This window comes from Podarcis bocagei, assembly GCF_964188305.1.
Source record: "Podarcis bocagei genome assembly, chromosome: 4".
Taxonomy (NCBI): Eukaryota; Metazoa; Chordata; class Lepidosauria; order Squamata; family Lacertidae; genus Podarcis; species Podarcis bocagei.
The window spans coordinates 8,768,511-8,840,599 of NC_138128.1; positions in this window are offsets into that span (position 1 = coordinate 8,768,511).

Sequence of the window (72,089 nt, forward strand, 5' to 3'; positions counted from 1 at the left end):
AGACCAGCGGAGAGAGTATGGGTACTCCGTTCCCCACACCCTCCCTGCGCGGAAGACTTCCACGCAGGGAGAGTAGGAGGAGACTTGGCGTCAAACAACTTTTATGCTGGAAAAGGTTCAAGAAACGCCCACTGACGGATTCTGCCAGCGACTGAGACAGTCACGATGCTGGAGGCTGTTCAGTCAGAAAGGGTTTAACCAGCAGTGGTGGCAACTTACGCACGAGCAACCCCTAAATCCATTACAAAGACCAAGCTGGAAAATGCAAAAAGGCTATTGTGTGATTTGATTCCTATTCTGATATTTCAGGTGTGGCCCACGAGGTCAGAGAGAGTTTATTCTGCCTGTGCAGATATTAGGTTCCATCCACTTCTTGTAGGCAGAGCGTTGTGGCATGCCACAGAGATAAGGTTCTGGTGGTGTGGAGGTCAACAGACAGAGGTTGCTTCCAGACAACCTCTTTCTTGAGCATCTATCCTGGTGTATTTGCACAAAGCTGCTGAGAGGAGGTTCGATGACATGGGCTATTTATTCTGACTTGTTTGGCGGGAGGCTAAAGGACATTGCATCAAGCAATTATTCTCCCAAGCTCCTTGTCACTTTCCTTATTGCAAAAATGCTGATTGGGGGGGGGGGGAGCAGGCAGGCAGCAGGTTTGTTTTGCAAGAGTTCCAAGTCAACTATAACTGCACTGCTTGAATTTGCCGATAGACCACTTGCTCATCCGTTTTCAGAAGCAGCAGCAGTGGACTTTGATGGATAGTTTGCATGCCCCTTTGCAAAGCAACCACAGCCCCGTACATTACAATGGCCACATGGAGGACCTCTTGGATGACTTATGTTAAGTTGTGGGTGAACATATCACACGACACAGCGATTCTTCAAACAGCTCTTGTTTATTCACAGGCCAGAACAGAACTGAACTGAAGGGCTCAGCCAGCCTGCTTATATAGAGCTCCAGTACAACGTTACTGTAACAACTTTCTGTAACTATCCAATCACTGAACGTCACTTTCTATCCCTTATTTGCATATGTGGACCTGAACTATCTACAGTATCCCCCTGCTGGCCCAGGGTGAGAACTTCAGTACATAACAACTTCCGAGTTAAATCTCATGCCCTTCTGCATCCCAGTGCAGCTGTGCTGAAGACACAGAGAGAAAGGGAAGCCATCGGAAAGAGTTCTGGACTAAAACTCAACTCTGCCTGCATTCAGGTTAGGGTGGTCAATAACTCTCTCTCTCTCAACACAGCAGAGGAGAGGAGGGCTACTGTTTTTGTGTGTATGCAAGTGTCAGAAAGAAGTGCAGAAGTGGATGTTCTCCGAAAGAAGCAGCGAGGAGAAGTCTGCCGGAAGGAGAAAGTGGAAACGTCTCAGAAGGAGCTGCCTGGCCTTGCTGGGTCATGGGCAGAAGGCTGAGTGCATGTACTGGAAGGAGAGAAGGGCACAGTTTGAATGTTTAAGGAAGAAGCTGTAATCTCCAACTAAGGCCATGCCTGGATAAGCACGTGAATGCAAATACTTTGCACACATTCTTCTTTTGTTATATGTTCTGCAAGTAAAAGCCTTTGAATATTTTAACAAGTGTTTGGACATTGTTTTTAGTTTCAAGAAAAGAGTCAGTATTGCACATGATCTGGCTTCCTACCTGCAATTTAGCTGCTCTGCTAACAGGCGTTGCTCGCTCTTTTGCCCAGTCCTCTTTTGAAGCCAGCCAAGCTGTTGGAAGCATTGGCAAGCGGCTGGCAGATGTTGCACCATTTGCTGCATGCTGCATCTCAGGCATGCATTAGGCAAGGGAGTATGATCCAGGGTTGGTTTCACCCAGTGCATGTGCGCATTCCCAGCGGCACCCGTCCTACCTTCCCTTGACTCTCTGCCTGCTGCAATTCCCTCTTGGGCACAAATTACGAAGGAGGGAAGACCCCGGCCCTGCTGTGCCGCTGCCCATGACATATCCTTGAAAAGGCAAGTAGAAGGAACCTGCAAGGGCAAAGGAGGGGGCAACGCCCTGTTTTGTTTGCCTTGCGCCTGGGGACCAAGCGAGATGCTCGCTGTGGAGGGAGCCGATTGTGCATGCAGGGATGGAGGGACAGCCTCTGGGATCTCCATTCTGAAGGGACAATGGGAGCTTTGAAAGCTCTTGTGAGTCATTTCGGGGGCCTCCGCCTTGCTCATTATCCGTAGCACAAAAGGGACGGGAGACACCAGCTTCGGGTTACGTGAGCGACAGGGGCCTGGCTCAGAGAGGCATCCCTAGGGACTCAGCCCATTGCATGGGGGCCTGCGACCGCATTATCCTCAGCTCAACAGCAAAGGATGCTATGCAAGAGGGGCTTGGTTGGCAGAGCAGATCTGCTGAGCAGAGAGCAGCACTGGCTGAGATCTGCAGAGCGCTCACCCACACTTTCATTTGGTCTGTGACTTCAATAATAATAACAGTAATAGTAATCATATTCTTCTTCTTTGGCGATCGTATGGTTTTAAGAATGAGTCTGTAAGTGACTGTGGGGGCTAAATCTGGATCCACACGTCCTTCCACAGTGGGGACATAGGTTTCTGGGCAGGAGTTGATCACAGTGAGGGTTTGCCAAGCGTGCCTTCCTCTTAGCGCGTTTCTCCCTTTTCTCCGGAGTTCAAGCATCTTCAAAACCCATGACACTTTTGGTAAAGGCTGTTCTCCAATTGGAGCACTCACAGGCCAGTGTTTCCCAGTTGTCGGTGTTTATACTACTTTTTTTTTAAAAAAAGATTTGCCTTGAGAGAGTACTACTACTACTACTACTAGTAATAATAATAAAATATGCCACCCATCTGACTGCATTACCCCGTGTGGCTTCTAACAAAATATCAAAACCAGTGCCATTTTTCTCAAAAAAGAGGTGTCAGAACACACCTGGCACCAGACCTGCTGCAGAGTGTTGGGGGGCATGTGAGCAGAGGATAGGGCCAGAGACGAGAGAAAGTGGTGGTGGGGGAGAGAGATCATATTATTGCACAAGAAGAAGTCCTTGCACTGATGGAATTATGTGCTTCACACTACACTGATGAAATATACTCAGAGTTGAGAGTGGATTTCATGCTCTTTATTCAGCTCATAGTGGTACAGAGGAATGGAAGTTCCCCTAGAATGTCTGCATTATATACATTATTTACACAATGGGCCCCACGTGATTGGCTAATTCCAGGATTCTCCTGTAGGCCAATCAGGTTGCGGATTCCCTTCCACTGCATTCTGGATCCTATTGTTTGACGACCAATCAGACTGCTGCATCCTGAATCCTATTGTTCTAGGACCAATCAGACTGCTGCCTTTTGGATCCTATTGAACTCAGTACATAACAACTGAATACAACCTTGGGTTCCTAAATCCCATCAAAACCAATGGGCCTTATTTCCGCAAACATGCTGAAGATCAGGCTGGGTCCATCGCTCCTGGCGCTGGGTCAACGGAGGGGCCTTGGCTCAGGTGGTTCTCAGGTAACCAGGTGCCGCCTTTCCAGATCTCTTTCTGCAGGCTGCGCTGTCGTTCCCCTGCCCCTGCCCCGTTCCCATGGCTGCGCAATCTGGGTCGCTGCCTGTTGACTTTTCCAAAGCTCTTACCGTGTTTGAACTCTCCAATGGATGCAGCAGAGGGGAATTTAAAGAGCAGGATTGTTTGCTCCCACTGTTGACTCACTCTGTGACTCACATCTGGCCCACTCCGAACAGGTGCCAAGGCTCCTGAGGTTGCCAGGGCTGTGTTTGCCCAGGTACTTCTGGGCAGGCTGGTTTTTATTTGCCTGCACCCAGAAGCTCCCGGGCCATCTGGCACCTTGAGAGATGCTCCATCAAGGGATTGTGCTAGAAAGCGCATGGGAGAGACCCGTCCCCTCTTGAGCAGCGCTGGCTGGCATCTGGCAGGATGGTGGCTCTGAAGTGAGTGATGGAGACACAGTAACCAAGAGGCAATTAATTTCATTTTGGAGGCTCGTGCAAGGTGGGCATCCCTAGGAGGGGACCAGTAGGTGCCGGAGGAGATGGCAACCAAACTTTTCATCGTCCAAATCAGGGAAAGTTCCAGCTCAGTTTGCTTTTTAATGCATAATCAGCTCAATCACATTTCCTCAAACAGTAGAGAAACTGAAATTCAGCCTTGGAAATTCTTGCTTCGCTGAACTATGCTCTGCAACCAAAAAATGTGTATATTAGGAGAAAGCAGAGGCACCAATTCTATGGGGTTGAGGGCAGCTCAGCCCCCTCAAAATATGTGGAGACAGGGCTGAGCTGCCCCAATCTTGAGGGGCCAGGACCTTGCAGGCCTCCCCATGATGGTGGAGGGCCCCTACTTGTGGTGGTGGTGGAGCACCTCGTTGGGCCTTGTCGCCTCCTCCCAACGTGTGTGACAGCACACATGTGTGTCATGCGTGTAATGTCACGGGAGAAGCCCCTAATGTCCCATAGAACTTGGCGCCTCTGGGGGAAAGTATGTGTAAAATTGGTGAACTGAACTTAAGTTTGGAGAAAGGACAGAAACTGACCGACCCACCCGTCCCTAGTGGAGATGCTCTCTCAGCCGGCACCGTGGTTGTGGGGAGTGTGCAACCTGGACTGTCACAAGCAAAAGCCAAGATGGAAGGATTTTGCTTGGCTCTGGGCCCTTAACTTAGGTCACCCCAGGTACTGGCAGAGGCAGCTGGAAAAGAGACTTGGAGGACACTTGAACCAGGTAATGTTTGTGGTCATGCCGTGATGTGCTTGTTTTCTCCTGCCCAGCTCCACAGGCAATGCCCACAGCAAGAAAACAGTGGAAAGAAAGAGCAGGTAAGAAGGCTGGACGTTTTCTCCACATTGCCAGCCTGAGCTATATCTATCAGCTGTTCATTTGTGTGTCTGTTTCCCTCACATCTCTTGAGCCTTTATTTGCGGATGTGTCTTGGTCCCGAAGGACCAGGGGATGTAGCAGCAGAGACTGGTAATTGCACCCTGGGGAAGCGGAGGAAATCTCTGGGGGTGGTTGCATAACCGCGAGGTGGGGGGGGGGAGAGCGCTCCCTGCGCACCACAAGGGAGGGTGTCTTGCAGTTTGTGCTATCAGGGAAAAAGGGACCAGCAGAGATGATGGGGTGGGTAGACTCAGAGAGGCAGAATTAAAAGCAGGTCTTTCGTTTTAAGTTTGCCATTTACACCTTGCCAGAAAGAAGGACCTCTCAGAGGATATTATGAAATGTGCAGGTGCTAATTCATGCACATAGGTGCACATTTAGAAGTAATTGTTAGAACTTAAAGATAAACCAGCTGACCCTGAGGCCATGCGTTGTCTATGTGCATCTCAAAGGACCCTCTGACTCTCTATTACAGAATCATAGAATTGTAGAGTTGGGAGGGACCCCAAGGATCATCTAGTCAAACCCCCTGCAATGCGGGAATAAGCTGTCCCATATGGGGATCGAACCTGCAACCTTGGCGTTATCAGCACCACACTCTAAGCAACTGGTTGGAGTGTTGGACCAGGACCTTGGGAAACCAGGGTTCAAATCCCCAATCAGCCGTAAAACTCACTGAGCGACCTTGGGCCGGTCACTGCCTCTCAGCCTACTCTACAGGATTGTTGTGAAGATAAAATGGGGAGAGGGGGAAGCCATGTATATCACCTTGAGCTCCTTGGAAGAAAGATGGGTGACATATCTTCAGGCAAAAAACGTTTCTCTATAACCAGGCCTTGGGACACGTGTGGCGCTGTGGGTTAAACCACAGAGCCTAGGGCTTGCTGATCAGAAGGTCGGTGGTTTGAATCCCCACGATGGGGTGAGCTCCCGTTGCTTGGTCCCTACTCCTGCCCACCTAGCAGTTCGAAAGCATGTCAAAGTGCTCCGGCGGGAAGATAAACGCCGTTTCCGTGCACTGTTCTGGTTCGCCAGAAGCGGCTTAGTCATGCTGGCCACATGACCAGAAGCTTTTACATCGGCTCCCTCGGCCAATAAAGTGAGATGAGTGCCGCAAGCCCAGAGTCGGCCACGACTGGACCTAATGGTCAGGGGTTCCTTTACCTTTATAACCAGGCCTTGGGCTGATGAAACCTTCTGTGGCCCTTTAAATGTGTTCGTGGGGGGGGGGGCAGGGTTTATTGGTGTGTCATTTTGGTTTGCATTTTGTGTTTCCCATTTTGTGATCTTCGGATACAAATTTAACAAATATAAAAATAGTCTGGATCGTTCTGAAAGGCTTATCCTTGGGCAGAGTCAGGATTCACCAGGACTCAGTTTGGAGGGTTGCTGCTGTTTACTTCTGCCATCTTCCACATCCTCCTAGCTAAACTCCTCCTGGCACAGAAGCAATGCTAAAAATGAAAGTGCCCCAGACCACGTGCAGAGTAAAATTCTCTCTCTCAATCATAGAATCATAGAGTTGGAATAGACCACAAGGGCCATCGAGTCCAACCCCCTGCCAAGCAGGAAACACCATCAGAGCACTCCTGACATACGGTTGTCAAGCCTCTGCTTAAAGACCTCCAAAGAAGGAGACTCCACCACACTCCTTGGCAGCAAATTCCACTGTCAAACAGCTCTTACTGTCAGGAAGTTCTTCCTAATGTTTAGGTGGAATCTTCTTTCTCAAGGACCTTTTCAGACAGTGATCTTGGCTATGTCTGTACCAGCTGGGATCCAAAGCCAGTGATGCAGTATTTTGCTTCTGAGTTTTCCTACTCTCAAGTTTGGGCTTTGATGTTAGGCAATGGAAATGGAGAGGGCGCAACAGCCTTGCTTCTTCTCCTTCTTTGGTGATCACTCGTAGGCCAAGTAAGATTGTCTCCCATGAAAATGGTTTTAACAGTGTGTCCGTAAGTGACTGTGGAGGCCAATTCTGGATCCACACGTCCTACCACAGCGGGGACATAGCTTTCTGGGCGAGAGTTGATCACAGTGTGGATTTGCCAAAGGTGCCTTCCTCTTAGCACATTTCTCCCTTTTGCCATGAGTTCGTGCTTCTTCAAAATCCACGACACCTTTGGTAAAGGCTGTTCTCCAATTGGAGCACTTATAGGCCAGTGTTTCCCAGTTTTCCGTGCTCATAATGCTTTTTTAAAAAAGATTTGCCTTGAGAGCATCTTTAATGCTTTAATGCTTTGACCACCAGCATTAAGCTTTCCATTTTTAAGTTCAGAATAGAGTAGTTCCTTTGGAAGACGATCATCAGGCATCCAAACAACATGACCAGTCCAACAAAGTTGACATTGAAGAATCATTGCTTTGACACTGGTGATCTGTGCTTCTTCCAGTACAATTCCAGACGATTTAAATTACAGTTTTATTACATATCATGTTATGTTACTTTACAGCTAGTTATGTGTGTGTTGTGGTGTTCAAAAGATGGTTCAAATAATGAGACAATAGTGGTGTTGTCTTCCAGTACACTGGCATTAGTTCACCTGTCTTCCCGAGTGATGTGTAGAAATTTTTGGAGACACCATTGATGGAATCTTTCGAGGAGTTGGAGATGGCGTTTATAAGTGGAAAGAGCTGTGCTGCAATTGGCACTCAGTATCCTTTTCCCCAGAGCAAACAGGGCAGGTTGGGTGCTCTAGTAGGAAATTCTCAGCCTACAGGTAGAATTTCTTTTTTCTTTATTTTTAAAAAAGAAAAGGTAAATTGCTAACTGATCTGGAAATAGGGCAAACTGAACTCCAAGCCCGGGGGCCGAGGGAATGGGGAAATGAGAGAGGATAAAACGGGCAGATTGGCCCATCCCTGATTGCACTGCATAAATACAGAAACACACTTCTCAGCATTGACAAGCCAAGAGAGCCTAGACAATGAGGCATTTGCTACAGAGATCTGCAATTTCTACTAATAGAGAAATCCGACCCTTGTAACCGCAGTTTGCATTCTCCTGTTCCTTTGTCTCTTTCTCCTCCCCCTCCTCCCTCCCCCCACGTTTTTGTTATTCCTATATAATTGACACCGTGGCATTATACTGTCCCATTGATTGCCGCAATTCTGCCTCGTTTTTGACATATTTGTTCTGTCAATATTCTCCCTTAAGGTCGGGCGCTCAAAATCTCTGCATCACAGATTTTTAGCCTTCTAGGTGGTGGAGGAGCGCCCGCTCCCTGCGCTGTGTGACCATTTTGCTTGCCATTATGTGTTGTATTTAATCTGCGAGAGGCATTATGTCTCGGCTGATGCCATTTTGCAGCAACGAGTCTGAGTGTACCACACCGGGCATGTGTGTGTGTGCAAGCACTGCCAATGCTGGCTCACAGATGAGAGCATTCATGTGGAGCATGACTTTGAAAAGTCATGCTCCACATGACACGGTCCCATCCACGTACTTGAATGTCTATTGCGGTATCTCTTGAAGCATCTCTTGAAATACCACTTATCGATACCCAATAGGGCGCAGTGCTTAGAACAGCCTTTTCCACCCTTGCGTCCCCAGATGTTGTTGGAACACAACTCCCATCATTCATAGCCAGCACAGCCGGTGGTGAGGGATGATGGGAACCATAGTTCCAGGACAGCTGGGGACCCAAGTTTGAGGAAGGCTGGATTAGCTTGTCAGATTAACTCCCCACTCGGCCATGCAGCTCCCTGGTTAACCCAGGGCCAGTCACTGCCTCATAGCCTCGGCTACCTTGCAGGGCTGTTGCAGAGATTAAAGGAGGGTCATAGAATTGTAGAGCTGGAAGGGACCCTAAGGGTCATCTAGCCCAACCCCTGCAATGCAGGAATCTCAGCTAAAGCATCCATGGCAGATGGTCATCCAACCTCTACTTAAAAACCTCCAAGAAGGGAGAGTCCACAACCTTCCAATGGAGACAGCTCCACTGTTGAACAGCTCTTACTGTCAGAAAGTTCCTCTTGATGTTCAGCTGGAATCTCCTTTCTTGAAACTTCACTCCTTTGGTTTGGGTCCCACCCTCCAGAGCAGGGGAAAACAAGCTTGCTCCATCTTCCATGTGACAGCCCTTGAGATATTTGAAGATGGCTATCCTATCTCTTCCCAGTCTCCTCTTTCCCAGGCTAAACATACCCAGCTCCTTCAACCGTTCCTCATCAGGCTTGGTTTCCAGACCCTTGATCATCTTGGTTGCCTTCCTCTGCACACCTTCCAGCTTATCAACATCCTTCTTAAATTGGGGCGCCCAGAACTGGACACAGTACTCCAGGTGGAGTCCAACCAGGGCAGAATAGAATGGTAGACAAGGTTACAGGTTCGATCCTTGTATGGGACACCTGCATATTCCTGCATTGCAGGGGGTTGGACTAGATGATCCACAGGGTCCCTTCCAACTCCACAATTCTATGATTCTATGACCGCTGCTCTGATTCAGTATAAAGCAGCTTCCTCTGTTCCTGTGGTGTCAAAGAGGACGACAGTGGTGAAGTCTCTAAGGATGCATGAATCCATCTATTTCTGGTCTGTGTGAATTTCACAAGTGCCCACCCAGGTATCTATTTCATCCCATTTCCACATTAACCTGCCAATTATTACTTCTTTAAATCTGCACACCGGTTCCCATTTCAATACATATTTCAGAATGTATTTTTCAAAGCATTTTCTCTCAAAAGATGAATTCTAAATGCCTTTTGATCTTTCTTCCTTTTCTTTTCTTTTTTAAAAAGCCCGACAGCTGCATTGGGACATTTGCAAAGTGCAGAAGCTGGTGGATAATACCACTCCCAATCGGGCAGGTCCCGTCAGTTCGAATTGACATTCACAACAATTGAATCCCCCAAGATCTCTTCTAGAGGCACAGAAGCAGGACAGTGATCCCCACTGGCAACTTTGAGGGAAGAATTCCACCTGCCAGCCTTGGAACTGACCTTGCCAGCATATTGGCCCAGGTCACATAATTCCACTCTAAGAGTCTCTCTTTCCATGCTGGCCCAGCTTAGATGACCATCTGAGGCTTCATAAAACATAATCTGGGAAGCCACAGATACGTGTGGGTCTGAGAGTGTGGGTCTTCTCCCTCTTCCATTGTGCTTTGGCTTTCCATCAAATATCCTGTCTTCCATTAAGCTAGAGTTTCCTATTATGTCCAAACTGGGGAATTCTGGCTTAATAGCTCATGATCAGCTATATGCTGGTGACGCACAGCTCGACTTCTCTTTTACATCTGCAGGTGAGGCAGTGGATGTGCTGGACCAATGTCTTGCTTCGGTAATGTCTAGACGAGAGCCTACAAATTGAAGCTCCGTCCAGATAAGACTGCCACACTCTTACTGGGTGGATCCTGAGACCAGATGGATGGGAGGGAGTGTCGCGAATTCCTCGCGGCGCTTTTTAGCGAAACGCTCAGAGTCCTAGGTTTCTTTTCAGTGCAGTCTTTTTAATGTGAGCTATATACAAGTATTTACAAAAACAGTCCATACAGAGTACCTGCTCCTTAAGGCAAACGAATACTCTCCACCACAGCACCACCACACCACTGCACAACCACCACAACCAACCTTACTGTTGAACAGGCTTTCCTTTTTAAAACAGGTGATAGCCAATCACATTAATCACATTCCTGCTGAGTCACTCTGACCCAGCACTTCACAGAGTATTGCATCAGCCTGTTGAAGCCTGCAGACTTACTCTGTATCCTGTGAATCCCAACAGGGAGGTAGCCTGTTCCAGATGGGGTTACACTCCTTCTGAAGGAGCAGCTACATAGATGAGGGTACTCCTGTGTTGAGCCTCCCTGGGGAGTGTTGGGTGATAATGCCAAGGCCAGTGCCTCCCCCCCAACACAGGTGTCCTGTCATGCTGATGTGACCCATATCCAAGGACATGAGCACACGACTAGCAGAGTCCAAACAGAAGCTGAACCTTGAGGTGTACCATCTAAGCCTAATTTATTGCACACAAAATCAAACGTAACTCAACAAAGAAAACATGGGTTCTCTCTCTGTCTTTCTTCCTCGGAGACAAAACTGCAAAAGGCAATAGCTACACAGAGCGGAACAGCGTATCTCAGTTTCCGCTCACAAGACTCCAACAATCAGTGCTGGAATATAAACACAGACATGTGCCATATAACAATTCCACACATCCTCAGCACAGAAGGAATGGAGTTCCCAACAGGGAGAGCTTTCCACAAGTCATGAACCAATGCAGAAAAGGCCCGTGCTTGTGTTGCTGCCCTCCAGACCTTGCATGGAGGAGGCACATGGAGAAGAGCCTCAGATGATGATTGCAGGGTCTGGGTTGGTTCATATGAGGAGAGGCGGTCTTTTCTTCTTCTTCAACATCTTTATTGAAAGTTCCAAAAGTATATAATTATATGTGCACTAAACATGGTGAGCACTGGGAGCCAGTGTGGTGTAGTGGTTAAGAGCGGTGGACTCATAATCTGGTGAACTGGGTTCGCGTCTCTGCTCCTCCACATGCAGCTGCTGGGTGACCTTGGGCCAGTCACACTTCTCTGAAGTCTCTCAGCCCCACTCACCTCACAGAGTGTTTGTTGTGGGGGAGGAAGGGAAAGGAGATTGTTAGCTGCTTTGAGACTCCTTAAGGGGAGTGAAAGGCAGGATATTAAGTCCAAACTCCTCCTCCTCCTCCTCCTCCTCCTCCTCCTCCTCCTCCTCCTCCTCCTCTTCTTCTTCTTCTTCTTCTTCTTCTTCTTCTTCTTCTTCTTCTTCTTCTTCGTAAATAAAAAAGAGAAAGAGAAACAGAATCAGTGTAGAAGGGAAAATAAAGGGGGGGGAAACACCAAACTGTATATTTTACAAGGTTGTTATTGTACTTCACCAGATCTTAACCTATTACAGTATTTGTAAGAACAGATTCCAAATATCATTGAATTTGACCATGGCAAGTCTGCGTTCACATGCAAGTTGTTCATATGCTGCGAGTTTGTATAAGTCTTCAATCCAATCGTAGAAGGGAGCCGCATTTTTATTTTTCCAATTCATCAGTATCAGTCTTTTTGCCATGGTCAGGGCATGGGGAATCCACTCATATTGTCCTTTCGTAAGGTTCCATGTGCTGGGTATATAATTCAAGAGGATATTTTGCTCTGTAAATGTAAGGTTGTTCTATACAGTTCTGTTGACGGTTTCAGTTACCTTCTGCCAAAAAAACAATATAGGACAATGAAAAAACATATGTTTTAGAGAAGCATTATCCCTATGCATCTCCAACTGTTATATACCTTAGATACCTTAGGAGAGGTGGTCTTTGAGGAAAGGAGAGATTATTCACATCTCTCTCTCTCTGATGTATAGCCTCGATATATGCATAAGTTTGTAGTGGTTGTTACCATGATTACTACTTATTCTTATTAATTGCCTTTATATCCCATCTGTTTCTCCATAGAGCTCAAGGTGGCATCCATTATTCTCCTATGATTCCCTTGGGAGGAGATGGGCTCTCCTTCCCTGGAGGTTTTTAGCAGAGGTTGGATGGCCATCTGTCACAGACATTTTAGTTGAGATTCTTGCATCTCAGGAAGTTGGACTGGACGACCCTCGGAGAATAGAACATCCCTATTTTCATTGGAGAAATTTTGTTGCAGGGTATGCCCTTCTCTGCTCGGTGGAAGGAGACCCTGGAAAGCTACAGTTGCCCAGTTGACAGTGCAGCTGGCAAGGTGGACCAGGAGTCTGCACTGGGATAAGGAAGCTTTCCTGCACTCTTATCTCTTATTGGGACGCCCTTGGCACTCGCCAGCCCTTGCATTTTGTGGGACTGGTGCCAGGGTCCTTGCAGACAAGTGAGGGGGGGGGGTGTTGCTGCCAGCCTCGGAGCCTACCCCCGGCTCTGCCCCTCCTGCTATCGTATTGGGTCCCCACAAGCAGCCTGGCTAATCCCCCTCCGATAACCCAGACGTTCAGCTAATCCTCCTCATTACCTCCCTCTAATCCGTAGTGAAGTATGACTTGTTGATGGCCGTTTTAACAGCTCCGGTCTCTCATCAACCGGCTCGCCTCGGCTCCTCGGGGGACCGAAAGGCTTTAGCTTGCGCTTTCCTCAAAAGGATGGCAAAGGCGGAGAGGCAGGTTGAGGCTGGTCCCCGAAAGGCCTTCCCACACAGAGGGAATGCGGGGGCTTCTGGGAGAACAGAACCGGCTATTGTTTCAGCTCCTGAGCTTCAAAAGCATCCCTTGGGAAGATCAGGAATCACAGCTGTCAGGGCTGGGGGCCCTGGTGATGTCGTCTTGCCTGCAGGACACCCAGGAATACAGCACCAAAAAGAGGGTGGTGCCTCGATCCATCCTCCATACTTTCTTCTCCAACTCTAGGGTTACCTGTGCTGCATTCCTTTGTTTCTCTGACCCATTCTGGATTACATATTTATTACTGGGAGAATGCCTGCAATTATTTCCAGGGTTGCAGCACATGCACACTGGGTTGCTGCTTTAAGTTGCTTCTCCCATTTTGCATCTCTGCTAAATTACCAAAGCACATGTTTGCCTTGATAAAACACATCAAAGAAACAAGCCCTAGCAAACGGTGTGATTATCGTATTTGATTGCATCAAAAAGACTAATCGACGGCATGCACACCATACATCTAAAACTCATCCCCGTGAAGAATCCTGGGCACACATTGCGGATTACCTCTCACAGAGCTACAATTCCCAGTACCATTAAGACTACAGTTCCCAGGATTCTTTGAGGGAGTATTTTAAATTAATGGTGTGTGTGTGTACACAGCCTCTTTTTGTAGCGTGTTTTGCTGATGCACACATGAGCTCTTGCGGGATGGGGGGAAATGACTTTTGGGGGTCTGAGCTTTTTCATCAAGCATCTATGTGCAATGGTATAAGATCACCGAAAAAGAGGATTGTGTCTACTCAGAGTAGACATGGGGGGGGGTAAGAAATCTACGTGAGTTGTGTGCATTAATTTCAACCAGTCGGCTCTATTATTGCAGCCAAAATCTTCTGCGATTGGATTTGGCACAGCAGGTTGTACAAAAAACCCGGGCAGTGGAAACAGAAATGCCTAAATGCGGTTGGTTCCACTTCCAACCACCTGGCCTTGTTTCTGAATTCCAGAACCCGTGGAGAAATTTGGAGCAGGAGAATTTCAGAAGCACCCCTTAACATACACTGGGATCCCATCCAAAAGAAGTGACCCGTGGCCATTGACTCCAGGCTACTTGGGTCTTTATGAACTGCCAAAAAAAGTTAGTTCTGCATCAGTCCAACCTGTTTTTAACTCTTGCCAGGCATTTGCCGCCATGACTCGAGAGGCCACCTTATCCCTTATCTCCCCTGTGGGTCGCTGCGGTCTGGGGCCGAGTTTCTCCTGCACGTCCCAGAAATCTCAGACTCCCATCTCAGGGTTGTGGGTTTGAGCCCCACGCCGGGCAAAAGATTCCTGCAATGCGGGTGTGGGTGTGGGTGGACCAGATGATCGTTGGGGTCCCTTCCACCTCTACCATTCTGTGATTCTATTACTAGATAGTAGACCTTTGGCTTGATCCAGTGGGTCTCTTCTGACATCCTTATGCACCCACCCCAGCTACGCAAACAGCAGCTTCCAAGCAGTAACAGGAAGTCAGGGCTGCGTGTTGTTCTCCAAACCTGCACCCCTCCTCCCGCAGTTCTGAGGCTGAGCTGTGGTTCCAATTTAGCTGATCCCCCTGCCAATGCCTCTATCTCCCTAATCTGTTTGTCTTCCAAAGCCATTAAGCTAATGCAGAGCCCCAGTAACACCCCCTGCCCTAATCCTCACCTTGGCTTTCTCCCCAATTCCTTATCTGCTGCTTTTTTCTCTTTGCTTGGGAGTGCTGGGGGCGGGGACGCCTGTGCCCATTGCGTTCCAGAGAGGACAGCAGTGCCAGGATGGAGAGGCGATGGCAGGCGGAGGGAGGGAGGGAAGCGAAAGAGGAGAGGTGGTTGGGCTCCTCCGCCTGATTCCAACAGGCCCTCTTGCCACAACCTGCCTCCTTCCTCTGAGGAAGGCTGCTAATGGCTGCCAGGGTCAAAGGGAGCGCTTAATGGATTGCCAAAGCGGGGGGGGGGGTGGAGCGTTGACCTGCGAATCCAACTGAGTGGATCACCTTTCAGAAAAAGAGCCTTGCCAACATCTCTGGGCCCTGGCTGCGGGGAAACGTGGATTCAATTAAGGCAATCTCTGGGAAGACGCAGAAGGAAGGAAGCAAAGGCAAGAAAGATGGCAGTGGGCTGCCAGCAGGGATTGCCCTGTGTCCCTCTTCCGGTGGCTCCCGAGGGTGCAGAGGGCAAAGGATTCTTCCCAGGGGGTGGAGAGGGCAGGAAAGGGGCATAGGATGCATCCGAGGCAAGCGTTCAGGCTTGTATCGCTGCTCCCTAGGCACCAATGTGCTCCCCAGGCTCCCCAGGCCATCTCTCAGCCTAACCTACCTCACAGGGTTGTTGTGAGGATGAAATGGGGAGGAGAAGAACCATGCACATCACATCAATCTCCTTGGAAGATAAAGGTGGTGTGTGAGTGTAAAAAATAAATAAACCTATACTGTCGTTTTTTTGTGGACAATAGACTTCCTATGCCTGCATTGAGTCTCCATAGCCCATATAATGATGTCCTCCTTCAAATCACTGCCTTCTCACACTTTCCTTTCCCTTGGTCCAGATTTTCTCTTACCCTCACTTTTTCAGGGTATTCCTGGTGGGATAAAATCCAGGAGGGGAAAGTATGGGAGGCAGTGATGTGGAAAATGTCAGTGGAGAATGACTGGAAGCACTGGAACCTTTCTGTGTCCAGATTAAATGACAGTATGGATGATCCCTCAGATGGTTAGATGATAGATGAAATAGATGATAGACAGAGAGACAGCCAACAACCCCGTTCATTTTAACGAACTGTTTGCAAATTAAGTCCCCATCTGGAAGTACACACAAAAACGGCCAATCAGTGAAAATAACATACAAAAAACTGTGACATATTACTGATGGTTCAGCAAAAATGTGCATATTGTGGGGAAATGCATTCTTAAAAGTGTAATTTTTTTGGGGGGGGGAAATGTACACTGAAATGCTGATAAATTTTCATCAGATCTCTTTAAAAAAATGGCAAACTGATGTGGCAATGTGGGGAAGTGACCAAAGGATTAGAAAAACGCGGAACTAGGAAGAAGCAAAATGGACGTGTTCACCTGTCCCCGCACCTGAGTCTTTTCTCTGGGAGATGGCAGAAAGGGAGCTCTGGAGAAAGCCCTCCCTCCAGGGAGCCTCACGCTGGAGACCTTCCCAGGCCACAAAAACCACTCTGGGTTTTCCCCATCAGTGAACTCTGACGGCTGAACTCTCAGGGGTGGGGGTGGGGGGCAGAGATGTCAGCAAGGAAGGAGGAAGGAACAGGCTCCCTCCCTGTTTCATCCCAAGATGCTAGCTAGCAGGAAGGAATGGCATCTCTGCTCCCCGTCAGGAAATATTAATTCAGGGCTTAATCTGAACCAGCGTTCGCGGTCCTGTCGAATCTGGTTTCAATGCTGGGGCTCAGCCTGGAACTTGCTGCAGAGATTATCAATGTGCTCGACTATTGCAAGAACCTTCTTTCCTCTTCCCCTCTCCCTCACCCCGGCCCCCCAGCCCTGCCCCTAGAAGGACTTCTGTTCCTGCAGTCTAATACAGTGGTACCTCTGGTTATAAACACTTCTGGTTACGAATGCTTCAGATTACGAGCTCCGCTAATCCGGAAGTAGCTGCTCCTGGTTGCAAACTTTGCCCCAGGATGTGAACAGAAATTGTGCACCGGAGTCGTGCGCACAGCGGGAGGCCCCATTAGTGAAAGGATAATAACGTTTCCAGCTTAAGAATGGACCTCGATAATGAATTAAGTTCATAACCAGAGGTACCACTGTGCTATGATATCTAAAGGAGGGGGGCAAACTTGGTGTGACCAGAGAGGGGGGTATAGGATTGCTTGCAGTTTTAGAGAGGTGCAATGGTATCTGTGCAGTGTGTGTTTGTGCGTTCGCAGGAGACCCAATTCAGAACGGGCCCTTGGCACTGGGTAAAGTGGGTTTCAGTGCCAGTTTAAACTTTGTGGAGGTCCTAGGCAGTCGAAATCTCGCCCCCCTGAAGGAATGATCGCTGGGTGTGGAGCACACTTCCACCCGCAGACAGCCTCAGTTGTCTGAACGCGTGACCTTCGGGTGTGGAGCACACTTCCATCCACAGACAAACCACAGCTGTCTGAACATCACATCCTCTATCTAACCTTTGCTCTCTTAGTGGTCTGCCAAGCTCTGTCTGTGACCTTTGTCTCCTTCATCATGCATGGCTCAAGGGGAAAATGACGTGGTGGAAACAGGTGCCAAAATACCGGTAACTTTGTACCACCCCACAATCTCATGATTGGAAGATGTTTAAAGGTCACAGTCCAAAATGTATCTGACTGGTTTTGCATATTGTGCTAATAAAAAGAGCCTCCGCAGAGCTAGCTGGCAGCTTGCTTGTGCACAGCTCACCTGCATTATCAACTCCCGCCTCATGCCTTCACTTCACCCCACCTCACAAATTATCTCCTAATACTTTTTTTTTAACTTTACCAAACCATTTTAATAAACCAATATTACTTCAAGATAAAACCAATGTCATTTTCATCCATTGTTATGGGGCCCCTGAAAGGCGGGGGGCCCATAGGCTGCCGCCTACTATGCCAGTTTGGTAATCTGGCACTGGTGGGTTTAACCCTTTCCTTGACTCAGGCTCCCAAATCCAATTTACACAGACACACAACTCCAATACCTGAAGTTTGGTTTTCCTCTGGGAGGAGGCATAGTTACTTGCATGTTTCCCCGGGAGTGGGGGTGGGTTGTCAATAAGAACTTCATAAGATCCCTGCTGGACCAAGCCCAGGGCCCATATAGTCCAGCATCCTGTTCTCACAGTGGCCAATCAGGTGCCTGTGCTGGTCCTGGGGGCTAACCGAGAGGTGAGGTCCGAGTCCAGTCCGAGGTCGATGGTGCGGTATGGAGGCGGTCCGTCAAAGCTGTAGCTGGGTCCAAGGCAGGGAGTCGGTTGGGGTCAGGAACTGGCAGAAGAGCAGGACAGGCTGCAGGCAGGAACAAGCTAGCAACAACGTTGCTCCCGCAACCTGGGACTGGGTCTGACTGGCTTTTATCTGCCCCAAGGCATAGGGTGGCCCCAGTCCGCAGGTGACTCGCCTCTCCTGGCCTGGAGGCGAGCACTCCTCCTGCGGGAACTTAGTTCCCTCCGCCTCTCTGCCCTGAGCCTCTGCAGCTCAGGAGAGGCTGGAGGATTACCGGACCCAGAGGCAACCTCCTCTTCCCCTGATGGGGCTGAGAGTGGAGCACCTGCAGGCAATGGGTCCTCCATCACCTCAGGGGCCAGAGCAGGCTCAGCTGGTGCCTGCACCTGAGGATCCAGCACAGGTGAGGACCCTTCAGGTTCAAGCCCCAGCCCCAGCTCAGCTGGTTCTGGAGGTGGGGACTCCTGTGCAGGCTGGGATTCTTCAGGTTCAGCCTCTGAGTCCGAATCCCAGGCTATCACATGCCTGTGGGAAACCAGCTAGTAGAATTTGAACACAAGAGCACTCTCCCCTCCTGTGGTTTGCAGCAACTGGGATTCAGGAACACTGCTGCCTCCAGCTATGGAGGCAGAACATAGCTATGGTGGTTAGTTGATAGTCTTATACTCCATGAATGCAGGCAGAAGGTTTCTTCTCCTCCCCCTCCCCCAACACCCCTGGCCACGTCATAATGTCCATATGGCAAGAATGGGGGATAATATGTTTGGATGACATGTACTTTGGCAGAAAGAAAGATGACCATTTAAATGTAGGGATCACAGGGCGGGGTTAGGGAAGGGCAGAAAACACATTGGGAAACTTTGTTCTTGTCTTAGTGAAACTCTTTCCTCTTTTCCTTTTGGCTTTTCTTCAAAAGCCTTCAGATGTTTTACCTTGGGAGAAACCATCACATTTGCTTTGGATTTCACTTCAGGTAAAATGTCAGCAGCAGCACTATTTGGTAGGGTGACATATCCTGTACGTGCCCTGAGATGCGTGAAGTCCATAACTCATCACATCCTGGCCCCTTCCAAAAGTTTCAGACCTTCGACGAGCTGCAGTTTTTGTGTGTCTCCTGAAATTTCACTAGACCTTCCTCCCCTTTAAGTTATTCATTCATTCATTCATTCATTCATTCATAGAATTTGAAAGGGACCATGAGGGTCATCAATACAGGAATCTTTTTGCCCAATGTGTGTCTCGAACCCACAACCCTGAGATTAACAGTCTCACGCTCTACTTATTGAGCTATGACCATGCCATTCATTCATTCATTCATTCATTGTCCTGTCTTTCCACTACACAGGGAAGCTAATGATAAATACAAAATCTTTATGTCGTAAGGGCTAGAAACTTGGCATATTTTGATTTTTAAAGGGAAGATACAATTCTTGGGATGCTGATTTCTGCTCCCCAGGCCAAATAATGTGGCTGTGAAATTCCCTTTGACAGATGTGAGCATCCATGTGCACGAGGACAGCAATTCATCACAACTTGGAAAATATTGGAAGAAGCTATGGGATGACCTGGCACAGTACAGAGGCTCTGAGACTGACCTGTGAGGCTGAGAGTGCCTGATTAAAACCTCATCTGTGCTTTGAAACCACAAGAGTGCCCTCGACAAAATCCTAGCTTTTAGTCTCAGCAACTCATCCTCCAACAACATTGATGCACCTCCCAGGCTGTTGGAAGGCTAAGGGAACTGATGAATAGAACCACAGAATCAGAATTTTTTCCAACACACAACAGCATTCCATCATTGTTCAAAATGTATTGGATCAAAGTGAAAGTCTAGGACTGTGAGCCTTCATCTGTTAAGCGTTGCAATGAATTCACCCAGCGTTTAATCTAAAGGTTCAAATGCAAGTTAAAATTGGTGCACTGGAGTGGACTTGGATTCATCTTGCTAAAATCCTTAAAATAAATAAAATCAGCAGCCAGAGTCACACCGGTGCTTGACTTGGCACTTGTCCCACTCTAAGCCCCTGTGCATCTTTTTTTGGTGTCCATTCCATTTCAGGTGACCCTTGGGAAGCTTCCCTCTCTCTTTCTGCATCTTCTCCTTGGAGCGCAAGGGCAGGAACTGACCTGCAGAGATCAGCCTCCCAACCAGATGCCTTGTCTCATGGCCGGCTTCCTCCAGCTGTTCCAAGTGATGGACGTGACTTCTCCCTGGGCCAGATGTGCAGCGAAGCGTTCCCATGCGCCAGGTGCTGTGACTGATGTATGCGCATCGTTACGGACCTGGCAAAGGATGAGAGATGAGGCTGGCTGCAAGCCGAAAATGCATCCTGCACACTTCGCAGGCGGACACTTTTAAGCACACCAAAGGCTCCAGAGCATGCCCACTTTGTCTCTCTCTGTAGGGCATTTTGCCATTGAAGGCTTTCAATGCTTCATATATAATATAATATTGACCATCACTGCAGTGCCTTCGTGCTCATTGGACAGGAAACAGGAAGCCAGGAACAGGTTCACGTCTTAATGGGGTGGTGAAAAGCCAGGAGGGGAGTCAAGAAATGCAGCGAAAGAATGAGTCTCAAAAGCACCTGAGCTTATTGAAGCCCAACACATTTTTAAAAATGCAATTTCCTTTTCCACGGGCAATTTGGGGAAGCATGCAACTTGATTCTAGGCTAGGCGTAGACATAACGGTCTAAGTTTGATCAATTTTGCACATAACTGACACAAACCATCTTATCCAAACTGAGTGCAGATTTCTGGAGGCTGGGCTTCTCTTGAAAAAAGAATTTGCATTTTATGAGGTCGTCTGGGAGCAGCCTCTCACCATTCATCATTTTTCTTTTTACAGATAGAAGCTGCAGCAGTAGCTACATACCTAGGCATCAGGGCCACAAAATCCTCCAGGAGGCCAGGGCCTGATGACTTGGTGACTGTCCCTTCCTCCAGCCTTGAATGGGCAGTGCACCTGGGTGGAGAAATAGGTGGCTGCTCCCATCTATCTGGGGCTGAAAGCAGACCTTGGACCTCTGCAGAACAATGTTCCAGTCTGTGCATCAGTCTGGGAGGCAGGTAGGGAAGTTTGGTTTCAGTTTGCATTTTAATGCAAACCCACCCAATTTGAAATTTCCAAAGCTATTTGTGAACTGAAATGCAGCCATCCTTCAAAAATTCACACATCTCTAGATTTTGCGGTGCAGTTCTCCATCAATGTGCTTGTTAGGGGTCTATCTCTCTCTCTCTCTCTCTCTCTCTCTCTCTCTCTATCTATCTATCTATCTATCTATCTATCTGTTATGTACTGAGTTGAATAGGATCCAAACTGCAGCAGTCTGATTGGTCCTAGAACAATAGGATCCAAATTGCAGCAGTCTGATTGGTCCTAGAACAATAGGATTCAGAATGCAGCAGTCTGATTGGTCCAAGAACAATTCAGCAGTATGATTGGTTGGCAGGAACCACCCAATCATGCTCCAGATATAAGTGAATCCACAACCTGATTGGCTTGCAGTAGAATTCCAGAATTAACCAATCATGTGCAGCCCATTGTGTAAATAATGTATATAAAGCAGATACTTTGAGGGGACTTTCATTCATTCCTCCTCACCACTATGAGCTGAATAAAGAGCATGAAATCACTTTGCGACTCTGAGTATATTTCACTATCTATCTATCTCTATCATCTATCATCTATCTATCTATCTATCTATCTATCTATCTATCTATCATCTATCTATCTATCTATCTATCTATCTATCATCTATCTATCTATCTATCATCTATCTATCTATCTATCTATCTATCTATCATCTATCTATCTATCTATCATCTATCTATCATTTATCTATCTATCTATCTATCTATCTATCTATCTATCTATCTATCTATCATCTATCTATCTATCTATCTATCTATCTATCTATCTATCAATCGATCATCTATCTGTCATCTATCTATCATCATCTATCATCTATCTATCATCTATCTATCTAGCATCTATCTATCTATTTGTGAATGAAACCTGTGAATATGCACTATTAGGCAAAACCATGCATGTTAGGAGAAGGTGACAAATGCTGACAAACAGGAATGAATTTTTGGTTTTCATAAAAGCCAAAATAATGTGGAAATGAATGTGTGTGTGTGTGTGTGTGTGTGTGTGTGTGTGTGTGTGAGAGAGAGAGAGAGAGAGAGAGAGAGAGAGAGAGAGAGAGAGAGAGAGAAAGAGAAAGAATCTGATGGAAACTGAAATGGGCAGATCTGTAGCTCTGGAACATACCTGAATCAAGAAGCATCCATTTTTGGGTTGCCCCTGAATAAGGAAAGTGCATTTCCAAAATGTGTTCAATAAACCCAGACACTTGAGAATCAACCAACCTCTCTCTCATTTCTTTTCTTCTTACTGGATAATTGCCTAGACCTTTTGCATTTATTGTCAAAATTGTCTAAATCTTGTGCATTTATTTTTCTCTTTTTGCGAGTAAAAAGGACGAGAGACTTAAAACAACCCCCCCCCCCAAGAAGCTGGAAATTAAGGACAGAATCCAGAATACGCCCATATGTCTCTGCTCCTTACAACTTGGAAACACATATTTTGTGCATTTGAGAGCAAAGCGTGGGCAAACCTTTTGCCACTGCTTGGTTAATCTTTTGCAAGGGACTACATACAATTGTGTCAGGATCTGGATGGAGACAGTGGGCCACGTGACACTTTGCTGCTGGGACTTGCGAGAGGGGCAGAGGTCAAGTCAGCTCCGTCCTTATTCCAGAGCTAAAATTAGTCGGGTGATGCAGCCGTCAGCAGCCCACCCACCTGTCACAGTCCTGTGGGAAAGTTTCCTCTTCATTCTAGCTTCCTGCACAGAGAACATCTATCTTCCCGGCTCTCCCCGATCCTGCTGCAAAGGCAGAGCGCTGATAAAGCGTCAGCACGAGGGAGAAAGTCTTCCAGCAACACTTGGAGCTGCTGAGGAGTCTTTGCCCATCGGCTAAGTCAGTCAAGGCCCTGGAATCTGCCGGGTGACAGGGAGGCAGGGACTCCCTGGAAGGTGGTGATGGCAAGAGGAGCCAAGGTCTGATAAGCACAGTGGAAGGTCCATTGGAGAGCATGAGCTCATGCCTGAGATGGAGAGATACGTGCCGACTCTTGAGGGTTCCGCATTCTGTCTCTCTTGTCCAATGATACGGCCGTTGACAGGGAGGAAGCCAAATAAGGAAGCTTAGAAGATCCCTTCCTGTGGGTGGGGCATGTTGCTCATTTGCATCTCTTAACCAACTGAGAGGTGTGCTCATTTAAGGTATGCTTAAATAGGTTAAGAATGGGGTGGGAAAATTTGGCCAGTACGCCTGATCCATACCTACCCTCATTCCTGTATTGCAGGGGGTTGGACTAGATGACCGTTGGGATCCCTTCCAACGCTACGATTCTGTAATTCTAATCTTTTATTATTAATATTATTAATCTTATTTATGATTTTCAGGTTTATACGTTTCAGTTATTTTACAGCCATTTTAACATTTCAAAACTGGGCTTCCTTCCCCCTCTTTCTGCGGTTCCTTAAATTTATTTTTAATATCTTCTGCATATCTAAATTAACTTAATTTGTTCATTTATTCATCTACTTTAAATATTTACTCTTATAAAACTGCAGGTTATTACAATAATCCCGCCAATGTTCTTCTCTGTTTACAATTTGTCTGTAAATATTCAACCAACCATTTCCATTCTTTAATAACAAGTTTGTTATCTTGATTTCTATTTTTTCCGGTTAGTTTCGCCATTTCTGCATATATTCCATAAGTTTTTGTATCCATTCTTCCTTTGCTGGGACTTCTGCTCCTTTCTGTTGTTGAGCAAGTAACATTCTATGCATGAGTCTAACCCCCCCTGGGCCAACTTTGACAGATGGGTGGTGCTTGGCCATGTCCACAGAATGGAAGATGGAAGGATACCCAAGGAGGTGGCTGTCACTACAGTTCTTGTGGGAGTGCGCTGCATGCACGGCTTTCAAGCCCCAGCGATTGGCTGATCATGGGCGCCTGCAAGGCTGTCCCTTTACCTGTGTAGAGCAGGTGGGCATGGCTTGGCCAAAAGCACCTGGTCAGCCAGATGGGGCTGCCATCATATCAAGCTTTGACCCAGGCAGGTCAAAGATCAGGATTTGTGGGCTCCTGCTCAGCTGGCAACCCTAGTAGATAAGACAGCCGTAGAGCTATAAGCGGTTCTCAAATGCAGCCATGGAAAATACCCAATATGGGGTTTTCGTTTTGCAAGTTAGTGTTGAAGGCATCTAAGAGTAAACTTCCAAAACGTTGCCTCTTAAGTCCCCCAGCTTCCAGGAGGCTCCCACAATCTTTCAAGCTAGAAAGATCCAGCCCATTTTCCATGCTTCTTGACGTTCCCAGGGGAAGCAGTTCAGTGGGGTAGGAGCCTTTGTGTGTGGGAGAGAACTGAGGGCTTTGGGATTAGCTCGGCTGCCATTCCTTGGGGCTGGCCCTGTGGGTCTCCCTTCCTACATATTTGTGTTTGTGTGTGTGTGTTTTCTTGCCTCTATTCTCCCACCCTCTACCTTGGCTCCCCCTCCCTCTCTCCATGCCTCTCAAAGCCAATTCAGCTCTGCTCTTTTCAAGCGCTCTGAAACAAAACGGCTCAATTAGCGGGGGCATCTGCAATGGAGCGGCTGGTCTCCTCACCGCCGCCTCTTAATGCTTTCATTTCACGGTGCCAGTGGGGGGGGTGGACTTCGAGGGAGGGGGGCGCACAAGGGGGGTGGAAGATTTAGCGGCGGCAGTGGCTCTGCCCTGCCAGAGGAGCTGCCTTTCCATCTTGCCATCTGCTTTGGCTGTGCACTGAGCAAGGTGGCAGGGCTTGGCATTGGTTCCTCGCAGCCTCGCTCCTCCTGGGCCCAGGAAGAGGTGACTGCCTAGGAAGGAACCCTGAGAAGCATCTCCTGCACCTTTGAAAGCAGACGGCACTTTTGCTGCAGCAGTTGCCACCCACAGCAGGCCTCTGGCACCTCTCCACTTAACAAAACAAGCAGACCATCCCAGAAACCAGGAGGTATGGAAAGAAACTGGCATCTTCCCTTGGAGTGGGGCTACCTTTGAAGGTGACCCAGAAACTACAACTAATCCAGAATACAGCAGCTAGACTGGTGACTGGGGGTGGCCGCCAAGACCACATAACACCAGTCTTGAAAGACCTACATTGGCTCCCAGTACATTTCCGAACACAATTCAAAGTGTTGGTGTTGACCTTTAAAGCCCTAAATGGTCTTTGCTCAGTAGACCTGAAGGAGCATCTCCACCCCCATCATTCTGCCCAGACACTGAGGTCCAGTGCCAAGGGACTTCTGGCGGTTCCTTCATTGCCAGAAGCAAAGATGCAGGGAACCAGGCAGAGGGCCTCCTCGGTAGTGGTGCCCACCCTGTGGAACGCCCTCCCATCAGATGTCAAGGAAATAAACAACTACCTGACATTTAGAAGATATCTGAAGGCAGCTCTGTTCAGGGAAGCTTTTAATGTGTGACATTTTAATGTATTTTTAATCTTTGTTGGAAGTTGCCCAGAGTGGGGAAACCCAGCCAGATGGGCGGGGTACAAATAATAAATTATTATTATTATTATTATTATTATTATTATTATTATTATTATTATTGGAGTGGGCTTTTTTTTTGAGCTGGAACATGCCAGAGCGCAGCTCCAGCCCCTCTCAGGTGGGCGCCATTGCGGGCTGGCGCTTCCCCATTCTGCTTTTTGCACAATTCACAGTGTTGGTGTTGACCTTTAAAGCCTTGGCCTTGTATACCTGAAGGAGTGTTTCCACCCCCACCATCCAGCCCGGAAACTAAGGTCCAGCTCCGAGGGCTTTCTGGTAGTTCCCTCACTGCAACGTTTCCAGGAACCAGGTAGAGGGCCTTCTCGGTAGTAGCGCCCTCCTTGTGGAATGCCCTCCCAGCAGATGCCAAGGAAATATACAACCACCTGACTTTTAGAAGACATCTGAAGGCAGCCCTGTATATAGAAGTTTTTAATGTTTGATGTTTTAATACTCTGGAAGCCACTCAGGGTGGCTGGGGCAACCCAGTAACATGGGTGGCATATAAATAGAATCATAGAATCATAGAATCATAGAATCATAGAATCATAGAGTTGGAAGAGACCACAAGGGCCATCGAGTCCAACCCCCTGCCAAGCAGGAAACACCATCAGAGCACTCCTGACATATGGTTGTCAAGCCTCTGCTTAAAGACCTCCAAAGTAGGAGACTCCACCACACTCCTTGGCAGCAAATTCCACTGTCGAACAGCTCTTACTGTCAGGAAGTTCTTCCTAATGTTTAGGTGGAATCTTCTTTCTTGTAGTTTGGATCCATTGCTCCGTGTCCGCTTCTCTGGAGCAGCAGAAAACAACCTTTCTCCCTCCTCTATGTGACATCCTTTTATATATTTGAACATGGCTATCATATCACCCCTTAACCTCCTCTTCTCCAGGCTAAACATGCCCAGCTCCCTTAGCCGTTCCTCATAAGGCATCGTTTCCAGGCCTTTGACCATTTTGGTTGCCCTCCTCTGGACACGTTCCAGTTTGTCAGTGTCCTTCTTGAATTGTGGTGCCCAGAACTGGACACAGTACTCCAGGTGTGGTCTGACCAGAGCAGAATACAGTGGCACTATTACTTCCCTTGATCTAGATGCTATACTCCTATTGATGCAGCCCAGGATTGCATTGGCTTTTTTAGCTGCCGCGTCACACTGTTGGCTCATGTCAAGTTTGTGGTCAACCAAGACTCCTAGATCCTTTTCACATGTACTGCTCTCAAGCCAGGTGTCACCCATCTTGTATTTGTGCCTCTCATTTTTTTTGCCCAAGTGCAATACTTTACATTTCTCCCTGTTAAAATTCATCTTGTTTGTTTTGGCCCAGTTCTCTAATCTGTCAAGGTCGTTTTGAAGTGTGATCCTGTCCTCTGGGGTGTTAGCCACCCCTCCCAGTTTGGTGTCATCTGCAAATTTGATCAGGATGCCCTTGAGTCCATCATCCAAGTCGTTGATAAAGATGTTAAATAAGACCGGGCCCAAGACAGAACCCTGTGGCACCCCACTATTATTATTATTATTACTATTATTATTATTTCTCATTTATATGCCACCTTTCCTCCGATGAGTTCAAGATGGCAGAGGTTGTTTTTTTTTTAAAGAATATATTTATTAAGAGTTTTTAAGGTATAACAAAAAAGTGAAAAATAAAAAGAAACATACAATAAAACATACAATAAAAATAGTTAAAAAAACCATTAATTTTCCATAACATAACTTCCTTACACTTATTTCCCCGGACCTCCTCATACCTCCCTTCTTTGTATTCCAGTTCAATTTATTAGTTCAGCAAATCCTTACCATTAAACTTTTACCCATTTGTAGAACCCTTCCCCCCCCCCCATAACTCTTAAAGCATTACAGCTGGAAACCGCTTAGTTTCTTTCCAACATCCTTTTAACATTCATTAATTTTACAATATTTCTGTAAATAGCCTTTAAATTTCTTCCAGTCTCAAGATGGCAGAGGTTGTTCTCTCTCCCCTCTATTTTATATTTGCAACAACCCTGTGCGGTAGGTTAGGCTGAGAGACTGCAACTGGCCTAAGGTCAGCCAGGGAGCTTCATGGTCAAGTGGCAACTAGAATCCAAGCCCCCCCAGGTCTTAGTCCAGCCCTCTAACCAATAATAATAATAATAATAATAATAATTTTTATTTTTTTAATAAGATATTTATTGAGATTTTCAAGAAATTACAAAATAAAAAGAAAAAAGAAAAATACAAAATAAAGATAGTTAAAAACAATCCAGTCTTTCCGTCACATATTTTTCATTTGCTTATTTCCCGGACCTCCTCCTTCCCGGAGGCTTGACAACCATATGTCAGGAGTGCTCTGATGGTGTTTCCTGCTTGGCAGGGGGTTGGACTCGATGGCCCTTGTGGTTTCTTCCAACTCTATGATTCTATGATTCCTCACGCCTCCCTTTTCTGTATTCCAGTTCAAATTGTTAATTCAGCAAATCCCTCCCCTCTTCAATCATCTTAATCTTCAATTTTAAAATATTATAACATTAATTTTTTACCTATTAATAACCATTTTCTCATATTCTCTTATAGCATTACAGCTAAAGACCACTTAGTTTCTATCCAACATCATTCTAACATTCATTAATTTTGCAGTATTTCTGTAGATAATCTTTTTCCAATCTTCTTCCACCGACTCTTCTCCCTGGTCTCGGATTCTGCCAGTCATTTCTGCCACTTCCATATAGTCCATCACCTTCATCTGCCATTCTTCCAAGGTGGGTAGATCTTGTGTCTTCCAATACTTTGCAATGAGTATTCTTGCTGCTGTAATAATAATATTTTTTAATACCCCGCCCTCCCCGGCCAGAGCCGGGCTCAGGGCGGCTAACACCAGTAAAATTACAATAACAAACAAACAAACAAACAAACCAATTTAAAATACAGGTTAAAATATAATTTAAAATGCAGCCTCATTTTAAAAGTAGCCCATAGATCAAAACTATAAGGGGAGGGAAACATAAGGGTCAGACTGAGTCCAAACCAAAGGCCAAGCAGAACAGCTCTGTCTTGCAGGCCCTGCGGAAAGATGTCAAGTACCGCAGGGCCCTGGTCTCTTGTGACAGAGGGTTCCACCAAGTCGGGGCCAGTACTGAAAAGGCCGTAGCCCTAGTTGAGACCAATCTAACCCCCTTGCGACTTGGGACCTCCAAGGTATTGTCATTTGTGGACCTTAAGGTCCTCCACGGGGCATACCAGGAGAGGCGGTCCTAGACCACACCGGCTCACTATGGTCCTAGCTAATCGACTAGTTGGAGAAATAGAGAAGGCATGCTTGCCTGTTTGTTTTCAGAAGATTGATCCAAGATGACTTCTTGTCTCGTGGTCCAAAGGAACAGGATACAGCCTAAGACTTATCAGTCTAAACACCAAAGAGATAGAGAGAAGTCAGCATAGAGATAAAGGCACAGGGAAAGTCTGGGAAGTTGGGTGTCCTTTACTTTATCTGCCTTAACTCATGCAAACCTCTCAGCAAGCTGAGTTGACTTCCAACATGACTCAGCTTCTTAGGTTCCTGTTTATTGAGAAACTTTTTTTAAAAAAAAAAAATATCCAGATGCCTGCTAACTACTATTCAAAGTGGCTTACATAACTATTTACCATAAATAAACTTCAGAGGGGAAAAATCTCAGCAATAAAGCATTATCTAAAATGAAGTAAAATAATGTGTTAAGACTTTGAAGCAGGATTTAATAAAAGCAACACTAAAAGCAATTTCTGAAAGCCTCTGAGAATCTTTTTTAAAAAATGGTCTCAACCTGTCCCTAAAGGGATACAATTATACAAAAAAGAAAAAGAAAAAAGGGGGGTAAACATAGTATAAGCTATAAGACACAATTCAAAACTGCATTCAAAAGAACATGGTAAAGTCTTTGCTTGTTTGGCGCCTTGTTTATTTGCAGGTGAAATATACTAGGAGTCGAGAGTGGATTTCATGCTCTTTATTCAGCTCATAGTGGTAAGGAGGAATGGAAGTTCCCCCAGAATGTCTGCTTTTATATACATTATTTACACAATGGGCCCCACGTGATTGGCTAGTTCCGGGATTCTCCTGTAGGCCAATCAGGTTGCGGATTCACTTCCACCTGGAGCTGGATTGGGTGGATCCTGTGGACCAATCAGACTGCTGCATTCTGAATCCTATTGCTCTAGGACCAATCAGACTGCTGCATTTTGGATCCTATTCAACTCAGTACATAACAGCAGGATACAAGCATTGCTGGCAGCCTTACACCTGCAATTCCTGCAGAAGGACTTGGCATTGTGAGCCCGCAGAAAGGATGAGGACTAGTATTCTTTCAGTCTGCTGTGATTTCCCCTTAACTATTTGCCCCATGTGCTCACCTAGGCAAAAATTCCACCTTAACTCAGCTGGCAATTCCTGAAAACACCCATTGATCCTTCTCGATGATGAATGGAGTTTATAACACCATCAGAGCCAAGGCTTCTGTACAAACAGCTGGAACGGCCCCTCAGGGCAGGGATATCTTTAAAGGTCTCCATGAAGCTGTGTTCGAGGTCACCCCCCCTGTAATATTTAACATTCACTGCAGAGAATGTTGGGATGCAGAACTCTTAGATCCTACCCAGAGGCTAAGAGACTGAGCTATGAAACAGGAGGTCCGTGTTCAAATCTTGAACCAGCCATGAACTTACTAGGGGGCCTTGGAGAAGCCTCAATCTCCTCATCTGTTGTTGTCGTTGGCATCCACCTGTCTTGGGAGACAACGGAGGAGTGTGCCTTTGGGGGTGAAACTGTTTGAAGATTACAGCACCTGCTGTGGCTCTAGAGACCGATACGGGAGAGACATGTTTTGTTACAGCCGGGGCAGATGAAGTTGTCCAGTTATGTTGCTGCAGTTGCATGATGACATTTCTTCTCTCTGCGCTCCTCCCAGCGGTCATTCCTCCTCTGGTCACTGCTGTAGATACACAATCTGACTGCCTGTCTCCCGGTGCTGAGGTCTGTCTACAAGGGTTTCCCACATGGTGGGGTTGATGTTGCCAGCCTTCCTCCCCTGTAATGTGGGAGATAAGCCATCAGACTTGCTTGCGGTTGTTTTTGAGGTCTGCAGCTTTGAACACCTGAAAGCACCGTACCAAATTTAATATGATTTCGCACTGGATAATACAATACAGCACCGAAGTGTCCCGACAACCCTAAATAGTTTATTGGAGCAAATTATGTTTGCAGAACCCACTTCTTGCCTTTCTGGTGAACTTCCTGGAATTGGCTTTTTGATTTGTTTTGAGTCTCAGTAAAGTAACACTCCCCCCCTGCCCTGCGGCTGGTGTGAAGGGCTCTGGCAGCTCAGCACACAAAACACGGGGCCCAGCCGTCACCTCCCGCTGGGTTAAACCTCCGGAGCTTAGTCAGTGACAGTTTAACAATCAATTATGCTGAGTAGCAATTAGTGGAGGCGCTGACGAGGAGCCCTGTTAATTAAGAATCGATTGGCTCCCAAGGAGCGTCCTTGTGGGAGATTGGCTGTCCCTGCCGGGGAAGCCACAGGGGGCCTGCTTTTGGGGGAGATCGTGAAGTCTCCACCAAGGCGCCCAGCATGGAATGTGTCCAGAAACTGTCTACAAACATTAGCGGGGACTGTCAGCTTGCTTTTCCTTCTGTCCTCTGCTTTTTCATGCAGCAGGATTCATGCAAGAGGAACCATTCCTGGGGCAGAATTCATAGAAAGGGAACCCAAGAGTCAACTAGTCCTACCCTTTGCAATGTAGGAATAATATATGCACACATATAGACACACTGGGACGCGGGTGGCACTGTGGTCTAAACCACAGAGCCTAGGCCTTGCCGATCAGAAGGTTGGCAGATCAAATCCCCGCGATGGAGTGAGCTCCCGTTGCTCGGTCCCTGCTCCTGTCAACCTAGCAGTTCGAAAGCACATCCTGCGGGAAGGTAAATGGCGTTTCCATGCACTGCTCTGGTCTGCCATAAGCAGCTTAGTCATGCTGGCCACATGACCCGGAAGCTGTACGCCGTCTCCCTCAGCCAGTAAAGCGAGATGAGCGCCACAACCCCTGAGTCGTCCGCGACTGGATCTAACGGTCAGGGGTCCCTTTACCTTTACATATAGACACACACAAACAAACAAAAAATGGGGCTGGCCACACGATCAACCCATGGCTGTCGAAAGCTGGGCAGCCTCTGTTGTTGTTGTTTAGTCATTTAGTCATGTCCGACTCTTCCTGACCCCATGGACCAGAGCATGCCAGGCTCTGCTGTCCTCTCGCAGTTTGGTCAAACTCATGCTGGTAGCTTCGAAGACACTATCCAACCATCTCATCCTCTGTCGTCCCCTTCTCCTTGTGCCCTCCATCTTTCCCAACATCAGGATCTTTTCCAAGGAGTCTTCTCTTCTCATGAGGTGGCCAAAGTCTTGGAGCCTCAGCTTCAGGATCTGTCCTTCCAGTGAGCACTCAGGGCTGATTTCCTTCAGAATGGAGAGGTCTGATCTTCTTGCAGTCCATGGGACTCTCAAGAGTCTCCTCCAGCACCAGAATTCAAAGGCATCAGTTCTTCGGCCATCAGCCCCCCGTGCTGTGCAGGGCAGCCTCTGCACAGTGAAGCAATTCCTGTCCAGAGCATGCCTTCTCCCCCACCTCCTGCACATGAGGACCTGGGTGGGATATGCAGCTCTTCTGTCTTTTCAGGATTCAGCTTCAGTGCGTTGACCCACATCCAGTGCGTTGACCCACTGCCTCCAAGCGCCGGCCTAACACCTCAACCGCCTCTCCTGATTCAGATGGAACAGAGAGATAGAGTCGAGTGTCATCTGCATATTGGGGACCCTTCAGTCCAGATCTCCTCATGACAGCTCCTAGATGCTCCACAGCATGGGGGGTGAGATGGAACCCTGTGGGACAACATGGGGCAACTCCCATGGAACTGAACAGTAGCCCCCCATGACCACTTTCTGGAAACAGGAGGAGCAGAACCACTGAAGCACAGCTCCTCCAACCCTCTGAGCTGCTCCAGAAGGAAATAATCATGGCCAACAGTACCAAAAGCCGCTGAGAGATCAAGGACAGCGAGCAGCGTAGCAGCCTCCCCCTCTCTCGCCTGATAAATGTCATCAACCAGGGTGACCAAGGCTGTTTCAGTGCCATGACCAGGCCCAAACAAAAGGAAGAACTTTCTGAAGAGTTGTTCAATAGTGGAAAGGTCTCTTTTGGGAGGTTGTGGACTTTCCTTTCTTGGAGGTTTTTAAGCAGAGGTTGGATGGCCATCAGTCATGGATGCTTTAGCTGAGATTCCTGGAGGTCTCTTTCAACTCTCTGATTCTATGAACCCAGACTGGAATGGATTCCAGGAATCCAAGCATGCCTGAAGGCGGATTGCCACCACCACCTCAAAAGCCTTGCCCCAAAATGGGACATTTCCACAGAGCAATAATTGTTTAATGCTTCAAGGTCTGGGGAGGTCGTTCTAAGAAAGGGGCACACCACTGTCTCTTTCAAGGCAGATGGTACTTCCCCCCACTGAAGTAAAGCAGTAATCACTCCCTGGAGCACCTAGTCCACCTCCTAAGGATAGCTCTAAGAAGATATTTATATACCACCAGTTGTGAGGACGTTTGAATATGGTGGACAGTGGTAATATGCAGTAGAATACAAAAATATACAACTGCAATTAAAATAAAGTTGTCATTTGGGGGATTTTCTGTTTGTTTGTTTTGTGTCGGCCACCCAACTCCATAAATGGGACCTGGGTGGGCTGCCTCCTTTTTCCAGCAGCTCGTGCTGGGATGCCAGAGATGGTTTGGGGCCCCACAATACGGTTCAGGCGAAGGCCTCCCTCCCCTGTAATCCAGCTCTCTTGCCTCTATGCGAGGTCTTGTAGTACGTCAACTAATCCTGTGTTGTGCCACACAGCAGGCCCAGACAGACGCTTCTGTATGCAGAGAACACCTTTAAGCCTCATCAATCTTGCCTGACTTGGAACTGCCGCTGCCGCTTCTCAGGCTAGCGAGAGACTCAGGAAGGGAAGCGGAATTGGGGTCTCCAGCTTCCCCCCATAAATCACCGGGCTGCGATTAAGGGATGGAAGCAGAAGGCTCCGTCTGAAGCGGACAAGGCCCTTGTCGGACAGACAGGCCCTGGCTGAGGGCCAAGAAGGCCCTGCCTCACCGAGGACCCATTTATCTTGGCAAAACTTAATGTCAGGGAATGTTCAAAGGGATTCCTGTCTGATCCCAGCATAGAGAGGCATGGCTTGGGGGAAAACGGTATGGCCTGTGTAGGAACGCAGCCGATGGGACAGAAAACCGAGGACTGCATTCTGTTCCTTGGCCTGAGATTCCCCAGCCTTGGCTTAAGGTCTGCACTACTATTTACAGATTTAACCCACATCCACTTGCATGGCCTCCCTCTGCAAAAAGCCTTGGGAATTGGAATGCCGGGAAAAAGTTGCAGATCTCTTAATGTGAGTGCCTACACACACACAAAGCTAGATGGGCCACAATGGCCTGACTCAGTATAATACAGCTTCCTATTTTGTCCAGTGTTCCTTTCAGGAAGTCCAGCAAGAGGGCTAAACAGGGTCAAGTTTATTCCAGTAATGTGCTTGTAAATGTGGGTCCAACTACCAAAAGAAGGTCGGGGGGGGGGGGCAAGGAACTATGTGGACCACTGGTGCCCCACTTTCCCTAACGGCTTTGAGCATTTCTTGGCTCCCATCCCCCTTTGGAGATGGCCTTGCCATCTTTTAGCCTAGCCTAGGAAGAAACCGTCCATCTTACTCATGGCATCTGGGGGACAAAACCAAGCATGACACCAAGAGCCTTATTGTGACCAAGCATAATCATGCATATCTAGTAACACTATTTTATTTTAATTATTAAACACAGAGCCGGAAAGGCGGTCATTAGCGTCCCTTAATTTTCTACATTGCAATTTCAATTTTCAGGGTGAAGTCGGAGCGGGTAACAGGAACGCTCTGCATTATATTCCCTGAAAACAACTTGCCCTTATTAGCTCATTTTTCAAAGGGGAAAAGAAAAAAAAATCACTTGCACAGCCTGCCTCTCTGGCCCCACGGAAGCACATATTTCCTCTGAACAAAGACATATTTTTGAAACTGGAGGCGTTGGGGAGTGGACATTTTTCGGAGCGTAAGATTCTGCCTTTGCATAAAATATGGGCAAGCTACATTTGCAAGAGGTCCTTTGTTTATTAGGGACAGCACTCCCAAAATACGAGCAGCCCATAAACATGACGAAGAGGTAGCAACCCCACAACCCTACTCCAGCTGATAGCTGGATATTTGCCACTGAGACTACAAAGGAGGGCAGGGCATCGTGACAATGGTCTCTGTGCCACCATTACTCAACTCAACTCTTTGCCAGACTGGTCCAGGCCCAGTCGCAGCCTCCCCTCTCTGGTTCCCCTGATGACTTCTGCTTTCCCCATTTGCAAGGTCCCGGCAATGGCTTTTCCTTGTTCTCCCACGGAGAGAGCCCCAGGCTGGGCCTGTAAATCTCCGGCTCCTCTGAAATGTGCTTCGCTCATTTCCAAAACAAACAGGCCTCGAGCCCGCAAGTCGTCGTCTGGCCGGCCTAGCCTGATTTATGGTGTGCGACTCCCTCTGTCTTAGCGCTGTGCCGTGCTGAACTCGGCCCACTGGGAAGGGGTGTGGGCGTTAGGCAGCGGAGGGGTGGGAACTTGCCTCCGAACCCGTGGCCTCCTCACCAGGTGAGGCAGAAAGGAGCGGCTGACCCGCAGCCTCTTTTGGAAGCAGGCTAAGAATAACAGGAATTGCTCCTCCAATGCAGGCCCCTTTCTCCAAAGCCGGCCCACGCTAGTGAAGGGAAAGGAGCTGGGAGGGCTCTGCCATTGGGTTAGTGGAACATCTTTCCAGGATGCTGCTGTGCCCTGTCACAGGAGATCAGCCAGAGAGGAATGATGGAAGTGAGATTCTGCTGAGTTGTGGATGCGAACTGGGTGGTTGGTCAGCAACGGAGAAGTTTCAGAAACCACAGGAGGGAAGAGTTCGGAACCTGCTTGCGGGTTTCTCACCGGCCACTGTGAGAACAGGAGACTGGACTAGGTGGACCATTGAATGGATCCACCAGTCTCTTCTTAGTTTCTTACATCTTCTGTTTTGACTTAGCCACCATAGAACACCATCACTGACTACTACCCCAGGGGCCTTTCGTCTAACCCAGCAGGCGAGCTCTTGCTGTGGTGTTGAATGCCCACCACGCCTCTGAAGATGGGAGCCTTGACTGAACAAGCCTTGTGCCTGGTGATGTTGCTTCATGAGGTGCTGGCACCTGATAGAGACATTCCCTGGATATAATCCATTGCTAGGAGGGCTTGTGCTTTTTCTAAGGTACCGTATTTTTTGCTCTATAAGACTCACTTTTTCCCTCCTAAAAAGTAAGGGGAAATGTGTGTGCGTCTTATGGAGTGAATGCAGGCTTTCGCTGCGCAGCGATCCCTCTTGCTGTTCTGGCTTCTGAGATTCAGAATATTTTTTTTCTTGTTTTCCTCCTCCAAAAACTAGGTGTGTCTTATGGTCTGGTGCGTCTTATAGAGTGAAAAATACGGTACTTGGAATGGGCCTTTTGTTGTGCTATTACTTCCTCGCCTGGTGCTGTCTTGTCCACCCCCCCTCCTGCCGCCACCACTGCCTTTCCAACCGCAGATTCAGTTAGTTCTGCCCATCGGCCGCTTATGCATCAATATTATGGATGTGCAAGCCTTCTTCTCCCATTCACGGACGCTTTAGTCACGCTGCTAAATTGACAGATTGCAGATTACAGTCGAAGTGCCTCCAGTGCCTTCTTGCTTTGCTGCCCGTGTATCTCAGATGATACGACTGTAGCGAGCCTGAACAATCAATTAGCCGCTCTCGGTCATATTTATGTGCTAGATTAGAGATCAGGGGCTGTCTCTGAGCTTGCGTTTTACACCCTGGCGCTTCCATTGACAACAGGCTACCCCAGACAATGAGGAGGAATGAACCCTACACTTACCAGCGGGATCCTTCGTGAAGCCACATGCGCTTCACGAAGGGAGGGTAATCTGCCATTCTCCTCCGCCTTGTTCTCCAGTAATGAAGGCAGGACCATGGCGGGTGGGCAGGGAACACCCTGAGCCATTAACATTTATTTTTCCAGAGGAATTGCACGGTGTCTCATTCATAGTTTTCTTTAGGCCCCATTCGCACCAGACACGTAAAGTGCTGTCATACCACGTTAAACAGCCATGGCTTCCCCCAAAGGATTATGGGAGCTGTAGTCTGTTAAGGGTGCTGAGAGTTGTTAGGAGAACCTTAGAAAAAACTACAGCTCCCATAATTCTTTGGGAGAAGCCATGGCTGTTAAAGCACTATCAATTCTGAATGCACATGAAAGCCTATGCCCAGAACAAACTTAGTTGGTCTCTAAGGTGCTACTGGACAATTTTTTTCATTTCTTTTGACTGCGTCAGACCAGCATGCCTACCTACCTGAATCTAAAGCACTCTCAGAGTGCTTTAACTATATGGTGTGAACGTGGCGTCAGGTATGTCTGCACCAGCAAACATTTATGTGAACTGAGAAGCTTCTCATATTCCAGGCCACCAAAGGCTACACATAGAGGCAACAGCTTTTTCTTCTTGCTTTTCAAGGAGCATGCAGTAAATTGTATGTGTACGATCTAAAACCACACCTTTAAGCCAGTTTCAAATCACTTAAATAGCCTGAGCTCCCCATAACTGCCAGAGCTCTCAGTTTAATAAACTCTGGAATGGTAAGATCTTTTCACACCAGCCTCATCAGCTTCACAAAACTACAATTCCAAATATTTTGATTTTTATTTATTAGAAGGGCATTTAAGCTAGTTCCAATCTGGTATAATTTTGTAGCATAGCTGTGCCTTAATGATTGCTCTGCTTTCCTTTCCACCAGAGACAATAAAAAGAATGGGGGGGGGATGTGTTTTATATACTGATATAAGCATTGCTTTTCTGGAAAGATGCATGTGTGTGTTTGTGTGTGTACTCACAGAAAGATATGCCATGGGCAATGGAGACTCAACCGCACCGCCTTAAATCCTCTTTCGGAGTATTGTCTCCCCAGCCCCAGTGGGAAAACAAATACGAGAGGAAAGCAGCACACCCTCTTGTTTCCATGGGTATCTGAGTGAGGTATGGCATTATCCCTGCGCATTATGCTCAGCTGGGAGCAATGAGTGACCAATCGGTGCCACAGGTTGTGGAAGGCTTTCGTACACAAGCCTCTCCTTGTGTCCCCCTCACACAGAGGGCTTCCCTCCTACCTGCCTGCGTGCCCCGAGCAAGCGAGCACTGTCTCCTGGGGCTGCCCCGCATTCCTGCAGAGCGATAGCATCGCCTCCCAAACCCCGCGAAGCCCCTGCTGTTTGCATTAATATGCCGAGATCTTATCACCACTAACTGACAACATCTGGGCAGAGGCCCCTGGAAGGGTCTCTTTTGCCTGCGCTCTCTCTCTCTCTCTCCACCCAACAATTTCAGAAAATAACCCGTCACCCCCTCCCCCCCCACCTTGGCATATGACTGAGCTGTGGAGGAACTGGAGGACAGGAAGGCGTCCCGGATGAGGAAGAGGAAAGTGTGCCAGCCTTGGGGTACAGAAGGCACCCAGTGGCCACCGTGAGAATCAGACTTTTGCTCTCCTGTGGGACACACACTTCTCAGAGCTTTCGGCAGGCGGAGGGGACTGGCAGCGCAGGAGGGATGGCATTTCTGGCTACCCAGGCGTTGCTGACAAGTACCAAGGCAGCAGGGAGTTTGTTGCAGTGTGGGTGCGGTAGCGGGAGCATTGAATGGGCTCTGCCACAGCACCAGCACTGCACTGGGCTCCCCATTGGATTGCCCCTCTTCCTCCCGGTAACTAGCAGCAACGAGCGGCATTGGGAAGCAGGCAGGGCAATGCTGCCCCCCCCACCCCACCTAATCGGCACCTGCTAAGCTGTTATTGCTGCTTTCTGGGGTAGTGGAGCATGCTGCGCTCTTGCCACTGATGCAGTAAGAGACAAGGCCCAGCCTGGTTGGCTTTTGTACATGTGTGTGGAAGGCATGGAGAGAGACCATCTCATTGCAATGACCTTGAAGAGGACTCCAAAACGTCAACTAGTCCGAAGTCTGAATCATAGAATGGCTGTGTTGGAAGGGACCCCAAGGGCCATCTAGTCCAACCCACTGCAATGCAGTAATCCTACCCACAGCTGTCCCTGCAGCCGCAGTTCACAGGCAGGCTGGGATGAGTATGTTAGGACCTACCCCCATCCCTGCCATACAAGGGATTTCAGGGGTCTCAGTCCTTAACTAGGGTTTGTGCTCCTTTGGAGAATTGAAACGCATAATAGAAATATGGTTTATTCACTGATTTACACCTTCACTCTGCAAGGAGGGAGTACAGATCTTACGGCATGATCATTCAAGAGGGGCTTGTACCCCACAGCAGTGCAGTACTGAAGTCCAAGACATCTTTCCCAGCCAGCCTTCAGCCAGCCCGCCCAAGATGGATTCCCATCTTTTTTCTTCCTCCTCCTCCTTACCAGCAATCCTTGCTCAAGACTCTTCCTGTCACTGCACCCCCCAACTACCCTGGCAACCTTCCAAACCCCAGTCCCTGTTCACACCTTGGGGCAAGGGGGAAGGACAGTTTTCTTGCATTGCCAATGGTCCTCAATGGTCCTGTCTTGTTTCTTAATGGTCCCAGCTTGGTCAGGTCAGGCTAGCCCAGGAATTCCTCTGCAGCTTTTATCTCTCCCATCATACCCCAGTTAGTAAAAATCCTACCATTTATTAATTCCCAGGCCTTTAGATCACATGGTCTCAAGCCATTTAGGACTGCACTTTAAACTGGGCCATTGAACACTTAGGCAACTGGTCCAATATGGGAAGAATATGTTCTGTCCGCCTGGTACCACGGAGCAGCCACATTTAGTATCAGCTGAAGATTCCAAACGATTATTAAAGGCAGCTCCATGTCGAGTGCATTACGGTAGCCCAGCCCAGATGTTGCCAGTGTATGATTAACTGTTTGCTCTCTCCCGACAGGGATGCAGCTGGTGTACCAACCTCAGTTGTTAAAAAGCATATCTGAGCCACCACCTCTGCTTCCCCAGGTTGTGTCCAGTCATGCCCCACTCAAAAACGGTGAGCGTGGTCATGCAACTCCGACTAGGACTGGTTGCAAACCTGCATTCAGAGCAGCTGGTTTTCCAACCCACAACACACACCTCTGTCTTGTGTGGATGGGGGAGAAATTGATTTCACTTTGCATTTAAGGACAAACGTACCTCATCTGTACATTCCCAAACAATACATAAATCAAAACACAACCCTCTTTTGAAAATTCGTACTTCTCTGAATTTTGCATTGCAGTTCTCCAGCTTGGTGGTACAAAAATTACACATGCTAGGGTAAAGTCTGCATATAAATGCATCTGCTAGTGAAAATGACATTGAAAAGCACATTCTATTACGGGAAATTGCATACCCAAGTGTGTATACTAAGTGAAATTCACACTAAAACGCCAACCAGGATTTTAATTTTTTTTTTTAAAAAAAATTGCAAACTGACAGGGAAATGTAGAGAACTGAACCTAAGGCTGGAAAATGAGCAACTGAGGGACACAGTAAAATCAGCAGAATTGCCCCATCCATTGCTCCAGCAATGCAACCCTGCAATGTGCTGAGCTGGATGGAGAGTTGCTTGCTCTGACCCTCACAGTTTTAACATCTCCCCACCAAGCAGCAGTTTCGCCTGTGATCAGGGGAAGTCCAGGATCTGTGCCAAAAAGGTCTCCAGAGTGGAGTGCTGTCTCCCACCTCCAAATCCCTTAAATTCATTGGCTGGCAGGAACTGATAAGAGCCAGCACACTGCCGAGAGAGTTTTAAATCAGCCTGGCTTTTCCCTCTTTCGTTTTCCTTTTCCCACTTCAGCATTATCAGAAGTTAAGGGTCAAATTTAAATGTGCATACATTAAGAAATGAATTAGCGTATTCAAATGCAATGGTCAGGAGGGCAGTCTTGACTTCCTTTCTGTGCAATAAGTGGTCCCTGGGCCCAGTTCTGGCATCCCCAAAGGTACCACTTAGCTCCAAGTAATCAATCCAGATCCATTAGAGAGAGGCAGATCACAGAATCATAGAACTGTAGAGTTGGAAGGGATCCCAAGGGTCATCGATTTCAACCCCCTGCAATGCAGGAATCTCAACTAGATCATCCATGGCAGATGGCCATCCGAACTCTGCCTAAATACCTCCAAGCAAGGAGAGCCCACAACCTCCCGAGGGAGACCGTTCCACTGTCGAACAGCTCTTACTATCAGAAAGTTCTTCCTGACGTTTAGTCGGAATCTCCTTTCTTGCAACTTGAAGCCATTGGTTCAAGTCCTACCCTCTGGAGCAGGTTGTGTGCCATGAGCCTGGAATTCATCAACAATCTGTGTTTCGAAGTGGGTGTGCAGGTGTGTGCAGCCTTCTGTGCTAGCTTTAAATCAGGCACCCCCAAACTTGGCCCTCCAGATGTTTTGTGACTACAACTCCCATCATCCCTGACCACTGCTCCTGTTAGCTAGGGATGATGGGAGCTGTAGTCCCAAAACATCTGGAGGGCCGAGTTTGGGGATGCCTGCTTTAAATGGTCCTCCAGTCAAAGTCATTGCAAATCACTGCTCCTCTGTATGTTTATGGGGTGGGATGCATGGTATGAACAATGAGCTTGCAGGAAAAGGTTCAGAAAAGGGCAGCCAGCATCATCAAATGGGTGTTGAGGGGGGAAATACGCAATCAGAGCCTTTTAGTTTAGAAAGAAGGTGAGCAAGGTAGGGGAGAGAGGTGTACAGAATTATGTCAGGTGTAGAGCCAATCAGGTAGCTCTCATGATACTGAAACTCAGGAGCGTCTGATGAGGCAGGATGTTGGGAGATTCAGCAAAAACCAAAGGGATACCTCTTCACACAGTGCATAAACTCCAGAATTCGCTCCCACAGGATTTAGTGATGGCCACCCATGTGAATGGCCTTAAAAGGGCTTAAGATAAATTCATAGAGGATAAGAAGGATGTGGGTGGCGTTGTGGGTTAAACCACAGAGCCTAGGGCTTGCCTATGAGAAGGCTGGCGGTTCGAATCCCCACGACGGGGTGAGCTCCAGTTGCTCGGTCCCAGCTCCTGCCAACCTAGCAGGACCTCAAAGTGCAATCTTGCACCTCAAAGTGCAAATAGATAAATAGGTACCACTCTGGTGGGAAGGTAAACGGCGTTTCCGTGCGCTGCTCTGGTTTGCCAGAAGCGGCTTAGTCATGCTGGCCACATGACCCGGAAGCTGTACGCCGGCTCCCTCGGCCAATAAAGCGAGATGAGCGCTACAACCCCAGAGTCAGCCACAACTGAACCTAATGGTCAGGGGTCCCTTTACCTTTACCTTTACCTTACTATTGCGAATATGGAAGTACGCTACTGGGGATACATCCACAGCAAATCAGCTGGGTTAATTGTCATTCTCTTTCCCCGGAATACTTTCTGGATTATGAGTTGTAGCCAATGCTGGCCCTACTCAGACCCATTGGAATTAGGAGACATGACTAATTTAGGTCCATTAATTTAAATGAGTCTGCTCTGAGCGGATACAATCCTACCATCCCGTGAACAAAAGAGATCTCTAGCAGTGGACTGCCATCACCCTCACCAAAATGACAACTCTCCAGATTTATTTCGGAGAATCCATTACAGTTGAACTGGTGTAATAAAACCAGTCTCTGAGTATTGCTATGACTGCTTAGCAACCATTATTTTGTTTGGCTAATAGTCCACACTATTATTTCTTCCTTTGTTTTTAAGGGGCTTTTAAAAAATGTATACCTTGCCATTCAATAAAACTCACAGGACCACTTTATTTCACCTCCCCCCCAACTGCAGTAAAACAAATGAAAAATTTATCAACGGAAAACATGCAAAAAATAATAATATTTAAAATAGTAAAAGCAATTGGTGCAGAATAAAAACAATCATTCAAAAGGCCTGGGCAGGCAACGGCAGGGATGGGGGAGGGAGGAAGGTGCTTGAGGTTTTGCCCGGCGTCAAAATGACCCAAAGTTGGCATGAAATGTCAATGAAATGCAAAAAAGTACAGCCAGAGAAAATTCAGTTAGAGCTAAAAGGCATACAAAATATCCTTCACAGCGGCTGTAATTGGTGAAACCAGTAACGCGACCAGCTTAGCATTGCTGAGTAATTTTTTGCCTGCAGTGGGGCAGGAGGAAATCATTGCTTTTGTATCTTGGCTTGTGCAACTGAATTTTCGTTTTCATTTCCTTAGCCTGCCCCTGCTCTGCCCCGGTTTCCCTCCGTGGTCTCCCACTCATTGCTGAACTTGAGAATGTAAGCTCCTTGAGGACAGAGGCCTTACTCCCCAATTCTGCCTTGTTGCTTTACATTGCTCTGCTCGGCGATGGCACCACATAAGTAAGAAGTGCCCCAAATCAGTTGAACCTGCTGCTAGCTTTGATCTCTTCTTCTCAGCAAGGCACACACTGCTGGTTTTTGCTTCTCAGTCCTGCCTCCTGAGCATCGTTCCACTCACTGAACCCCCAAATGGATTCCCTTTAGGATCTGAGAAGGATCCTTGTCGTCTTTCCTGAGAGGGGAGTGTGTGGTAGGGTGAGAACATGCCAATCTTCATGTGCATGGAGGCGTTCTCTAGCTCATCCCCCAAACCTCAAGATAGAGAGAGAGAGAGAGGAGCTATCCTTCCTTATGTCTAGGGATCTTGGGGAGAGGAAGGGAGCCACACGTAGCCCTTTCCGTCTCCCCTCCCAGCTACCCTCCACTTTCCCACCAATCCTGGGTTCTCCCTGGGTCCTGGAGGGATCGAAGAGAAGCGGACAAATTGAAGGCACTTCAGAGCCAAGCAACAAATGATCTGAGGCCTGAGGGAGCAACTTAATAAGGAAGATTAAAGGAGCTGAATTATTCATCGTCTGGCTGAATGAAAACTCTGAGCCGGAGAAGGGGCTGGGAGGAAAGAGTGCCGCGCGAGGGGCCATCACAACCAGACGAGGCTTTAATGAGAGGCGGAACGGGGTGGCGGATTTTGGGGCTGCCCCAGGCAAAATGTTCAGAACCCTGCCGCCCTGCTACCACCACAGGATCCACCCCCATGGTCACACCCCCGCTTTAATATCTTGCAAATGAGTGGGGAGAGCAGCGGAGGTGAGGTCAAGAGGATTAGTTGTTGCTGTTATGATTATTAATTAGTGAGGGATAGCCTAACTTCTATGGCCTACACACTGGTAAGCTCCAGGTTTGAGTACTGCAATGCGCTATATGTGTGGCTGTCTGCAAAGGCGGTTCAGATACTTTAGCTGGTGCAAAATGGCCAGGTTGTTCAGCAGAACAGGACAATTTGAGCCTATAATGCAGCCCTGCCCCAACCGCTCCTGCCCCACTCTGTCCCAGATGCTGCCTCCCACATAGCTTGTCCCAGATCACCAGCAGAAAGCAGGAGAAAGCATTGTCTGCGAAAGCCACACAGTAGTGTCACTAATTATAGACGGCCCGAGCAAGTGAGACAAGCCACGTGGCATTGGGACAGTATCCCAAGCTTGCTGGGTGGGAGAGGCAGGGAAATGCTTTCACCTTTGGCCAACAGGCTTGTCAATCCATGTAGCACAGTGGGACATATGGAATATGCAACACTGCAGTTGGTAGACAAGGACAAATTGGCATCGCAAAGTCTGGTCCAATCGAAGTACTCACAGGGATCAGGCAGGGTGGAATATTATTAGTTGGGGATTACTTGGAGAGGCCATCTTAACAGTAAAGAGTGGAAGAGCTGCCGGTTTGGACTGGGATTGAACCACAGAACTGGAAGGGACTGTGAGGGTCATCTAATCCAACTCCCTGTGATGCAGGAATCTTTTGCCCAACGTGGGGCTCAAACCCACAACCCTAAGATTAAGAGCCTCACGCTCTACCAACTGAGCTATCCCTTGGGCCAAGACTGGGCAGGAAGAGTTCCATGTCTTATAGAGATATAGAGATTGGGACTGGAGGAGGATGACATCCTACCTGTTGATTCCCCACCCCCACCCGCCCCATGGTTTTTAACGGCACAGGAGCTGTGCCAGGCAAAAAGGTGGCAACCTACCCCTAGGAATGCCTCGCCCTCATTTGCCTGCGGTGACCAAAGGCAAACGAAAACAATAGTTCCCAAGGAGGGGAGTCCCCTTTATCCTTCAGAGCAAGTTAATTAATCCACTTAGGAGCCATTCATTTGGTTGGGGGCTGCAAACAATGGGCCATTTAACTGTTGAGCCAGCTCCAAAGCCCCAATGAAGCAGGAGGCATGGGGGAGGGTGAGGAAGGCAGGTGGCAGCCGTGGTGGTGTTGGAGCAGATGGGGGGGGAGTCTGAGAAAAAGGGGGCACAGGCACAAGCTTGCCAGCTCTTCGATAACTCAGAATAGTTTAACTGGAACGAAGCCTTTCCTGGCTAATGTCAGAGGTGGGAGTTCCAAGAGACCCGCCCCTAAATGCAAAGATCCAAGCCAGATCCATGGCTCTTTTACTTTAGGGCAGCAATGGGGAGGGGTGAGCAAAATATCTCCATTTCGGTTTCACTTCCTTAGCTATTCCCCCAGTCTTCACTTCTCCACATTACCTTATCAGTGTGCCATTTTTTTGTGTGTGTGTGTGTCCTAATGTAATTCCACCTGCATTTTAGTCCAAATTTCTCCAAATGCACACAATTTCTTAATGCATTTTTTCCTGGTGTACATTTTCTTCAAAGAGGTCTCCCTAAATACAACCCACTTCTTCAAACGTTAGTTTTGTGGGAATGGTTGGAGTATAAACGTTTCCATGTAAGCGCAGAATCCTTGGAACCAACGCCCCACGTGGGATGCACTTACATTGCGTGGCCCTCTGGTTCCTCTTGCTTGTAGGCTTCTCTGCAAGCATCTGGTTAGACGCTGTGGGAACAGGATGCTGAACTAGATGAGCTATTGGCCTGATCCAGCAGGGGGCTGATCTATGGCAGGCTCTGGGCATGGGGCCGCACCCACCCTCTGTGCCTGCCCATAGAATCTCCTTCTACAAAATTGAAATGGGGAGATATACATGCAGGAGAAGACTACGAATGGCTACCAGCCACAATGGCTACATTCTGTCTCTGCCGCCTCTGAATGCTGGGAATCACACTGGTGGGGAGAGAGCATTGTTGCACTCAGATTCTGCTCTCTTATGTGTGCCCGGTGTCTGGAAATGCCGCTTTGCTATCTGGGCTCTGCTCCCCTCAGCACTGGGCATGCCTGCCTTCTGCGGGAAAGGAAAAATCATGTGCATGAGAGCAGAATCAGGATGTGTGTGTGCATGAGCGCAGCGGGAGAGGGAGGGGGCGTCAGGCAACAGGCTGTGCAATGCCTGGTGTGCAGGGACACCCTTCGATGCCGTCCGCAGCTTCGCCGCTTCCCGCGCAGAAGCCCTGGGCCCAGGATGAAAGCAGCCCCTGACAGATGTTTCTGGCTTGTTTTCGTCTCATTAGCAGTTTCGCTCCCCCCTCGCCCCCTCCTCCTGATAATGAAATAAATTATTAATTGCTCAGAAGAGAAGACGGAGAAGAATCCCAGAGCTGCTTCTTGCTCCTGCCACCGGTTAGCGGAGAGGAGGCGGAGGAGAGGAATGGGGCTGAAGAGCTGTTATACGGAACTGGGACAAGGAGCATTTGGGGATCGGTGCTTGGAGGCCATTGGTGCTTGGAAGGAGGAAGCAGGTGTTCGCTTCTAATGTCATTGGAAGGTGGGATAGAAAATGAGGGAGGGAGAGAGTGGAGCCTTATCCCCGTGAAACTCAACCACATCTAAAGCTGTGAGCATGAGACGACTCTGGCTGCGGGATCTGCCAGGCCACAGACCCATCTAGTCCCACATGCTCTTCTCACAGGGGCCAGACAGATGTGCATGGGAAGCACATGAGCAGGACCTGAGTTTGGTTTCACCTGTTGGCCAACATGGACTTCCAAGCATTGCTCTCTTCTAAGAGCAATGCTTCCAGGATGCACTGCAGCATAGGAACATAGGAAGGGCCTGTTGGCTCTGGCCTGTGCTTTATACAGTCCAGCATCCTGTTTTCACAGTGGTCGTCATGGACTGTTTGGATGCAGAGGAATGGTGGGAGGAACCAGCTGGGGAACCCCCAAGGGAATAAGGCTCAGAGCCCAGGGAGTGGTGGTGGGATGACTACGAGTGGTCAGAGGTAGAAGAGGTAGAAGACCGCGGGAAGTGTCAGAAACTGAAGAGGAAACAGGGTTTAGTGAGCAGGGCGAGTCTGTGGCAGAGAGAAGTCCAGAAGCGGAAGCAGAAGAGGAAGGATTCCAAGAGGCAGAGATGAGTTTGACTGGTGAAGAAACCAGGGTGTCTCTCCCTCCTGCTGCAACAAGTTCTCCTCCCTCCCTAGTTTCCCATGAAAATAAGAGGTATGAAGTGAGAGGAGAAAAGACAGGCGTGCTGGCATAGTCTCGGATTGCTTGGGAAAGACCCAGGGAAGGAGATTTAGGCAGCTGTGGGAAGGTGGGGACCTACAGCTTCCACAACTGCCTCCTAGGGACAAGACCTGCCAAGAAGAGTTGCTGTGCTCATTAGGCCTGGCACCCCTGAGCAGACCTTGCTTCTTCCAATAAAGAGTTTGCTTTGTGATTTATTGCTGGCTTTATGGGAAACCTACAAGCAGGACAAGAGGACTCTCGCTTTTACCTCCTGCAGTTTATAGTGAAACTTGTTTAGAGAGCAGCCAGTTGCAATCACACACACTCTCTCACACAAGATGTGTATAGGTAAGAAAATAATACAGTTGCTTATTGTAGGAAATCCATAACTTGGATAGAAGAGTTTCTAGTTCCAGTCTAACTAACTACTCTAGAGAAAAACAAGGCAGCTATGCTTGCTCCTTTGGTCTCTCACAAGTTAAAGACACCCTCTCATCTTGAAGTGCAAGAGAACGTGTGAGAATAAAGTTGGAAACAGGATGCAACCTAAGATGTATCAGTCTAAACAACAAGGATATAAATAATTAAGATGATAGGTTAAAGGGATGGGGTAGTCTGGGAGTGTGGATGTCCCTCATTCTAGCTCTCTGTCTTAACCCATGCAACCCCCTCTTCTGCAAGCTGAGTTGTGCCCAAACTTTCAACAGGATGCAACCTGAGGACATCCACAATCCTAGCTCACTCTTTTATAAGAACATTAGTCAAAGGACCTCCACACCCCATCTATCCCTGAACAACAACTGTGCTCTTCCAATGAGACACCTGCAAGTGTCCCAGAAAAATTGGAGCAAACATCAGTCCTTGGAATAGCTGGTTGCCGTTTACTCCAATTCAGCACATCAGAGTGTTTTCTCGGGTGGAAGCAGCAGGACAAGAGGAATCCCAGATGAACTGATGCAAACCCCAAAACCAATGAAGATTTGGCTCAGTGCCATTTTGGTCTCCCTAGTAACAAAACACCCCTTACTTTTGCAGCTCTGTACCAAGAAACCTACCCTCCAAACTAGGCAGGACCAGATCTGCGGTGGGTTTTCATGTGTAGAAAATTTGGGCTGCATGATTCAGCCACTCTCTGCTGCCCTGTCCCAGAACCTCATTCAGCCAGCAGTGCTGCTGGGAGATCACTTTTGCGTCTCTCTAGTGAAATATTCATGGCTCTCTCAATGAAGAGTTAATTTAATTGCGCTGACAAGCAGCTAAATAATTGAAGCTCCTCTTTGCCCACACAGTTTGTAAGACATCATTAGTGCCCCAACCTGTGGGTCGGAGGACAGGAGCATGTCGCTCCTGCAAGCTGCTGACTCAGCAAATACACGGATGAGAAACGCCCGCAAGACACAAAAGTCCAGCACCTAATCAGGTGTGCATGCAACAAAGTGTATTGTGGCAGAAAGCCAGACCTGAAGTCCTGGGCTATTTGGTCCGTGTGACACATGGCTGTGGCAGCCACATGGGGACCTGCTCTTGCCACTTATCGACTCCTTTCTAATCGCCACTTAAAACTAAAGCAGCACTGGTTTCTGGCAGGCATCACGTCCACAGATGCTGCCTGCAGAATGTGGGACTGACATGCTTTTAATTGCATATTTGTAATGATTTGCGCTCATGATGCTATTGGAGTGATCATACGCCAACTGGCTGTCAGTACTATTTGCACCTGCAAAAATTCAGGGGCAGTCATAGCCCTAGATGAATTCGGCCACAAATACAGTGGTACTTTCGTTTACGAACTTAATCCGTTCTGGAACTCCGTTCTTAAACTGAAACTGTTCTTAAACCAAGGTGCGCTTTCCCTAATGAGGCCTCCTGCTGCTGGTGCCCTTCCACTGTTCGGATTCCATTCTTAGACCGAGGTAAACTTCGCAAACCGAGACACTACTTCCGGTTTTGCAGAGTTCGTAAACCGAATAGTTCGTAAACAGGGCTGTTCTTAAACCGAGGTACCACTGTATCTGAAATGCTGCCTGCTTCCCTACAGATCCTCCTGGATGTTAAGATCAGCAGAGGGGTCCCTCTTGGTCGTTTAACCACCCTCAGAGGTGGGGTGGGTGGGTGGCATTCTTTGTGGTGACCCCTAAGTTGTGGAACCCCCTCCCCACAGAAGGGTGCCTGGTTTCTTCACTGTACAGCTTTCAGGGAATGCCAAAGACATGCCTCTTTACCCTGGCTGTGACACCTGAGATGTGTGTTTTCAGGGCCTGCCTGTAATCTGTTTTAACTCTTCCTATATCTGAACTGTAAATTGTTGCAGCCCACCCTGGGACCTGCCGGGAAAGGGCTGGTTAATAATAATAATAATAATAATAATAATAATAATAATAATAATAATAATAATCCCTTTCTAATCATTGCATATCCTGAAACCTGAAATCCTATAACTTTTCATATTACAAATGTATCTGTGCTATTTTTCTAGAAAAAGAGGTGTTCTCTTACAATGGCAATGGCGCCCATCTGAGAAGTGCTGGAACTGAGTTCCAGTGAGTTCCGGCTGAAAAAACCCCTGCAAATGTTCCAGCTTTTTGTGGTTGCACTAAAGCCCACAGAGCTTTCAAAAAGCTCTTTCAAAAAACGGCGCTGCTTCCAGAAGAAGGTGTGAGGGAACGTTGGGACTGAGGCGTAAAATATGGGGCGGGAGGCATTGTGAGGTAAAAGTGTTATCAGCTTGGCGGTTCCTTTCGGATGTGAAGTTGTCGGATCTGTTTACTTTCTGCTCCCTTCTATCTTGATGGCTGTTAAAGGAACTGTTAATTGTTTGCATTGTTTTACTGCTCTATTGTAGCGACATTATACTTTTTATCATGTGTTTTTATTGCACTGCTGGGTACTAGATTTTTCCTTTTACGCGAAATGCTTTTTGAGCACAGATATATTTCTGGGAAGCGTGGCATATAGCTGAACCGAACACCGCCTGTGACTTTTAGGCCTCACACCGGACCATGATATTTGGGGACATCCTTGAAGTAACCACGGTGACTTGTTCGTTCTGCTCTGCTTCCAGAAGGGGCCAAGTACAGAGAAGGAGCTTTGCGTGTCAAAAAGACAAGGCCGCCCCTCATGACTCCGGGTGTCGCTGTGAGGACAAGGGCCACAGCCGAGGGCGGCCGGAGGGAAGAGAGGCTTCCCCTCCTTGGAGCCGCCCAACAAAGGCTTCCTTGTTCTTAAGGTATGGGAGGAATGGAGAGATATTTGCCAGCTTTCACAAGATCCTTCACAAACCCAGCCCAGTCCCCTGCAGCTTAATACCATCACTTCCTCTTGCTGAAGACATTTGCTCTGGAGATATTTTACTGGATTGCCATAGCTGACATTTTCTTTCTTTTCTTTTAGGACCTCGCCCTCCTCTCCTGTTTCTAAGAGCAGCGTGGCACGGAAGAAAGAAAAAAAACTGAACACTTTTCCTGGAACGGAGATTAGACATGGGAAATGGTTCTGATCTGTTCTTTATTTGTTCACTTTCCGCCCCGCCCTTCCTCCCGACGGTTGGCAAACGACAATGTAGAAAAAAACAACAGTGGGTTGGGTATCCAACTAGGTTCTCCTCAAGAGCAGGCTCAAGGAAACGGATGGATGTAAGTTAGCTATACCCATAATCTTCAATGGATCTACTCTGCGCAGGATTGACACTTGGTGCAACCCAATAAAATAAAATAGAAACACATTTAATTAAGAACATACAGAAACAGTCACATGCCCTCACAATGGATCGTTTCAAGGTTGCTGGAAACAGTATTTCCCAGTCAAATGCCCTGATGAACAGGAATGCTTTGAAATTCCCCCTGAATGTTAATAATGAGAGGATACAAAGAAACGTCGCTGGGGAGGGCATTCCATAGGCAGGGAATGGCCCCCCCAGAAGGCCCTGTCATGGATCAGCACCAATTGGCCAGTGCCTAGTGGTGGCACCACCATCCATTCAAAGGGCCTGAGATGGTTGGTACTTTTCTAAAAATTTGTGAGCCACCCTGAAGGCATAGGGCTATATCCCGCTGATATATTATTTGGAGGTAACCCATTGAAATAAATGGGCCCGAGTTCATCATGCCCATTTACTTCAATGGGTCTGCTTTGAATAAGTCTAGCATTGGATGCAACCTACTGGAAAGGGCTGGTAAATTTTTAAAAAGTAAGAGCAAGAGAAAGGTGGCAGTCATATTGGTCACAGGGTGGTGTGAAGATCAGGCACTTTTCATGTGGCTAAAAGGTGCTGCTTGGTGGTTGTGTGAATTGGTCCGGAGAAGACTGCAGCCACACAGTGCAGACCCCCCAACACCTTGAGTCCCAAAACCGGGATGTGCAACTCCCTGCCCACGCTCCTGTGTGAGTCACGTGACCCTCACATGATCGTGGAATCCAAAAGACACACACTGTGCCCCAAAACGTTCATTTGCAAGATTGCAGCCCTGAGGAAAGTGTTTTTTCGGGGTGAGATCTCGGCACGAAACCGCGCGAGATCATGGCACCCAAAATGGCCGCCATGCTCTCACACAAGAAAACGGGGTGCCTCGTTTTTTTCTGGGACACTTGTGGGATATGACAGAGTTTCTCCTATCGGCTGGATGTGGCCTTGCTGGTTAAGCCAGAGTTTGCCAACATGGGGCCCAGGGATGCAGTGGTATCCTTGAGGCCTTCCACTGGTTCCCACAGCATCTCTGAGTGCCCCCACCCCACTTTTTCCTTGATGCTGAGGTTAGCTACCTTTGTTTTGCCTCCCATGAAAAGCACATTGAGCTGAAGGCAGAAGATGAAGAGTGACTCTTTCCCACGTCTTCTTTCAGCTCTGTGTGCTGTTCAGAGTTCTTACTCATAGAATCATAGAATCATAGAGTTGGAAGAGACCACAAGGGCCATCGAGTCCAACCCCCTGCCAAGCAGGAAACACCATCAGAGCACTCCTGACATATGGTTGTCAAGCCTCTGCTTAAAGACCTCCAAAGTAGGAGACTCCACCACACTCCTTGGCAGCAAATTCCACTGTCGAACAGCTCTTACTGTCAGGAAGTTCTTCCTAATGTTTAGGTGGAATCTTCTTTCTTGTAGTTTGGATCCATTGCTCCGTGTCCGCTTCTCTGGAGCAGCAGAAAACAACCTTTCTCCCTCCTCTATGTGACATCCTTTTATACTCGTCCAACTTTTACCCAGATCTTTTGGTCAAGCTAGTTGTGTGCATGCACCACCTTTCCACCTGTTTTGTCTGTCTCAGGGAGGAAGGACTGATTCAGGGGTAGGGAGAGAGAGGTGGGCCAAAGGGGCAGCACCCTTGACACACAAAACAAAAACCCCCAAGGAGTGTGTTGGCCTAAAAAGGTTGGCAATGAGTTTAAATGTGTATGCATGTGTATGTGTGTGTGTGTGTGTGTGTGTGTGTAGCATGCAAATAATCACAGCCTGGTCCTTGCTAATCCAGCTAGAGCCACAACCCACATGCAAGCGCACAGCAGCAGCCCCCCTCCAGGCCACCCCCTTGTTGAGGCCCTTGTCGCTTTCATTACATAGCTCACTTATAGGCCCCCTTTATGTTGCTGCACAGCAGCGCCAAGGCCGCTGTCCCGGCGTGTTCAGAATGACTAAGTGGCACCTTTGCCTTCTTGTTCCTACACATAGATTGCTGTGGCCTTGGCGAGTCAAGAAGGAGATGCAGCAGAGGGAGAGAGCAGGAGGAGAAAGCTTGTTCCAGTCTGGGAGGCAGGAAGGAGAGAAAGATTAGCGGATTCCTGGAGAAAGCCAACCATCTCTTTCCACACTGCAATACGTGCACATTCGTTTAATGGCTGCGCTACGTCCCAAGGAACTGGGTGCAATGGGTGCCCCAAATGCATGATTGAGACAGATCCCATTGAGGATATGGCTGTCAATAGTTACTAGTCCTTCACAATGGCTGCATTCTACCTCCACTGGCAGAGGCTACATGCCTCTAAATACCAGCTGCTGAGAATAGCAGGTGAAGAGAGCGGTGTTGTGTTCAGGTCCTGCTTTCTGGTTTTGGGCTACAGCTCTCATCGTGTATGTTTACCTTCTGACAGCAGCAGATGGCCTGGTGGGGAGGGAGACATTTGCCTTGCTGCTGGTGGCAAGGTTGGCATAGTGCAAATATGCTGTCAATCCAGAGCTCCTGCTGGTACATTTGCACCACATCGGCTCCCCCACACACACTTTGTGCCTCCATCCCTATCTCCTGCCTAAAGGTCAGCCAAGTGCCCATACCCCAACATGCTGTCTGCTTGTTGTTTAGTCGTTTAGTCATGTCCGACTCTTCGTGACCCCATGGACTCCTGTCCATGCACTCATGTCTTCCACTGCCTCCCGCAGTTTGGTCAAACTCATGCTTCGAGAACACTGTCCAACCATCTCGTCCTCTGTCGTTCCCATCTCCTTGTGCCCTCCATCTTTCCCAACATCAGGGTCTTTTCCAGGGAGTCTTCTCTTCTCATGAGCTGGCCAAAATCTTGGAGCCTCAGCTTCAGGATCTGTCCTTCCAGTGAGCACTCAGGGCTGATTTCCTTAAGAATGGAGAGGTTGGATCTTCTTGCAGTCCATGGGACTTTCAAGAGTCTCCTCCAGCACCTGTCTGCTGTCTGCTACTGTCTTCAAACAGGAGTGTCCTTGTGCATAATTCCAGCCAGCCAGCCCCTCCATGATTACTCCATTCCAACCCCCCAGTTTTCCAGTTTCCAACTGACAATATACTGAGCATGCTCCATCGTCACTGGGTTTAGAGGAAACTTTTTAAATCTGTTCATGCATGTGTGTGATTTTTTTTGAAGACTGTACTTCTGCAGATGCTGGCATTCCCTGAGCATGCTGGTGCCCAGCTCTTGTTTTTTAGTTGACACCATGCTTTTGGGCACACACCATCTGAGTTCAGTATTTAAATGGCATGGCATATCCATCCAGGTAATTTTCACAAGAGCGTGAACTGCGAAATCAAAGCAGATCTCCTTGTGAGAGCTCAGCTCCTCCCCACAGCCAGGTACGATGCATGTACCCATTTTATGGACATACTTCACAGGAGTGTGCAAAATCTACAGGCAAAGAAGAAATGCACAAACCTTGGAGAGGCTTCTCTGTAAGAGATTGTGAAACAGATGAACAAGTGCAAAAGGAAAGAGGAAGCTAAAAACAAAAATTGGGTTGTGTATACACCACATTTAAAGCACATGGCTCCCAAGACAACCTGCTCATGTCATATATGTGTCATTTGCCTGTGTGCCAATCAGGTTAACTGAAGGATGAGGGCCTGCAATGGCCTTTTCAAATGATGGAGCATGCCTGAAGTGAATTCATGAGGAATCTGCTTATCAGGCAGACGTGCCGTCCATATCTAGCCAAACTGGAACAGACAGCTTTTCCTTCATAGGCAGAACATCCAAAATTTTACAGGATGGCTGGGCAACCTCGGTGCACTGCTATCAGCTGAACCTCCTTCCACGCCCATGGTGTCTGCAGCAGATTCCCATTCTGGGGATTCGAAGCAGCTGCCCAGGACAACCTGAACTCGGGACCCCTGCCATCATCCAGGTCCACAATAATCCTGTTTTGATGTCAGGAAATTTGAGAGGCCAGAGGCTGAGGCCAGACAAGCATGTGAAGCTACTGCCCAGAGTGGGGTGGGGGTGTTCCGCTTTGTGTCCACCGAAGCCCTATTTCACTTCAGTGCATATTTATTTTTCACACCAGCAAGGAATTTCCCAGCTGAAATCCATTCCCACCCATCCCATTCCTGACCTCTACGAGTCCTGGCCTCCCTTTCCCGGACTTCATTTGACAAGGAGCAGATATAACAGTCGTGCAGGAGGATATTATCTAAATCACGCTGAGATGGGCTGAGCCAATTTGGCTCCGTCAAATAATTTTGGCACTTGGAAAGTAAATAAACCATCTCTCTCTCTCTCTCTCTCTCTCTCTCTCTCTCTCTCTCTCTCTCTCTCTCTCTCTCTGTGTGTGTGTGTTTCTGTGTGTATTATCTCCTGCTGCCTCCAGACTGTCACTATTTTGTGGGAGGTATTCAAGCACTGAGAGTGGGTTAAAGCACTTGGTTGCACCAAACACGCTTTCAAAAACAACAGATTTTTTGCACTAAGGGGAAATGCATGGAATAGTGTGGGATGAACGAATGATTAACAGAAAGAGAAATAAAACACCCTGCATGCAAATGAACTGAGGATGAATGGTCATTGTCACATAGGCTCCCTGCAAGCAAATCAGAATGAAAGCTCAATAAGGCTGGACACAGTTGAACCTCTGCTCTGCAGAAGCTTTGTGCAAGTGAAACTCATGCTGTTCTCTCCTCTGGTGCAACCATGAATGAATGAAGGGACGTGGGTGGCACTGTGGTCTAAACCACTGAGCCTCTTGGGCTTGCTGATCAGAAGGTTGGCGGTTCGAATCCCAACGAAGGGGTGAGCTCCCATTGCTCGGTCCCAGCTCCTGCCAACCTAGCAGTTCAAAAGCATACCAGTGTAAGTAGATAAATAGGTACCGCTGTGGCGGGAAGGTAAATGCCATTTCCTTGCGTTCTGGCTTCTGTTGCACCAGATGTGATTTAGTCATGCTGGCCACATGCTGTCTGTGCACAAACCCTTGGCCTGAAAGTGAGATGAGTGCCGCAACCCCATAATCACCTCTGACTGGACTTAACCGTCCAGGGGTCCTTTACCTTCACCTGAATGAATGAACCATATTTGGAGTACCATGTACAGCTCTGGTTGCCCCACCTCAAAATGGATATTGCAGAGTTGGAAGAGCTTCTGAAAAGGGACATCCAAATGATCAAGGAGGTGGATCAAGTCCTCCATGAAGAGGAGTGCTTGGGGCTTTTTCATCTAGCAAGTAAGAGGTGATTGGATTTGATAAAATTATGCAAGGCATGGAGGCAGAGGATGGAGAAAAGTTTTGCTCCCTCTTGTGATACTAGAACTTGTGGTTATCCAATGAAGCTGAATGTTGGAAGATGCAGGACAGAAAAAAAGAAAGTTCTTCTTCACGCAGCACATAGTTCAAACTATGGAACTCACTGCCACAGGGGGCAGTGATGGCCAGCAACCTGGATTGGATAAATTCATGGAGGAGAGGCTACCAAAGGCTACTAGGCATGATAGCTATGCTCTACCTCCACAGCTGAAGGCAGCAATGCTTCTGGGTACCAGTTGCTGGAAACCATGGGGTGTGTGTGTGGAGATGGTTTTTGTGTATTTCATTTATAAATTATTTTTTACTTTTTTTTTTCCATTGGATGGGCTGGTGCAGCCATGGATAGGAGGTGCACTTTCCAGGTCAGACGGAATTTGCCTGCTATTATTGAATAGTGGCTATACAGTGGTACCTCTGGTTGCGAACGGGATCCATTCCAGAGGCCTGTTCGCAACATGAAAAGAACGCAATCCGCACCAGCACATCTGCACACACGCTGGTGGTGATTCACCACTTCGGTGCATGCGTGTGACGTCATTTTGCGCTTCTGTGCATGTGCAAGTGGCGAAACCTGGAAGTAACCCTTTCCGGTATTTCCGGGTCGCCGTGGGACGTAACCTGAAAGAACGTAACATGAAGCAGATGTAACATGAGGTATGACTGTACAAGGAAATCAAGAAGAATGCTCACTAAAGAGGTACAGTGGAACCTTGGTTCTCGAATGTAATCTGTTCTGACTTCCGAAACGTTCAAAAACCAAGGCGTGGCTTCTGATTGGCTGCAGGAGCTTCCTGCACTCAAGTGGAAGTTGCGGTGGACATTCGGGTTCTGAAAAATGTTTGAAAACCGGAATTTCCAGGTTTTGGCATTCGGGAGCCAAAACGTACAAGTACCAAGGCGTTTGAGAACCAAGGTACGACTGTAGTTTGAATAAGCGCTTCCTCGCCATGATATATATATTTAAAGCTCTCTCCCTCCATGGCAACTAGACAGGCAGAACTCTTTGGGGTAACTGGCTTCCCTCTGCATTGCTTTATCTCCTGGAATGATTCTAGCTAGCCCTGCCAGAAGCAGAAGTGGGTGAAAGCATGAAAAAATGCCACTGCCACACAGTGAATCAGGAAGAGTCAAGAATTGCTCCCTCCCTCCCCACTCCCCACCCCCTGCAATTCTTCATAGTTGGATTTGATCATTGTGCTAACTGCATTTCTCTTCTCCTTTCTCACTGATTGACATGAAGTCCAGGGCAACCTTTGCAGTCTCATTCGAAGGAAAGAGTACAGGAGACTTACGGTGTCTTTTCAGAAAGTTATTTTTAGGATGAGCAGGAATGACAAGGAAAGCAGCTGACACTGGGTCTGCATGGAAGCCTCTGGAGGAATCCTGTTTTGCTGTTCCACTTCACGATCTCGAGCAATTATTGCCATGGCGACCCGCTAGCCAGGCTGCTGTGGTCCGTGAGTTCAAACCTCAGAATACGAACTTTGGCAGCTCGTCGTGTTCACTTTTAATACATGGCTGAGTGCTATGGCCCCAGAGTTCTTCTCTGGCTCAGGTTAGAATCTAAGCCGGGGGACAACTCCTCTCACCCACCCACAAAGTCACCTGGCATTGTGGACCCAGAGGGTGAGCCAGCGAAGTCCAGGGTTGCTGTACCACTTTCTGAGACACTGGATTTGTTGTTGTTGTTGTTTAGTCATTTAGTCGTGTCCGACTCTTTGTGACCCCATGGACCAGAGCACGCCAGGCACTCCTGTCCTCCACTGCCTCCCACAGTTTGGTCAGACTCATGTTTGTAGCTTCGAGAACACCGTCCAAGAAAACACCCTGCCAAGAAAACTCCATGGACAAAGGCAAGAGACACTGGATTGGGTTCCCGAAACTGAGTCTCAAGGCTGATGCCGAACCAGAGCAAAGACCCTCAGGGATACCTGAGCCTGACACATCAGACTCCCCACATCACTGTCTACTGGTGCAAGGAGCATGCCAAGTTCAAGGCCACTGAAAGGAAGAGAAATGCTTGCCCTCCCTGCAAAAGCACCTTTTCAAGGGAAATCATGCCACAAAATCATGTGAGAACATGACAACCAAAATAGCCACCGTTCTCGCATGACAAAAAATGTGATGTCCCAGATTTTCAGGACACTTGTGGGGTATGGGATAAACAGTAGCAGGCTGTAGGCAAATGCAAGAAGGAAGGGATCTGGCAAGGCCTAAAGTAGACTGTTGCCAAGGCATAAACTGGAAGCTTTTAAAGCTAGGCTGGGTCAGGGAGAACCAATGGACTGTCAGGGGTGGAGCCATGCTGCAAGCCAAAATGAGTAGTATTTTGCCCTCTGCTCTGTTGCTTTCATTGGCTCAGCACAAGGGGCTCAGGCATGCAGGGACCTGGTCTATGTCCTCCTCTAGTGACTATAATATCCTCAATGGCTTCAGGAAGCTGCTGCAGGGCAGGTACCAAAGCACCACTGTTGTGGTTTTGTTACAACCAGCAGTTTCTGCTCAAGGGCGTTAAAGGGCGCCGAAAGGTCTTAACAGAATCAATAGGTTGCAATTTGCTTATTGATCTTTGGCCATCTCTGCAGGTGCAATGGACTGGCAGGGTTCCAGGGAGCTGAGAGCATCCCGGTGTGCCTGAAAGTTATAGAACACCTGGTTTTCCTTCCCTCTTTTTGCCCCGTCACATTTCCCACTTTGGTGTTTCATATTTGATACTTGAATCACAGTGTGCTCTGCCGGGTTCTCTTTTCCGCTGTTCCTAATCTAACCTTTCTACCTGCCTTGCCATCCTTCTGGCACACGTACAAGGAGCTATCTGCACCAATCTTTCCTATAAAGCTTACTTTGTCAAGCGAAGTAGGGCTGGGTCTGAATGGGAGGCGGCTTAGGAACAAACTGTATGTTGCCCTGGGTTCTACATTAAAGGAAGAGGAGATAAACATGTAAGGAAATAAATACACAAGACTTTGGTTTTACTTTTGCCTCCATTGCCTCCATGGACACTGCTTTGCTTTTTTTAAACCCTCTTGCCTCTGTTCCTGCCTCCCCTTTGTGCTGGAATCAGCAGACAGTTATATGTCTGCATTTTGCATTTGTCGCTTTCAGAGAGGTCTGGCTGTCTCCTGTTGACCTGTCAGCTGGCACACAGGAACTAAAACACTCATCGGGCTTAAGAGCCAAAGGAGACATAGCTCAATGGTTAGAGCATCTGCTTTGAATGCAGAAGAGCCCAGGTTTAATCTCAGTTTGCATCTCCAAGTACGGTTGGGAGAGAACTCCATATGAAATGACCTGGACCCCGTGCTCATCACCTGAGGCCGTTCTTCGTGTGCGCCCTCCATGCGAGAAGCAGACAATAGCAACATGAGAATAGGGCCTTTTCTGTGGTGGCTCCCCACTTGTTAAATGCTCTCCCCAGGGAGGCTTGCCTGGCGCTTTCATAGAATCATAGAATCATAGAGTTGGAAGAGACCACAAGGGCCATCGAGTCCAACCCCCTGCCAAGCAGGAAACACCATCAGAGCACTCCTGACATATGGTTGTCAAGCCTCTGCTTAAAGACCTCCAAAGTAGGAGACTCCACCACACTCCTTGGCAGCAAATTCCACTGTCAAACAGCTCTTACTGTCAGGAAGTTCTTCCTAATGTTTAGGTGGAATCTTCTTTCTTGTAGTTTGGATCCATTGCTCCGTGTCCGCTTCTCTGGAGCAGCAGAAAACAACCTTTCTCCCTCCTCTATGTGACATCCTTTTATATATTTGAACATGGCTATCATATCACCCCTTAACCTCCTCTTCTCCAGGCTAAACATGCCCAGCTCCCTTAGCCGTTCCTCATAAAGCATCGTTTCCAGACCTTTGACCATTTTGGTTGCCCTCCTCTGGACACGTTCCAGTTTGTCAGTGTCCTTCTTGAACTGTGGTGCCCAGAACTGGACACAGTACTCCAGGTGAGGTCTGACCAGAGCAGAATACAGTGGCACTATTACTTCCCTTGATCTAGATGCTATACTCCTATTGATGCAGCCCAGAATTGCTTTTTTTCGTTCCTCTTCAACCAGGCCTTTTAATAAAGAAAATAAATAACAAAAAAGTCTGAAATCCCATAGAGTCTCTGCCAGCCAGTGTGGACAGAACTGAGCTAGATGGGTCTTGCTCTGTATAAGGAAGATCCCTATGTTCCTGAGAGCTCTGATGGATCTCGCAGGGGCCAGCCAGATGCCTCTGGGAATCCCACAAAAGCAGGGCTCTGAAGCATACTGCGTCCAACAGGGGAGGTAGACGGTGGAGGCTGTTTGTCCCTTACCTGGGAGCTGTTTGTGCAGGCTAGCTGTTCAGACGGGGCTGAAGCAGTTCCTGGCTTCCAAGGCAGGAAGCAGATTCCGTGCCGTTGGCTCAGCCCAAGGGGCCAAAGAGCAGGAAATGAGTGTTTTGTCGGCAGGGGTGTCTGGGCTTTTGTGCTCACGCGAAAAGTTGTGTCATGTGTGTTTGTTGGCACGCATGCGTGTGCAAGGGGTGATTAATAGCTGTGTTGTTCAGCTGATGAGTGCTGGGGCCTTGGATAATAAGAGAGAACAGTTTCATTCATTCATTCATACAGCCCAGCATCGCAATCCTGGTGCTTGAATTATGGGGAGAAATCTAGGACGGCTGTTAATGAAACCTACCTCCTGATTCACTCCGGTTTTAGCCAAGTCATGTCCTCCTCCTGCTACTCGTTGCCTTCTGAAGAGGAATAAGCTAGGGGAGAGCATTTGGGGTGTAAGGAAGGAGCCAGACTCTTTCAGTGCCCACAGCCCTCAGATTCAGGGCTGTATGGATTCCACATGTCCCCAATCTCTCTCACACACTTCCCAAGTTCCCAAGGGATGCGGGTGGCGCTGTGGGTTAAACCACAGAGCCTAGGACTTGCCGATCAGAAGGTCGGCGGTTCGAATCCCCGTGATGGGGTGAGCTCCCGTTGCTTGGTCCCAGCTCCTGCCAACCTAGCAGTTCGAAAGCACGTCAAAGTGCAAGTAGATAAATAGGTACTGCTCCAGCGGGAAGGTAAACGGTGTTTCTGTGCACTGCTCTGCTTCGCCAAAAGTGGCTTAGTCATGCTGGCCACATGACCCGGAAGCTGTATGCCGGCTCCCTCGGCCAGTAAAGTGAGATGAATTACGCAACCCCAGAGTCGGTCACGACTGGACCTAATGGTCAGGGGTCCCTTTACCTTTACCTTTAAGGCAATGGAGGTTGTCTTGAAAATGAGTAAACAAAGTCTAATGCAATCGCAGAAACCAGAACGGAAGTCAAGCAGAGCAGAAGCCTCAAGAGTTTGGCTTCTTTGCTTTTCCTTGTGCTGAAGAAGAAGAAGAAGAAGAAGAAGAAGAAGAAGAAGAAGAAGAAGAAGAAGAAGAAGAAGAAGAAACAACAACAACAACAATCATGGAAAAGAAACCAATAAACATACAAATGGCTCAGATGTACATCATTTCCAGGGTTCAAATCTCCACTCAGCAATGAAGCTCAATGTATGCCTTTAGGAAGTAGCTACCTCCCAGCCTTGCCTAACCTAACCTCACAGGGACATTGTGAGGATAAAACTGGGAGGAGGAGTACTAGGCACCCCACCTTGAGCTCCTTGGAGGAAAGGTGGGCTATAAATAAATTTATTTGAGATGACCTACGCTGGTCGGCAGAGAATGAGATTCTTAATCTCAAGGCTGTGGGTTCAAGTCCCACGTCGATTCCTGCATTGTAGGGGTTTGGACTACTCAGGGTTTCCCAAACTTCAGTCTCCAAGTGTTTTGGACTACCATTCCCATTTTTCCTGACCACTGGTCCTTCTAGCTAGGGATGATGGGAGTTGTAGTCCAAAAGCTTCTAGAGATCCAAGCTTGGGAAACCCTGGCTAGATGGCCCTCATGGCTCTTTCCGATTCTATGGTTCATCACTGCATCTCCCTGCAGAGTTTGGCTTCGCTTGGATCAGAATTTCATTAACAACCTGAAAAGAGCCCATTTGGATCAGGCCAGTGGGCCGTCCAGTCCAGCATCCTGTTCTCACAGGGAGCAACCTGATGCCTCAAAAGGAAACCTGCTAACAAGTCCTGAGTGCCACAGCGCTCTGCCCACCTGCAGTTTTCAGCAGCTGGCATTCAGAGTCATGCTGGCAGAGGAGACACAGCATAGCCATCAGGTTTGCTATCCATTGCTAGCCTTAAAGGCCTCCACTAACCGGTCTTATCCTCTTCCAAACCATCCTATTAGTCTTATTAAAACAGACTGGGTTGTGTTAAACCAAGTTTAACTTACAGGTAGGTAGCCGTGTTGGTCTGCCATAGTCAAAATAAAAAAATTCCTTCCAGTAGCACCTTAAAGACCAACTAAGTTAGTTCTTGGTATGAGCTTTCGTGTGCATGCACGAGTATCTGAAGAAGTGTGCATGCACACGAAAGCTCATACCAAGAACTAACTTAGTTGGTCTTTAAGGTGCTACTGGAAGGAATTTTTTTATTTCAAGTTTAACTTGTTAAAGTCAAAGGGCCTAACTCAGTGGGTCTATACTCAGAGTAAAACGTAGTTGAATGCCACTCACCCCATATAATCTTACATATCCCCACAGCAAACCTGAGAATTAGGCATTTCTCAAACCCATAGCTGTCAACGTTTTCCTTTTTTTAAGGGAAATTCCCTTATTCTGAATAGGATTCCTCACAAGAAAAGGGAAAAGTTGACAGCTATGCTCAAACCTCCTTGGTGATCCCTAAGGAATTTGATCTTTGCAGATTCCAGTATGGACTAACCTGAACCTGTCACCCCCAGAATTATCAGTGGATCAGTTGAATTACTGGGTGGATTGTGTGCCTGTTCCTGAATGATTTAAATACAGTTCTTCACTCGATTTTTTAAAAATGCATTTTTTAAATACAGATCTTTTCTTTAAAAAATAAATAAAAGCAGAACCAGGTTGGGGCAGACTTATGAGTGGCCTTAAGTGCTGAAGTTACACAGTCCAGAAATGGAAGAATTCGTCCATCCTTAGCCCTTCAAATTTCACTTCTGCATCATTCCTGGCAGCAGCTGGTAATGTGAAGACTCCCCATGAGCTGTGGAAGATCCGCGTTTTAGCAGTTCTACACGTTTTACAGCCTCGGTGGCCTTCTGGTCGGAGGCTGGGGATGCAGACAGGCCCTAAATCCCTTCCTCCCCTGGCTTCACTGCTGCCCCTTTGTTCTGAGCTAATTATTTTGCGGGCAAATACAAACTAAAAGCCCTGAATCAACAAGAAACTGGAGGGGAGGCTGAATTTGTAAATATCTCACGTAGGTTAAATGGTGGAAAATTCCTCCCGGTTTTATGGGCAATTGGAAGATGGCCTTGGCAGAGGAAGGCTTGGGTGTGTGTGTGGGGGGGAATCGGCTACTGGTCAGGAAGAGATTGAAACAGCTCCACTTACAAAAACTCAGAAGTGTAAATCACAAGCACAGCTGGACTTGTGGGAAAGGGGGAAATGCAAAGCGCTTTGAATGTGTCAGTGGCTCCCACCTGAGACGGTGGAGCATCAGAGTGCAGAATACCGAGCCCAAGCATGGTGGCTGTGACAGAAATCAGGAAGGGAGTTTTTGCAGGTCTGCGGTGATGAGCCGAGGATGCAGACAGACAAAAGCCCTTCAGGGCTTTGAATGTGCATGATACATTTATTTATATATAGCATTTGTTCCCCATTACCCCCAGGCGATTGGCATGCAATCAATTCGGACCAGACAGTCCTTGTCTTTTACAATCTAAAAGACACGACACACAAGGAAGGAAGGACAGGGAAGGAAGAAGAGGGGAGGGGAAGAAAACTTGGGCACCAATTATTAAAGTTAAATAATAGATCTTGCCGTGGAAACAGTTTGGGGGCAGGAGATGCCTAGGGGAGCTGGCATTAGAACAGCACGGCTTCCCATCACTCCCAGCTAGGCAGCCTACTGGGATGGGTGCTACCGGGTGGCAGCTGAGGTAGAGCAGCTGGACTTTTGGTGGAGCAGATGGAGAAGTGCTTTCTTCTTTTGCTCTGTGGTTCCCCCTTCTTTCAAATAGCCGTTGCAGGTTTTTGGAAAGCCATACTAAGGAGGGAAAACCTGCAAGGCTACAGGTGTTGCCAGACTACAACTCCCAAACTAAACAACTCTGTATGTGGTTTACAAAACTGATTCACAATAATCTGCCACATTTCAACACCTTCTAATACATCAACTCTTAAATAACATATACAATGCCAAAACAATTATGGCATGCGCAACTCAGGACCTCAAAGCCAGACAAACCAAAATATTCCTGAAATAAGTCCATGGGAACAACTCTCTATGTGCATACTTGCGCTGGTGTGATCCCAACAGAACTCTGACAACGGGACACCCAGATTTTAATCTCTGTTTTGTGAACCTTCTTCTGGTTGGCCTGAAAAGGAATTCTGAATTGTATATAAGATGCTTATAAGAACCTCATACAACTCCCATCAGCCCTGAACAGTGGCCAAACTGGCAAGGGATGATGGGTTTTGGAGTCCAGCTCCAATTGATTGCTCCAACCCTGCACTATAGAAACAGATGGGCTTGGCCAAAATTTGTTTTATTTACATAATGGAGTGTCCCCAAAGTTCCTAATGTTGCTGTTACCACTCGTGGCAGGAGGTGTCCACCTGCCCAGTTGGTGGCCTGGTCCTACAATGGTGCGGTTGATATGCAGGTCCTTTTCTGAACATTTGCAGAGATGCGAGGATGACTCACGTTTTTCTCTGTCGAGTGGAGAACATAAGATCATCAGAGGACCCTTGCTAGATATAATAATAATAATAATAATAATAATAATAATAATAATAATAATAATAATAATAATAATAATTTATACCCCGCCCATCTGGCTGGGTTTCTCCAGCCACTCTGAGCAGCTTCCAACAGAATATTAAAATACAATAACCTATTAAACATTAAAAGCTTCCCTAAACAGGGCTGCCTTCAGATGTCTTCTAAAAGTCAGGTAGTTGTTCTTCTCTTTGACATCTGGTGGGAGGGCGTTCCACAAGGCGGGTGCCACTACCGAGAAGGCCCTCTGCCTGGTTCCCTGTACCTTGGCTTCTCGCAGCGAGGGAACCGCCAGAAGGCCCTCGGCGCTGGACCTCAGTGTCCGGGCAGAAGGATGGTGTTGGAGACGCTCCTTCAGGTTTACTGGACCAATGGGCAAAGGCTTATCGAGTCCAGCATCCTGTTCTCACAGTGGCCAACCAGATGCCTATGGGAAGCCTTCAAGCAGGACTTGAGAACAAGAGCAACTCTTCCCCTCCTGTGGTTTCCAGCAAGTGGCATTCAGAAGCATCACTGCCTTTGACAGGCGAGTGGTGAGCTGGACTAGCAGTAATGAAGTGACTTTGGTCAAGGAGAAACTAAGAGCATTAAATGGAGCTGAGGACAAAATGTACAAGCAGGAAATGGGAGATAAGTAGCTAGGCTGCTTCCAGAAGCAAGACCACAAAGAAACAGGGCTTTGCGGGTGTCGTGGAGAATGCATCTCTGCTGTTTATGCTCCTGCAATTTGGGGTAGTAAAACCTGCTCACCATGGAGGGCAAGGCCACAGGGTGCACCGCTGATGCCGCGAATTGGGTCCGGTAGCTCATAATGTCAATGCAGCAAGCGTAAGCTGTGTGTAAATGATTGAAAGGTTTAAAATGTGCTGGATAATAAAAGAGACTTTGACTGGCTCCAAGCGAATTAGAAAGGGAGACAGCAGGAGAGCTTCCCTGGGCAGAAAGATCCAACGGCTGGGTGCCACAGCTGAGAAGGTTCTCTTTCTCCCTTCACCATCCATTTCATGTCTGAGGATGGGATTGCTAGAGGATGGAGCCTCTAAAACAGGGGTCCCCAAACTAAGGCCTGTGGGCTGGATAAGGCCCGAGGGTCTCGTTTATCCGGCCCACGGTGACCCCGTGGCCCGCTGCCCGCTCTTACTGGTGCTGTGCTGCCCGGCTGTCCACTTCCGGGTCGGAGGAGCACCAGAAATAGCTTGTGCACATGCGCAAGCATTATTTCGGGTGCACATCAGGGTTTGAGGAGGCCCGTGCACATGCGCACAAGCTATTTCCGGTGCTCATCCGACCAAGAAGTGCGCCAGAAATAGTGTGTGCGCACGCATATGGGCACGCGCTCCCCCACCCTATGGCCCGCCGCACGATCAGCGCTGGAGACACCAGCCCGAGGTGCGGTAAGATTTCTGATCCCTGCTCTAAAACACAAAGAGTCCTGCTGGATCAGACCATTGGCCCACCGAGCCCAGCATCCTGTTCTCACAGTGGCCAACTAGATGGCTGTGGAGACCCAGCAAGCAGGATTCGAACACAAGAGCCCACTCCCCTCCCAGCACTTGGTATTCAGGGACATGATTTCTCCAACAACACAGGAACAACACAGCCATTGTGGCTAGCAGCCACTGACAGCCTTGCCCTGCATTAAGCTCCCTAATCCTCTTTCAAAGCCACCCACATTGGTGGTCATCGCTGCCTCCAGTGGGAGAGAGTTCCAGTGCTTAACAATGCGCTTTGTGAATAAGTGCCGCCTTTTGCCTATCTCAAATCTTTCAACCTCGTAGATGACCTCAGGGCATGGACAGGTTGACATGAGATCACAACACCTTGCTATTCTCTCCCTGCAAATTTGAAATCTTGCAAGGGTGCAGGTGGAACATTCTGCCACACCTTCACTCTGAATTCCCCTCTTGCTAAATGCCAGGGCACTTTTATATAACATGTACAGTAATACCTCAAGTTACAGCTGCTTCAGGTTGCGTTTTTTCGGGTTGCAGACCGCCAAAACCTGGAACGGGTTACTTCCGGGTTTCAGTGGTCGCGCATGCGCAGAAGCGCTAAATTGCGCTTTGCGCATGCGCAGGAGCACCGAATAGCAACCCGCGCATGCACAGACATGAGTTGCGAATGCTGCGGGTTGTGAATGTGCATCCTGCACGGATCACATTTGCAACCCGAGTGTCCAATGTATATAATAAACACTGCAGCATGAAAAGTGTAGTTTGCCTATTACACACACAGAGAGAGAGGAGAGAGAGAGAGAGACACCCCACTTGGGGTTTCCTCACCTTAGATGAGCCACTTCTTCCAGCAGTGCAGGTATGTCTAACTGCTGACCTATAGCAAAAGTTAAGCTTGTTTTTTTAATAAAAAAAATAGCTGATTCCCCCCCTTGCAAAACAAACAACCACTCCCTATTCATACTGAAATCCTTAATAATGGGTTTTGTGCATGTGGCTAGGAAAGGTGAATTCTAAATGGCAAGGCAGAGAGAAAACTGATGAAGAAAATCTGTGTGCCCAGGGAATGGTGCAGAGATGGGTGGAAATGGCCCACCCCCAGCCCCCAATTAACGCAGACTTATGCCTTACACCCTCTGACAGCTCTGCGCTTCCGCCTGCAGCCGCATCCAGCCTCCCACTCACACCCACTTAGTGAAGTGTGTCTGAAAACACGTCCACCTCCTTGAAATCCGGGCTAAAGAGAGGTGTGAAAATCAGGATAGGAGGAGAAGACAAAACTCCTCTGGTGCCTGCTTCTGGGACAACAGAGAGCCTTCTTGGCCGTTTTGTAATCTATCCGAAAGTACAAACGCACACAGCTTTAAAAGATGGCACAGTAGGCTGAACGGGAACATGCGGCATCTTTGCAAACAGCATCCTGTACTTTGCCTATTATCTGTTTCTTTCTGTCTTCATTCCCTGTCCCTCCTACATCAAGGTCAATTAATACATTCTTTTCTAAATGTTCCGGTTGTGATTTTGAAAAGTCAAAGCTGTCAGCACAGCATTTAGTCTTGTTGGAAAAATAAATACATCACCCGGCGCTGACAAGAGTTCCGGATCTGCTTGGTAGGGCGGCGGCCATGTCTCCTACTTTGCTGAGAACCGTCCTGTACTTCAAGGACTTTCAGAGGTCGACTGCCACTAGTTAAGGTCCGGACCTGGAACAGGACAACTCAAATGGAGACCCATCCAGTTGCATTGCGGACCACCAGTCGTGGCAGCCAGCTTCTGGTGTCTTTCTGAAATCAGGGTGGTATGACAAGCACAGGACGTGGCTGGTGGGTATAGCTTGAGGGAGGGAGATGGTGAATTTTGTTTCCCTTCAGTGAAGGCCCCCAGCCAGTCAAAGGTCACAGTAACAGACACAGCGATAATTTTTGGCAAAAATAAAGATCTTTTAAAAATAACTTTTTATTTCTTTTCCATCCCCCCCCCCCACATTTAAACATATTCTTAAAATTCACTTTATATATTGCTCAACCAAGCATCGACTTCCCTCCCTCCCACTTCACCGTTTCCCAATTTATTGCAAAAATAAATATCCAACACAATGAACATACAACGCAGCGGTGCCATCGGGGCAGGGCTTTGTGGGCAGAAGCCCAGGAGACTCGGTTTGAATTATTGTTGTTGTGGTTGTTGTTGTTGTTGTTGTTGTTGTTGTTTATATATTGCAGTTCACAGAAAAATCACAACATATATAATCAGAATAAAAACAGCAACCCAATAACACCCCCCAAGAAAAGAGCCACAACTTAGAAGGGTATAGGATGTCAAACAGCTCAACCAAAGGCCTGGTTAAAAGGGAATGTTTTTGCCTGGTGTCTAAAGGTGTGTAATGAAGGTGCCAGGCAAACTTCCCTGTGGAGAGCATTCCACAGATAGGGAGCCACTGCAGAGAAGGCCCCGTTCTCGTGTTGCCACCCTCCAAACCTCTCGAGGAGGGGGTACATGGAGGGCCTCAGAAGATGATCTCAAGGTCCGGGTAGGTTTATATGGAAAGAGGCGGTCCTTGAGGTATTGTGGTCCTGAGCCGTTTTAGGCTTTATAGGTCAAAACCAGCACTTTGAATTGGGCCCGGAATTCCCATGAAGCTCACTTGGCATGACCTTGAGGGCAGGTCACTGCCTCTCGGCCTAACCAACCTCACAGGGTTGTTATGGGGTGGTGGAGAACCATGTTCACCACCTCGAGCTCCTTGGAGAAAACGGTGGGATAGAAATGCAATTGATAAATAAACTGAATACTAGTCATCTGCCCATGTTCAGTGAGACTGACCTTATTGAGGGACGGACTGACCATCTCTGCCACTCGCACTTATAACCTCATCAGAATCCTGTAGCTCACCAAGGCAGGATCTCGAAAAAGCCACCTCCTTTACCTTCACCATCTGTTCTATCTGTTTCCTTTTACGAATTAATCAAGTGCATTTTTTAAAAGGGAGGGAAACTCTCCATGGGGGCCGGCTGCTCAGCGCTCTCTGCCTCCCCGCCACATGCAGATCCCGACGAGGACTCCCACAGAGTCACGGACATCATTTCACCACATTCCCGGGGTTCTCAAGGGTACATTTTTCAAAAACCAACAGCAACCTCTCAGAACAAGTAGCTTTTCATTGAACATGATATTGGTTGTTGTTTAAGCAGGAGAGTGAGGAGGTGTGGCAGGGAAGGCACTGGGGCCGATGAACTGCGCCTGTCCATTATGCGCAGCCCCGTTTGCGCAACCCATGCTGCAATGCGGGGAACGATGAAGGGATTTTCCAGCAGTTGCTCCAGCTTTTCAGAGGGCCAAGGTCATCATCTTTTTTTATTTTCATAGCATCGCTGATGTGCATTTTACAGAATAACAAGTAAAAACAAGGAGCTTATGAGCTGTTCTTGGGAGCTGGCGTGGTACTGACCCCGGACGCAGCCACACCATGCAATTAAAGCTCCGTGATGCCCCTTTAACCAGTTCTGACTTCCCCTAAAGACTCCTGAGAGCTGTCTCTTGTTAAGTGTCCAGAGAGTTTTTAGCAGACCTCCTCTATTCCCCTCCCAGAGCTGCAAATTCTCAGAGTGGTTTAACAATCCATTCCTCTTCCCAGGGAACTCTGGGAATTGTAGCTCTGGGAGGGAAATAAAAGGGGTCTCTCAACAACTCTCAGCACTCTTAACAAGACACAGCTTCTAAGGCTTCCCTGGGACAACCCATAACTCTTTAAAGGGGCATCATTGAAGGTATGGGGTGAATGTAAAGAAGAAATGCAAAGAAGCCAGCTTCAAATGTAGTGGTTAAGAGTGGTAGACTCGTAATCTGGGGAACCGGGTTCGCGTCTCCGCTCCTCCACATGCAGCTGCTGGGTTACCTTGGGCCAATCACACTTCTCTGAAGTCTCTCAGCCCCACTCACCTCACAGAGTGTTTGTTGTGGGGCATGAAGGGAAAAGGAGAATGTTAGCCTCTTTGAGACTCCTTCGGGTAGTGATAAAGCGGGATATCAAATCCAAAATTTACACTCGGCTGCATTGCTCCCTAGATGATCTTGGGCTAGTCACTCTCTGTCAGGCTATCCTACCTCACAGGATTGTTGTGGAGCCAAAATGGAAGGATATTCCTGCATTGCAGGGGGTTGGACTAGATGACCCTTGGTGTCCCTTCCAGCACAACAATTCTACAATTCTATGATCAGAGGCGCCATGCTTTTGAATTCCAGTGGCTGGGAAACAACACCCAGGTCTTGCTTGTAGGCTTCCCAGAGGCATCTGGATAGACACAGTGACCACAGGATACTGGATTTGATGGTCCATTGACCTGACCACACTTTTCTTGTGATCTTGGAGTGTTGGGAGGATTTTTCAACATGCAATGGGAATGCATATTTCAACAGCGGTGGAGATAACGGAGCGAGGGCAGAAATAGCAGAGACAAAGCCTTATTATTCCATCTATTTATGTATTTATTTGCAACATTTTAAGCGCCTTTTTGTACCTGGGTACAAGCTCAAAGAGACGTGTAAACAGAAACTTGAAATAACAAAAACTGTCATTAAAACAATGCAGCTTTCGGAACTGCTGAACAGCAAATTAAAATGACAATCGTTAGCACAAAACTCTAATAAAGGAGTAGGGAGGGGGGAAGACCCAGATAGAAAATCAGCAGTAAAGCTTTTGAAAATAAAAAAATGTCTTAAATTGCTGCCAAAAGCCGCACAAAGAGGAAACCAATCGGAGATCCTTTGGGGGGGGATCTGAAAGGAACGCATTAACGGAGGAGGCTGCCAGAGAGCTAAGTCTGATCTATCTCACTCACTCCTGCCTGTTCTGATTGGCAGCAACTCAGAGAGGCAGGTATCTCTCCTAGTCCTGCTGCTTAGCTTTATCTGGAGATGGCAGGAAACAAACTGGCTGCATTCCTGCGCTATATGTAGGGCTGCCTCTGAAGACGGTTCGGAAACTTCAGCTGGTGCAAATTTCAGTGACCAGGTTGCTCACAGGAGCAAGACGGTTTGAGCATATTACACTGCACTGGCTACCAATTAGTTTCTGGGCCCAATTCAAAGTGCTGGTTTTGACCTATAAAGCCTAAAACGGCTCAGGACCGCAATACCTCTTTCCTAATAATAATAATAATAATAATAATAATAATAATAATAATAATAATAATTTATTATTTGTACCCCGCCCATCTGGCTGGGTTTCCCCAGCCACTCTGGGCGGCTTCCATAGAAACCAAAAAACACTAAAATGTCACACATTAAAAACTTCCCTGAACAGGGCTGCCTTAAGATGTCTTCTGAATGTCAGGTAGTTGTTTATCATTTTGACATCTGATGGGAGGGCGTTCCACAGGGCGGGCGCCACTACCGAAAAGGCCCTCTGCCTGGTTCCCTGTAGCTTTGCTTCTCGCAATGAGGGAACCGCCAGAAGGCACTCGGCGCTGGACCTCAGCGTCCGGGCAGAACGATGGGGGTGGAGACGCTCCTTCAGGTATATGAAACTACCCGGACGCTGAGATCACCTTCTAAGGCCCTCCTTCACGTGCCGCCTCCTCAAGAGGTCCGGAGGATGGCAACACAAGAACGGGGCCTTCTCTGCAGTGGCTCCCCATCTGTGGAATGCTCTCCCCAGGGAAGTTTGCCTGGTGCCTTCATGATACACCTTTAGGCGCTAGGCAAAAATGTTCCTTTTTAACCAGGCCTTTGGTCAATCCAATTTGCACCCTTTGCCCTTTTGAAATGGGGGGGGGGATATTGGGTTGCTGTTTTTATTTTTATTAGGCATTTTGTGATTTTATATCTTGATTTTATT